The sequence below is a fragment of the Malus domestica genome, chromosome 10, assembly GCF_042453785.1.
Source record: "Malus domestica chromosome 10, GDT2T_hap1".
Lineage (NCBI taxonomy): Eukaryota > Viridiplantae > Streptophyta > Magnoliopsida > Rosales > Rosaceae > Malus > Malus domestica.
Genome location: NC_091670.1, coordinates 31,258,130 through 31,330,218, shown reverse-complemented (window position 1 = coordinate 31,330,218; position 72,089 = coordinate 31,258,130). Strand labels below are relative to the sequence as shown.

Genomic DNA, 72,089 nt, shown 5'->3' with positions numbered 1-72,089 from the left:
TGCTAGGGATCGAGATCCAACATGATCTCCGCAAACTCCTTCATGTATTTCCCGAATGACAGTTTCCGCCTCTGCGGGCGTAAGACATCTTAGGTTTGGTAGGTTAAAACCCCGCTTGTAGAGTTGGTCATTAATGATCAAGTAACGGGTAGCCTTGTATCGAATCTGCTTAGCTTGGACTTTGTCATTTGGAAGGGTGCCATGAGCAAGGAATCTATAAATCAGGGTAATCCAACTATCCCCCTGTTGTAAGTTGCACACTTCCGCAACCATGGTACTTGGTGCTGCCAACAATTCGACCTGAATTTTTCTCCCAATCTTGTCTTCCACCGCTGAGGCGAGGCGAGCTAAAGCATCTGCATGACTGTTTGCCACTTGAGGAATTTGGGTGATCTGGTAGTGGAAGTGCTTGAGCAACAATTGTGTTTGTGCCAGATATGCTGTCATGGAGCTATCCTTAGCGTTAAAGTTGTTGGTGACCTGGTTAATCACCAATTGGGAGTCATTGAAGATATCAATTCGTTTAACCCCAAGGTGTTTGGCCAAACGTAAGCCTGCTAGGAGGGCTTCATATTCGGCCTCATTGTTTGACGCCTTGAATTTGAAATGAAGAGCATACTCCATCGCCACTTTATCAGGGGTCGTAAGGACTAGTCCTGCTCCACAACCTTGTTGGTTGGACGAGCCATCAACATATAGGCTCCATGTTGGGGTTGTTGGTTCTATTTTCTGAGCTTCTAAGGGTAATGAGACCACTTCTTTAGGCGTAGAAACAATGTCAACAGGATATGTGAAGTCGACGATGAAGTCTGCCATTGCTTGGCCCTTCTCAGCTGGCTTTGGTTTGTAGGAGATGTCAAACTCACCCAATGCTATCGCCCATCTGATCATTCACCCGGAAGTGTCAGGACTTTAGAGTATCTGTCGAAGATGATGATTGGTAAGCACGATGATGGAGTGTGCTTAGTAGTAAGGGTGAAGTTTTCGAGCAGACATGACCAATGCTAGAGCCAATTTCTCAATGTTGGAGTATCGTGTCTCCACATCTTGTAAGGCCTTGCTAGCATAGTAGACAGGCCAGTCGACATTACCATCCTTTCGAATGAGAACGGAACTTACTGCTGAAGCAGATATCGACAGATAGATAATGAGAGTGTCACCAACCTCAGGTTTGGAGAGCAGATGAACTTTACTCATGTAGTCTTTGAGGTTCTTGAATGCCTCAGCACATTCATCAGTCCATGTAATGTACTTCTTACTTCCCTTAAGTGCTTTGAAGAAAGGAGCACATCTGTTTGTGGCCTTACAGATGAACCTAGTTAAGGCTGCCACCTTGCCAGTAAAGCTTTGGATGTCTTTTGAAGTTACCGGTTCCTTCATGTTGAGGATTGCTTTGATCTTCTCGGGATTAGACTCAATGCCTCGTTGGCTTATCATGAAGCCTAAGAATTTACCAGAGCCCACGCCGAAGGCACATTTGTTGGGGTTCAACCTCATTCGATACCTCTTCAGAATGGTGAAAGTTTCAGATAGGTTGGTGATGTGTTGGTCAGCATGTTTGCTCTTGACTAGCATATCATAAACGTAAACTTCCATGCTCTTCCTAATTTGTTCGGCGAACATTGAATTGACCAGTCTCTGATAAGTTGCTCCTGCATTCTTTAGGCCGAAGGGCATGACTTTATAGCAATATAGTCCCCTGTCAGTAGTGAAGACTGTGTGTTCTTAGTTTGGAGGGTTCATGATGATTTGGTTGTATATTGAGTAAGCATTCATGAAACTCAGGAGTTCACACCCTGCCGTAGAGTCTATAAGTCTGTCTATGAGAGGAAGAGGAAAGCTATCTTTCAGGCATCATTTGTTTAGGTCAGTGTAATCGACACACATTCTTCACAAGACCTTTTGGAGCAGGAGACTTTCCCTGGTCGGATTCTTCTTAACAAGGACAACATTTGCTACCTACGTTGGATAATTGACTTCGCGGACGAAGCCTATGCCTTTGAGTTTTTCAACTTCTGCCTTCATTGCTTCGTACTGTTCAACGTCATAAGATCTTTGCTTCTATCTCACTGGCTTGGTCTTGGGGTCAATACTTAAGCGATGACAAATGATATCGGGAGAGATGCCTGGTATGTCCTCATATGACCAGGCAAAGACCTCAGTGTTCTCTTGCAAAAAAAAGATCAATACCAACTGAATAGGTGGTGACAAGGTGGTGCCAATCTTCACCATGCGATCCGGATAATCTTTTAAGATAGAGACATTCTCTAACTCTTCAGGGGTTGTGCTTGCTGGGTGAAAGAGTCATCTCGAGGATCGTCGAGTTAATTGTTGCCACCGTGAAGATCCAAGTTGGCTTCGTCTGGGCTGGTCTTTATGACTTGGTCATGTATAGAAAGGATTTCCTTGGGTACATGCAAATGTTATTGCTTGACCGAAGTGTTGTAACATGATCGTGCACTAAGTTGATCTCATCTGATGTAACCATTGCCATATGGGGTTGGAAATTTCATCAACAACATATGTGTGGATACCATGGCCTTAAGATTATTGATGCCTGTGCGTCCAAAGATGACATTGTATGCCGTTAGGCAACCAACCACCAGGAAGTTAGTGGTAATGGTAGCTGTGTAAGGGCCTGTACCAATGGTAAAAGGTAACTGTATGCTCCCAAAAGGTTGCACGATATCATCGGATAAGCTTATCAGAGGAGAAATCGAGCGATCGAGCAAGTGTTCAGCTACATTAAGTGCCCTGAAAGCTTCAGCAAACATGATATTGACCGAAGCCCCCGTGTCTACCAGGATTTGTCTTACTTCAAAGTTGGCTATGTGAGCCTTCACGATCAGTGGGTCGTTATGAGAGCAGATGATACCTCTTTCTTCCTCAGGGTAGAAACATAGTGGATCCCAGTTAGGCTTTTGATACTTGCCTCCCCTGATGTCTTCCACGTGAAACACTTGGTGGCCAAACTTTAAAGCTCGTTCGTTGTTTTTCATGGCCCTATTGGAAGATTCAGATATGGGTATGCCGCCGCTTATGGAATATATCACATTCACTTGGCATTGGTTACAGTTATCCCTTGAAGGGTGAAGGAGGAATCGATCAATTTTTCCTTCACGCACCAAAGCTTCAATATGATCCTGAAGGGTGATACACTTCTCGCTGTCATGGCCATTATGCTCGTGGTAGCAGCAAAACGTGCCCGTGTTCTTCGTGGGCTTGTAACTTGACTGTCTCAGCATTGGCTTCGGTATTAAGTGTGTTATGCTGAGGTAAATGGCCACGCATGTGGCGTTCAAAGGTGTGTATGTCTCATACCTCAGGGTAGGGCCTGTCCTAACAGGTGCTTGGCTCACTGTGTTGACTGCCTGGGGGCGGGCATTATCGTGGTGATACCCTTGGTTATCGCGATAGTGTCCCTTACTCCTTTTACTAAAATGGGACTAGTGAGGATGGAAATCTTTCATTTTGCCCTGAGATTGATATGTCTGTTGACTTGGTGAAGTATTAAGTATGGTAAGAGGAGGCACCGCTACCGTTTGGAAGGTTGATGTCTTCTCATTTGGGTAGGTCTGGCTTCCATACCCCACTTGCTGATAAGGGGTGGCTGTGGGGGGTTTCCCTTGGTATATCCTTGTTTCGACAGAGGCATGGTTATAAGCCTGGGCCATCACCTCAGAGTAAGTCTTCTAAGTGTTGGCATTGATCATGTACTTAAAGAAACAGTCACGTAGGCCTACCGTGAAGGTTTTGAGGGCTGTCTTATCTTCTGCCTTGGCACAACGGGAATACTCATGGCTGAAGTGGCCAGCATACATACGTAATGACTCGTCTGGCTTTTGGTGAATAGTGTACAAGTCATCCGCAGAGTGTAAGCGATCGGTCTGGAAAATGTGTTTAGAACCAAACAGTTTCCTCAATTCCTCAAATGAGTCTACTGTCTCAGGTGGAAGACGACAATACCAGTTTAGAGCTCCGTCAGAAAGGGTGGAAAGGAAGAGAAGACATCTCTTTTCGTCGGTGTGCATCCGGTATGCCATAGTGGACTCAAAGAGGTTAAGGTGTTCAATCGGGTCCTTCTTTCGAGTATAGAGTTGCAAGCCAAGCTTCTGCTTTGTCTTTGCTTGGAGGGGGGTGTCAAGGATCCTCCTTGTAAGAGGGCCAGGCCTAGGTTGGTTCCAATCAGGTATCTCAGCTTGTCGTTCAGCCTTTAACTTGTTTACTTCCTTAAGGAGCTGTAGGACAAGAAGGTCCTAAATGGAGTCATGTACCACTGGAGCTTTCTTTCGTAAATCTCCATCTCCTTTTGGAAATAGGAAGGTTTGATCAAGAGCATGTGATTTTTCCCTGGACTCGCCGTACTGACTTCCAAGGTATGTCTGTCGGAACATATCTGAGTCCCCTATACCTTCGTGTTTCTCTAGGACTTGTTGCCCCTTCCCCAAATTGGTAGCCAGCCTGAGACATAAGAGGGGACTGAGTCTTTCAGAGACCCTTGGGTCATTGATTTTTGAGCTTACATGGATGGGATTGTCTCGACGTTGCTTTAGGAAGTCTCGACAGTCGCGAAAGACGGCTTTTGATCCTTCCACTCATTCTTTACGGAGATACCTTCCTCCACTCCTCCTGTTTCAGGTCGAAGTAGCTAGGTTGAGAGAAGTCTCATGTTGGTCGCTATTTCGATGAGTAGCTCGCTCCTTAACAGGAATACCTATATCGAGGGTAAATCACCCTCCGTGTTGGGAGGCACCCAGTTGATGGTTGACTTCCATAGGGGTGATGAGCTCGTGTGTTTTAGTATATCTAGCCTCGTGGAGCATCTCGAAGACCTTCTCATACTACTCTTGGAGGATCTCATTCTTCATCGCTATCTTGTTGTTCTGAGTCTCCAGCTCATCGACTTTAGCCTGAAGAGCAAACTTCTTTTATTCCTTATTTCGTTGCTTCACACCAGGTGTAAGAAGGGTATCATTCTGTGTGATATGGCTTCCTTCGTTCCCCATGTTGGAAAGGGATGCCTAGTTAAAAGAGAGTGTACGAATGGTAGAAACCAGCTTAACAAAGCTAAAGAGAGTGAGAATAAGTGTCGTTCTCACAGACGACGCCAAATGTTGATGCACAAAATCAGTTGGGATTTTGGTACAACAGAAAGTGTCAAGTTTGTGACTTTCGCTAGATTGCTCCAATCACTAGTATGTATAAGTATACAGAGAAGCAAACACAAGATGCACGTGGTTCACCCAGATTGGTTACGTCCACGGAGTAGAAGAGATCTCATTAATTGTGAAGGGTTTACACAAGTACAAGGGTTCAAGCTCTCCTTTAGTGAGTACTAGTGGATGATTTAGTACAAATGACGTTAGGAAATATTGTGAGAAAATGATCTCTATTTATAGAAGAGAGTTTCTAGTTTCATTTTGACATTGACACGTGTCGTGTTGTGATTGGCTTCTAATGTTGACACGTGTCGCGCTGTGATCGGCCTCCTGTTGGAGGGAAACTCTTCTGGGTCCTTGACGGTATAATGTTGACTGATGCTCAGTAGTTTCAAGATTGGTCAAGTATGGTACAAACAGTTTTGTTTCTAGGTGAAACACATTGCAAGGATATTCGAAGCCTGCGAGGCGGGTTCGACCCGACGTCATGTTCTGTGAGTGGGCATTTGTTTTATATATATACTCACAGTCAATTTATTGAGTATCTCAAATTCAAGATAAATATCGATCAATTGTTCATCATCTTCTTCCTATCTGTTTATGACATTTGGTATGATATTTGCACTCCTAAAGATCATAATGATTATAGTCTTGATTGTTGCCCTCATAATTTCTACCATCATCAGTAGATAGTCGCTCCGCACCTATTTGGTATCAGAGCCAAGTGAATGGTAATTGCATTAGCATCTTCTTAATCTGCAAGTCAGGTTCATTTTCAGTCTTTCAATCTACAGTCTATCTTATCTGTTAATCTTCTAAGTATGTTTGTTCGACTCCCCAACCAAACAGTAAGGCGTGTTCCAAACAATAAGTCCTAGGAGAGGCATGAGCGGATCGCATGAGCAGGGAAGGAGTTTAGCTAATACGCGAGGAAGGTGACACATTTAAGTTTTCTGTATTTTGTTTGCCTGTATTGTGAACTTTGTGAGTAGATTATTTAGATCTAATTCAATGGCTAGCACTAGCTCTAGATCCAGTTAGGTACAATTCCAGACAATGTTAATGAAGAACAAAAACTTGATTTTCAAATGGATGAAAGTGTTGACTTTGAAGATTGGAATATCCCCAAGGTTTCAAGTAAAAATATTTACAAAAAGAAATGATCAGTAGCCTCATTTAGAAGTGAACATCATGCTAAAATAGTTGAAAAAGCTTATGCTCTTAGTAAAGAACATGAAACTTGTCAATTATTTTCCCCTGAACAAATCAAAACTCATTGAAAAGATGGTCATAACTATATCCACATAGGCTTAGTTCAAATAGCCGTAAAACCTTTAACACGTAGAAGCCTTAATACCTCTATTTTGTTATGTCTTCGAAATGCTAGATTCACTAATTTCAGTGATAGCATACTTGGAATGATGAAATGCTAGATTCACTAATTTCAGTGATCCTCATACGCTGAAAGCACTCACATTAAACATTAAGACTTCAGGATACCAAGTCCTTGAAGGAACACAGCCTTTGGCACTAATATATAGGATTTACTATAAAGTCACTGGCACAAATATGAATTTCCAGGCCTTAACCAAAAGTCCTAGTGATCATACACTCTTAATCCAAACCAATCAAGAAAATGCAAACATCAAAGTTCCCAGAACCATCAGGTGGTCAAATATTAGTCTACCTTCATATTGATGTTTGATTAATGAAAGTCGGCCAGTAGCCATTCAAAATAGTCTAGTCAACTTAGACAACATAGAACAATATTTTGATGGAATGGTTAAAATTAATTTTGATCGTCTGGCAAGAAAATCTTATGAGTCTGTTCACTCACATAAATCATTTGCTCCTAGCAGAACTTCTTTTTCCGAATCCATACCAACCGATAGGATGGGTCAAGATCAAGAGTTAATCAATTCATTAGCCAATAGGAAATTAAAAGCGGTAGACACTAGTTCCTCTGTCACCCAATAAGAATTAATTAATGATTTAATCAATATCAAATTAAAATCAGTAGAAACAACCTCTCAGGTTACACATCCAAGATACCAGCCTCAAACCCAAAATCAGGGAGAACAAACTTCTTCCACATAATTTGATTTCGAAGCAGGTCAGATTAATCATCAACTTTTAGTTTTAAATAAACCCTTCAAATGGAACAAGAAAAGGCTCAATGCTGATATTGAAGCCACATAAAATATTCCCAGAAGAAATATCTTCATAAATAAATATACAAAAGAACAAAAATTGGAAATTGACAAAGAATTGACTAATTTTATGAAAACCCACAGATTTGAAGCATTTTTCTTCGATTATGTTGAGAAGTACCACGAGCCTAATAAAAGACTAGAAGTAATAACCAAAGAAAACTGGCTTAAAGAAGACAAAACCATTATCTCCTTTAGCCATCCCCCACAAGAAACAATTTTTATTACAACTGCCAATACGCAAATTCCAGCTACTCATTTTAAGCTTCCCAAAGAAGAAGCAAGAGTCAAACCAATCATTGAACAGAACAATTTCATTAACCAGAGCCTTCGTACCATAGGAAAACAATTAGATAAAATTGAAACTAAAATTGACAAACTTTCTCAACCAAAACCAACATACAAAGAAAAACCATTAATCAACTTTCCAGAGTCTTCTTCCAGCACAATTTCTTTAAAGACAATGTCTACAAGTCACAAAATAGACCAGATGTTACAACAACTAAAATAAGAAAAAACAGTCAATGTTTTACAAAATCAAGATGAGTTTCATGTAGAAACAATTTCTACAATATGGGATTCGGAAAACGAAACTGACACGGATTCCATAAAGAAAGTAGAACAAGCTTTTCAAAATCTTGAACTTAAAAGGATTACCAACAAATGTGTTAATCCTACATCTCTCACAAAAAATTGGTATCCCAGACCTACTCCTCCTGATATGTAGTTTGAAGAAAGAAATATCCAAAATCAATTCTCAGTTTCTTCTGATAAACTCTATGAATAGAATATAGATGGCTTATCAGAACAAGAACTCTTAAACAAACTCCAACATATTTCTATGGTTGCTAACAACTATATCACCAGTCATAATCTTAGCCAAACACAAGTTGTCGATCTTTTAGTCACTGGATTTACTGGAATGCTTCATTCCTTGTGGGAGAAACATCTCACTGAACAATCCAGAAATGAAATAAAACATGCAGTCAAAAGAGATTAAGATGGAATACCCATCTTCGATGAACAAATAGGACAAGGCGTCCCTGACGCAGTTAACACATTACTCTTCACAATCATAGAACACTTTATAGGAACACCTAGTAATGTCACCATTAGGATCCATGATGAACTCAGTAATTTAAGATGTCCTACACTAAGCAATTTTAGATGGTACAAATATGTATTCATGTCTAGAGTCATGCTTAGAGAAGATAGTAATCAACCATTTTGGAAAGAAAAATTTATTAATGGATTACCAAACCTCTTTGCTAATAAAATTAGAAATGCATTAGTTAATGAAGAAGGTGTCATACCATATCATACCCTTATTTATGGAAATATAATCAATATCATCCAGAAGGAAGACTAAAATGTGTATAGATATGAAAATTTCAAAACAAGTTAACAAAGATAAATCCATTGCTAAGTATGAATTATGAATGTTCTGTGAACAATATGGACTACCTCCTATTACTCCAAATAAAAAGAAGAGGTCACAAGTCTATAACAAGTATCCCAATAGATACTCAAGTAGACAATACCCTAAATACAATAAATCTAAATCTAAAAACAAAAACAAAAACTTTGAAACTAATAAGTTTTATGAAAAACCCAAGACTGATAAGTCAAAGAGAAAACCTTCAAGGAAATTTTCCCTAAAGAACAAAAAGGAAAATGCTACAAATGTGGCAAATTTGGCCATTAAGCCAACAAATGTCGTGTCAAGAACACTATCGACCAGTTGAAGATCTCTGACGAAGAGAAACTTCAATTAATCCGAGTTTTTGAACTTAAAAGACACATACCATAGTCAATCAGAGGATGATGTATAGTCGTCCTCCTCAGAAAACAATTCCTCAAGAAGTCTTTCTTCACCCGATATTAAAATAGGTTGTACCGATACTTGTTGCAATAACAATATTTTAGTACTCAACAAGCAAGAAGAACAAGAAAATCTTCTTATGGAATTAATTAGCAAGGTAGATGACCCAAAATTAAAATCCTTTTACCTACAGAAACTAAATAAATTAGTTTCTCCAGAAGAACCTGGCACTAGCCAATCCCAACAAATTCCAAAAATCTCTCTTAGCACAACCTTGTAAATGTTCAATAAATCTAAGAAATCACAGTTAAAGACATCCAAAGAGAAATTAATAAAATCAAAGACTAAATTATATTTTTAAAATCTAAAAATTTAGAAGTCCGTACTTACCTTAGTCAGATCCAAACCCAAACACTCATCAAAGAAGAAGAATGTAGTAGTTCATCTTAGACAAGATATGAATCAAGAAATGGTATTCTAAAATTAAAATAATAATTGAAAATTTTCATCTTGAGACAATTGCTTTGCTTGATTCCGGCGCTGACTTGAATTGTATTTGTAGACATCGAAATTTCGGGAATTTTCCGTGTTCACAATATTCAAGAAGGATTAATTCATATTAAGTATTTTCACAAGTCAACAGAAATACTTAGTGCTGCTAACCAGTCACCAATACAATTAAAATATGAAATACCTAAAGCACATGTTTGTCAAAACAATATTTGTTTTAATAAAAAACATTCCAGATCCAGTCATATTAGGTCTCCCTTTCATAGCTTTTATATATCCTTTTAAGGTTCATCATAATAGAATTACCACTAGAGTCTTAGGACAGAAGGTCACATTTGAGTTCTGCCTGGAAATAGATCTCAAAAAATTAAGACAAAACATGAATTTCTTAAAAGAAGAAATTCATCACAAACGAATTGAAGAACAACTAACAAATAAATTTTTGTTAGAAACTATTGACAATTTTCAAAGGAAACTTGTTAATGATATCTGTTCTGATATTCCTAACTTCTTTTGGCACCGCAAATAACACATTGTTAAACTTCCTTACATAAAAGAGTTTAATGAATCAAAAATTTCAACCAAAGCCAGACCTATCCAAATGAGTTAAAAAGTCATGAAATTTTGCAAAACAGAGATCCAAGAATTTCTTAATAAATGAATAATTAAAAAAAGTAAATCACCATGGTCATGCCCTGCATTTTATGTTCAGAAAAACGCAGAATTAGAAAAAGGCACCCCCGGATTAGTTATTAACTATAAACTTTTGAACGAAGTCTTGGAATGGATTTGGTATCCAATTCCCAACAAAAGAGATTTGATAAAAAGACTTTCTCAAACAGTTATCTTCTCAAAATTTGACATGAAATCAGGTTTTTAGCAAAATCAAATTCATGAATCTATTAAATACAAAATAGATTTTGTAACACCTTTTGGTCATTATGAATGGAATGTAATGTCTTTCGGCCTCAAGAATGCCCCGAGTGAATTTCAAAATATTATGAATGAGATCTTTAATCAGTATAGCCATTTTTCAATTGTTTACATTGATTATGTCCTTATTTATTCAAAATAATCAAGTCTAATGGATTAGTTGTTTCTGCATCAATGATTAAGTTATTTCAGACTAAGATTAGATTCTTAGGATACAATATTTATCGGTCTACCATTCAACCTATTGATAAAGTTATTCAATTTGCCGATAAATTCCCGGATCAGATTACTGAGAAAACCCAGTTACAGAGATTCCTTGGATCATTAAACTATGTTTCAGAATTCTATCCTCATCTCAGACAATAATGTAAACTTTTATTTGATCGTCTCAAAGATAATCCTCCATCATGGTCTCCCATTCATACTTCCATTGTTAAACAGATCAAATCACATGTTAAGACTGCCCTGTCTTGGCATTCCAACTCCCAACTCATTTAAAATAGTTGAAACTGATGCATCTGATATCGGTTATGGAGGTATCCTCAAGCAATCAACTTCTTCCGGATCTCTTGAACAAATTGTTCGTTTCCATTCAGGAGTATGGAATCCAGCACAAAGTAATTATAGTACTATTAAGAAAAAAATATTATCTATTGTATTATCCATTAGCAAATTTCAAGATGATTTATTAAATAAAATTTTTTTAGTCTGTGTCGATTGCAAATCTGCAAAACATGTTTTACAAAAAAATGTTCAAAATATTGCATCAAAACAAATTTTTGCATGGTGGCAAGCCATATTAAGCATTTTTTATTTTGATATTGAATACATTAAAGGCAGCCGCAATAGCATCCCCGATTTCCTAACAAGAGAATTTTTGCAAGGGAAGAATGTCAAGACAGCCTAATCAAAGAAGACTTCCAACCACTTTACCACCACCAAAATAGAAATCTATTCCCGATTCCTCATCAGCCATAGCCATTACCAACCGTTTTACTCCTTTGGGATCCACAATAGGAAATTTTCGACCAAACTACCAAGCGACATTAGTCAGTCAGTATGATCCATATTCATCCATGCCCTATCCATCATCATCCCAATCAGCCAGCTATGCTAAAACATCTCCTTACATCCTGAAAACCCCAAAAGAATACCTTTTCAGCATACCCCCCAATATCTCCCAAGAACAAACATCAGCCAAAATAGCCAAAATGGTATTCCCGGCCAATTTCCATTATTTACCCAATGCACCACATAAAACCCTCAAATATTACCAAGCTATTCTTAGTGAGACTGAATCTATTGATATTAAGCCAATTTTTAGTAAAACCCATGCCAACAAAATTCTTTACCATTCCCTTTACATCAGAAAATTCTTAACAGAAACAGAATTGGGACTTCCCATTTACCAATCCAAACCTCTTCATTCTCAGCATGTTCTTATTCCCAATAACAACTACAATTATTTTGATTATATCGACACTTGGTCTAACATTGTCCTCCATCAAACAGAAGACTTTATTCATTCATGGTTTGTTACGTTTGATAAAAGTTTCAAATTAAATTTCCCAGCATGGTTTCCCAAATGGTGGTCGTCTCATACACCAACAGTCAGCCTTCTTCCTGAGGATCTCATGAACGTTTTATCGTAAAATTTCCAAAAGAAATTTGACAGAAGCAGATTCAACCACTATATCACCTTTCTCCCTTTGTTCATGGCCAAATACAAAATCCCATGAATAATGAAGTGGAATTATGAAGTTGAAACTGGCGAAATCTATCGACAAAGAGCAGTCGAATGGTGCGACAAGTTCAATCACTAAAAGATCATCAACTTGGTCATCTCTGAATTTCTCGTCATTCAAGCTCAAGTTTAAGCCATTCCAGCACAACCAATCCAGCAGAAAATGGCATTGCAATAATTTGTAATCATCTCAAATTTTTACACATGTAAATTCTACAGTGTCAGCCATGTGACACTTTCAGAAAACAGCATCTGCAATAACAGCAATCATTCAGACAAGTCCTTATTCATGAATAGTAAAACCACTTTTACTATTCATCCATCATTTCAGAAGCAACCGCGTGATTCCACATTAAAAGGAAATTATTCTTCCAGCTTTTACAGCTCATAGCAGAGACAGTCGGGATTCCCGTTTCAGTTTCAATTATTCATCCAACCATCTTTAGCCTATATCATCACAATTCAAAACCCATTCACAGTAGGCTGAAACTTCTGCGTATTCTTATACAACAGAACAGAAGACAACGTTCATCACTCATCATCTCAGTTCAAATTTGTAAACACTTAAACACTATAAATTATCATGTCAAGGATGCCTGTGAGCTTCATCCCCATTTTCATCAACTGTAATTGCCAGTAAGCAAATTGTAAGTCTTCATTTCAAAGTTTAATAAACTTGTTTTCAAAACATATCCACATCATTAATTTTAATTCATTATTTTCATTATGAAGAATAATGGCACAAAATTCTTACTCATAGTCAATTTATTGAGTATCTCATATTCAAGGTAAATACCGATAAACCGTTCATCATCTTCTTCCTATATGTTTATTACATTTTAAATATTGCATTGTTACACTTAGAATTGTATTGTGTGATGCTGCGGAGACTCAGGTAAGCTTCAGGTGAGTATTATGTGATTGAATGGGTTGTATTGCATTGGTATGCACACATTTATTTAGAGCTCATCATGGCTTCACCTCGATATTAGTGCTCCTGCTCGGGGTTAGGGCCAGCCTTCACGTGATTGTTCACCTCCTGCACCGCATGCTTACCTTGGATCCAAGTCTGATGGCAGCCTGTCATACAGACCACAATAGGTCGTTCCGACTGTTAAGTGACTCATGAATTATCGCACAGCCTTCACATGATCGTAGCACTTGAGCGTGCATATTTATACCCAACCTATCGTACATGTCACACTAGGTGACTTCGACTCGTGTGCTAACCTAGATTGATGAGCTACAGGTTCAGTCGTACATGTCATATTAAGTGAATCCGACTGGCATACTATTTTATATTGGTTTCACACTTGGCTTACATTTATTATTGCTGAGATATTATGACATGGCAAACTTTAGTTTTCATTGCTCTTAGGCATTGGATTTTCATACCTACGTAATTTTATTTTTTGGAAACTATACGGATTTTACTATGAGGGGTTAGTACTTTCAGAAAAAAGAAATGTGTTTTCTAAAGCTTCGTTTTTGCCCACTCACCCTTCTATTTTTCACCCCTCTAGGTTCTAGTAGCAGAGCTTTTGTGTCGAAGAGGAATATTGGCAAATCTTGGTGCAGACGAATACCTTCGATGGTATTATTCTCACCCTATTATACTATACTTTACTTATACTCTGACGTCACGTGTGAGATGAGTTCAATCTCGCTCACCAGCGCACTCTTATATTTAGACACTTTTAGGTTTAAATTTATTCACATTTTCCACACAACTACACTTTATGTTTTCGTCACCTTCCCGGTGTTGGCCAGCACAGCTTGATTCAGAGTTCTAGTGGACATTCCAGGTCGGGGTGTGTCATTTTTAATATAAAATGTACCCAATTTTTCAATATAAAATCCATTTAAAAATTTTTTAATCTATTTTTAAACTTATATGGGTACATTCTTTTTAAACTTGCCTATGTCAAGTTTAATCGAAGAAATTTACTAATATTATTAAGCTTTTTCCTGTGATTTTGAAGAATGTACCCATGTTTTGGTACAATTTTTTTGTTAATTTTGATGAATGTACCTACACACACACACACACAAAATATAAAAGAGAGTATAATTTATATTTTATTATTTTTAATCTCACAAATTATGGGTTTTATTTAAAATCTCATTATTATTAACAAATACAAATTTCAATTTTTAATTTTTAATTTAAAAACTATAATAACTTACATTATTACATTAATGTTAGGGACTTCGATAAAAAACTAAAAACATTTTAGGTTTCAATTAAAGAATATTGATAGTTAGGGACCATCCAAAGTGTCCCTTTTTAATTTTTGATCAAGGTCTTTTGGTTTTTATCTACGTCATTATCTCAGTAATAAATTTATTTACATGTTAGCATATTTAAATTTTATAATTAAAAAATATTTAACCATTTTCAAAAAGATCTATTTAGTGTTAGAAACGTTACATTTGATTCAAATTTGAGGGAAAAAAAAAACTCCTACTCGATATTAATCTTTGCATGATTTTAGGAAGGGTTTAATAATTTTGTTATTAATTTTTAATTAAATAATACTGAAATTTAACATTTTGTCCTTCAATCAAAGTATTCAAATTAATAAAGTTTCAATCTAAGATTTTAAACAATTAGGGACTAGAACCAAAGTTTTCTAGAAATTGGATTGTCATTCCTCATTTTTCTACTTCAAAGGCTAAAACTTTATTCTTTTTTAATTTTTGATAAGGTCCTTTAGTTTTAGTCCACGTCTTTATTTCAATAATATTTTAGTTTTATAATTATAAGTTATTTAACCGTTTTCATATAGATTCATTTAGTGTTAAAAACATTATATTTGGTATATTTATATTTATGGCTAAAGTTTGTATCATATATTTCTATTTTTAGTTTGCAACAATTTTTCTAATCTGTAGCAATTTTCTTTTTAGTTTTAATTTGTACCCATATATTATTATATTAACACTGTAAGATCCCACATCGACCAACGAAGAGGGGGTGATGTGCCTTATATGTACATGCTCCCCTCCCTATAGCACGAGGCCTTTTGGGGATTCATTGACTTCAGATTTCATTAGAACTCCGAAGTTAAGCGAGTTTGGGCGAGAGCATTCCTAGGATGGGTGATCCACTTCTTCGGATTCAATTGGAACTCTGAAGTTAAGCGAGTTCGGACGATAACATTCATAAGATGGGTGACCCACTGGGAAGTTCTCGTGTGAGTTCCCAGAAACAAAACCGTGAGGGAATGGTAAGGTAAAAACAGACAATATCGTGTTATAGCGGAGCTAGGACTAGGACGTGACAGAATGGTATCAGAGCCACTTTGCCGTTCGGTACGGATATGCCGACGAAGACGCCGAGTTTCCCTTAAGTGGAGTGGATTGGAAGATCCCACATCGACCAACGAAGAATGGGTGATGTGCCTTATATGTACATGCTCCCCTCGCTATAGCATGAGGCTTTTTGGGGACTCACTAGCTTCGAATTCTATTGGAACTCCAAAGTTAAGCGAGTTCAAGCGAGAACATTCCTAGGATGGGTGACCCACTGGGAAATTCTCATGTGAGTTCTCAGAAACAAAACCGTGAAGGAATGATAAGCCCAAATCGGATAATATGGTGCTACGGCGGAATGGGACTGGGACGTGACAAACACTCCACAAATTGTTGACTAAACCCCACACACTTAATACACACCACATTTGCTTTTTCAATTAAAAATTATCTTAATACACCCCACATACTTCGCTATAATACCCTCACCCCACATTCTCAATATACACCTTATATCTTCTACGTACACCACACATTTCTCAAATCTTATAACACTCATTTTTCATTTTTAAGGACTGAATCTAAACATTTGAACGTTTAGCTTGCCGAATGATTTCAAATTGAATGATTTGAAAAATATTTATATTCATTTGAACGTTTTTCAATAATAATAATAATAACGATTTCAAAGCTACTATGTTGTTTTCATTTTTTTGTGCATATTTTGGTCGAACCAAGTCACTTGCAAGAAAGCATCTTAGTATATATAGTACAAGAAAGCACCTTATGAATGCCATTAACTCGCTCTGCAATCAGTTCGTAGGCCATGGCTTTTGAATTATGAGATTCATAAGTGCTAAGTCTTGAATTATGAGATTGAGCAGGACTTTGGGGGCTATAGCTTTTGCCCTCACTTTGCAATTAGTTCATAATCTCCCAGAAAGACATGGCTACACTGTAGTCACTGCAATCATTGCCTAGTTGAAAATCACCATTAAAAATGATTTGGGGTGGGAAGAGTTTTGATAGTTGAAGATGATAAATAATAAGTTAAAAGTGATTTGGGATGTATTTATAATTTTTTTAAAACCTAATAAGGTCAAAATTGTCATTGCATGGTGGGGTAAATGAGTTATTTAATATTAAACTTTAATGTGGGTGCATTCAACATTTTGTAGGGTGCTAATATAAAAAGCCTAATTTTTTTTGCCTGTATTTTAAAACTTTTTTTGTACCCATAATTCTTTTTAATCTTTTATTTGTACCCATAAATTATCTATAATGAACCTATTTTTATTATAAAAAAAAATGTACCATTTTGTTGTATGCATATTAAATGTACCCATTTTTTTTATGTGAAATGTACACATTTTCTTAATGTTAAATCTATTCACTTTTTATTTATTTATAATGTACTCATTTTTTATAATGAAGTGTACCCATTTTTAATGTTAAACGTACAATATTTAAAAATTTAACTCAATTCAAATTTGAGGAAAAAAGTTAAAAATTCCAATTTGGTATTAATTTTTGCATGCTTTTAGAAAGAATTTAGTAATTTTTGTTATTAAATTTCTTAATTAATACTGAAAGTTTTTTTTTTTTTTTTGAGCAAATGTTATTATCTACAATAAGAGAAGTGGATTTTAGCCTCACAATGACTAGCAATAATGTGATTAAAATTCATTTTTGACGAGAATCAAATCTAATACCTCTCACTTACAAGTGAAAAGAAATATCACTAGACCGTACGTAGTACTAAGTGGCAATTAAAAGTTAACATTTTGTTCTACAAAATTGTATTTACCGGCTGTCTACAGTAAACCTTATTCTTTGAACCTTTTTGTGACAACCAGCTCAAATGCAATTTGTATTTTTAATGGTCTTGCCAAGTGCTTTATTTCTTGGGATACTTTCATTTTTGTTAGATTTTTAAAATAGTCTAGCTAGTTTAATTTCAAATGCAACTTGCAGCAAGAATCTTGTGTTTTTTTTATAGACTTTTATATTTGTCAACAAAAGATTTTATAAGATTAGATGTTAAATTAACCACAGACGAAGTTCGAATCCATAACATCATGCAAGAGGTCAACACATTTTCATCACTGTGGTAGATGACCACTTGCTGTTTTTTATAGACTTGGGCCATCTGCTTTGGTTTCGTTTGGCTAGATCTGCTTGATACTTAATATCAAATTGCCAAATAATTATGTTTTTATTTCAGTACGACTACAGTAAAGGCTGAAGGGTTTGGTTAAGCCTAGCAATAGTCTATAATAAATATTTTGTCTCACATTTTATGTGCTTTGAATCTAAAATTTTCCATTTAAAAATAGAGATATACTAGTAAAGGAGCCCGCGCGATGCTGCAGGTTTTAAAACTGTTAGGCATAACAAAAACAGTTGGTGCAAAGTTGTAATGAATAGTTTGTAACGAACAGCTTCTTGACATGTTCATGGTTCGGTATATAATATTCATCAGCATATAAGAGATCAAACCAAACTAAATTTATTAATTAAAAAAATTATTTGCTTCCTCTGTCCAACCCAAATTAATTCATACAAAATTAGCACAACACAAATTAAGAGATCAAACCAAATATACACAATTCAAATAAGAGATCAAACCAAGCTAATCTTTTCCTTTTGGAAAAAGCAGCATACTCTTGGGAGAAAAGTGAGGTAATTAGTAGTGTACCTCTCTAATCAGACCTCTGTAAATCAGGTTGGCCTTAATTGATCAAACCGCACCTGCTTTCGGAAATTCTGAAATATCTATCAAAATGAAATCACACAAAATCAAATTTGAAAAAGAAACATGCAAACCCTACTAATTCAAATAAGAAATACACAACAGTTCCCAAATAAAGAGCATGATTCAAGTTAGTGATTTGATTTAGGCACAGAATGCAATAGCAACCTATCTATTTATATAAATTAAAAATATTTTAAAATATACTTCAATAATGTTTATTCTCTAATGTAGGCAATTATTTTTGTTTAACAGAGTTCATTATTTTGTAAGCAATTATTTGTTTACAAATTCGAAAACGATTTATTCACTTAAGTTCCTAATCAGGTTAACATAAACATTCACATTAATAAAGAACTTGGAAAATGGTATGGACCTACCTCCAACTGTTTACATCTTCTCATCTTGTCTAAAAATAAACCACCTCATTTGGGTCCTTCCACTGGATGATATCCATTTTTAGACCTACCACTTCACCCTATAGATGGGTTCCTCCACTACAACAACAACAACAACAACAACAAAGCCTTTTCCCACTAAGTGGGGTCGGCTATATGAATCCTAGAACGCCATTGCGCTCGGTTTTGTGTCATGTCCTCCGTTAGATTCAAGTACTCTAAGTCTTTTCTTAGAGTCTCTTCCAAAGTTTTCCTAGGTCTTCCTCTACCCCTTCAGCCCTGAACCTCTGTCCCGTAGTCACATCTTCGAACCGGAGCGTCAGTCGGCCTTCTTTGCACATGTCCAAATCACCGGAGCCGATTTTCTCTCATCTTTCCTACAATTTCGGCTACTCCTACTTTACCTCGGATATCCTCATTCCCAATCTTATCCTTTCTCGTGTGCCCACACATCCCACGAAGCATCCTCATCTCCGCTACACCCATTTTGTGTACGTGTTGATGCTTCACCGCCCAACATTCTGTGCCATACAACATCGCTGGCCTTATTGCCGTCCTATAAAATTTTCCCTTGAGCTTCAGTGGCCTACGACGGTCACACAACACGCCGGATGCGCTCTTACACTTCATCCATCCAGCTCGTATTCTATGGTTGAGATCTCCATCCAATTCTCCGTTCTCTTGCAAGATAGATCCTAGGTAGCGAAAACGGTCGCTTTTTGTGATCTTCGCTAGATTGCTCTGGTCATTAGTGTGGATAAGTATATAAATGGATAGAGATAGGAAAGCAAACACAAGATGTACGTGGTTCACCCAGATTGGCTACGTCCACGGAATAGAAGAGTTCTCATTAATTGTGAAGGGTTTACACAAGTACATAGGTTCAAGCTCTCCTTTAGTGAGTACAAGTGAATGATTTAGTACAAATGACATTAGGAAATATTGTGGGAGAATGATCTCGTAATCACGAAACTTCTAAGTATCGGAGTGTGGTGTCGTCTTGACTTGCCTTATCTGTCTCATAGGTAGATGTGGCATCTTCTCTGGAAGTATTTTTCCTCCATCCAGGGGTGGTATCTTTAACTGGTGGAGATGCACAAGGTAATGTATCAATTTCACTTGAAGCTTACTTGTAGTTTCAGGCTTGGTCAAGCGCGATACAAACCATGTAGTAGGAGTCCCCCAAGTCGCCGAGCTAGGGGGTCTGCTGAAAGAGGTGACAGACAAGGTAAGCAATCAGAGCTCCGACTGATTGTTCACCTTCTCCCCATCTTGCAACAGTATGAAGGATAAAGAGAAGAAAAATGAGAAGAGATGATATGAGATACTTTTGCTTTTGAAGAAGTAACTTTCCACAGGCTTATTCTTGAACTGAGTTGGAGGGTTTTCTGGTTTTCTCCAGAGTATAAGGCCGACTGAAGAATTTGAGGGTCAAAACAAGTCCATCAAATCTAGAGTACGTTCCACCCTGCTGATATGGGATACTTTTGCTTTTGACAGAGTAATGGATGTATCGGCACGTGTGCTGTTACGCTTGTCTCCACATGCTTCCTTGTATCCTTCGCACTTGCCCTATCTGTTCCTCAAGCAGATGCGGAATCTTCCCTGGAAACATAAGATGTTGAAGATGAGTACTCGAGAGCAATGCCAGGTAAGTAATCAGGTAAGGGGTTCCAGGCAGTCAGTTCCTGGCTGGAAGCTTGATTCCAAGTGCTGACTGATTGCTCTCTTTCTCCTTGTCTTGCAGGTAAAAACAAGGCCAAAGGAAAAGACAGGGAAAAAGCATGATATGGGATACTCTTGCTTTTAACCCTGATGATATGAGATATTCTTGCTCTAGTATAGCTTGTTTGCAGAGGTATTATCGGGGGGAAAGAAAGCTGAATATTTCGAAAGGCTTCGTTGGGAGTGCCCTCTCAGATATGATGAAGGGTTGAGCATTTTTGCAGGTCTGCCTGTCCGTTAGGGATGGAGGTCGACATATATAGGCGTCTCCCTAACAACAAGTAGTAATGCTATTCCTTTACCCTGCTTGGTCATAGCACGGTAGTGGGAGCTGTCAGTTTCACATGTTTTAACTCTGTCAGAGCACTTTGAAAAAGTGGTATGTGGTATCTGGCTCTCGAGATTCGGAGAACGATGCCTCTTCGATTTTTGAGAAAGCAATCATGCTGGGGGTCTGGCTCTCGAGATTCGGAGAGCAGTGTCTCTTAGATTTTTGAGGAAGTAATCATGTTGGGAGTCTGGCTCTCGAGATTCGGAGGGCGGTACCTCTTCGATTTTGGAGCAAGCAATCTTGTTGGGAGTGTTGTCTCGAATGTGAGTAAAGGTTGGGCATGTTTGCTAGTCTACCTTGCCACGAAGCACAAAGGTTGACACACAGGGACTTTCCAATTATCCAGCAATGGTACTGTTCCTTTACCCTCTCTTCGATTTTGAGAAAGTAGTCATGTTGGGAGTCTGGCTCTCGAGATTTGGAGGACGGTGCCTCTTCGATTTTGGAGCAAGCAATCTTGTTGGGAGTGTTTTCTCGAAAGTGAGTAAAGGTTGGGCATGTTTGCTAGTCTACCTTGCCACGAAGCACAGAGGTTGACACACAGGGACTTTCCAATTATCCAGCAGTGGTACTGTTCCTTTACCCTTGTGGGTAATAATATGGTAGCTAGACCTTCAAAATTTATGTGTCTAAACTTTGTTAGTGCTGTTTCTTTGCTATTCTTTTACCTTTCTTGGTCAGAGCGATGTAGTGGGAGCTGCAAGCTTCACGTGCTCAACTTTGGCAGAGAACTTTGGCAAAGTTATCTGTGGTACCCATGAGCTATTGTTGCGTGTGGGAAGTGGGTAATTGAACAGTAAGATTCATGTGCTTTCTACTTCACCAGAAATCTTCGACAGAATGCCCATAATTTCTGCAAAGCTGAGTGTGCGTGTGACAGGTGCTGACAAGGCTAGAAAAGTAGGTGCCTCTTCGATTTCTGAGATCGGCCCTCGTGGTCTCTGAGCAGCCCAGCTTTTGAGAAAGCGAGCGCCTCTTCGATTGATTCGGAGAATGATGCCTCATCGAGAAAGCAATCATGCTGGGGGTCTGGCTCTCGAAGATTCGGGGAGCAGTGTCTCTTCGATTTTTGAGAAAGTAATCATGTTGGGAGTCTGGCTCTCGAAATTCGGAAGGCGGTGCCTCTTCGATTTTGGAGCAAGCAATCTTGTTGGGAATGTTTTCTCGAATGTGAGTAAAGGTTGGGCATGTTTGCTAGTCTACCTTGCCACGAAGCACAGAGGTTGACACACAGGGACTTTCCAATTATCCAGCAATGGTACTGTTCCTTTACCCTCTCTTCGATTTTTAATAAAGTAGTCATGTTGGGAGTCTGGCTCTCGAGATTCGGAGGACAGTGCCTCATCGATTTTGGAGCAAGCAATCTTATTGGGAGTGTTTTCTCGAATGTGAGTAAAGGTTGGGCATGTTTGCTAGTCTACCTTGCCACGAAGCACAGAGGTTGACACACAGGGACTTTCCAATTATCCAGCAGTGGTACTGTTCCTTTACCCTTGTGGGTAATAATATGGTAGCTAGACCTTCAAAATTTATGGGTCTAAACTTTGTTAGTGCTGTTTCTTTGCTATTCTTTTACCCTTCTTGGTCAGAGCGATGTAGTGGGAGCTGCAAGCTTCACGTGCTCAACTTTGGCAGAGAACTTTGGCAAAGTTATCTGTGGTACCCATGAGCTATTGTTGCGTGTGGGAAGTGGGTGATTGAACAGTAAGATTCATGTGTTTTCTACTTCCCCAGAAGTCTTCGACAGAATACCCATAATTTCCGCAAAGCTGAGTGTGCGTGTGACAGGTGCTGACAAGGCTGGAAAAGTAGGTGCCTCTTCGATTTCTGAGATCGGCCCTCGTGGTCTCTGGGGAGCCCAGTTTTTGAGAAAGCGAGCGCCTCTTCGATTTCTGAGATCGGCCTTCGTGGTCTTTGAGCAGCCCAACTTTTGAGAAAGCAAACGCCTCTTCGATTTCTGAGGTCAACCCTCGTGATCTCTAAGCAGCTCAGCTTTTGAGAAAGCAAACGCCTCTTCGATTTATGAAGCTCCGTCGAGTGCAGATTTTTATAGGGGCTGGCATTAAGTTCTAAAGCACACTTGAATCTCCACCAGTAGAAGCTTCATTCTTGCACTTCTAAGATCTTGATTTGTCCGACCTCTTCTCTCTTCAACACCTTTGAAAATGTCTGGCCCCTCCGACCGTCGTTTTGACTTGAACCTTGTTGAAGAGGCAGCCCCGCCTTCTCCAGACAACATATGGCGCCCATCCTTCGTCTCCCCTACTGGTCCTCTTACCGTTGGGGATTCCGTGATGAAGAATGATATGACCGCTGCGGTGGTGGCCAGGAACCTTCTCACTCCCAAAGATAACAGACTACTTTCCAAACGGTCTGATGAGTTAGCTGTTAAGGATTCGCTGGCTCTCAGTGTTTAGTGTGCAGGTTCTGTGTCTAATATGGCCCAACGCCTATTTGCTCGAACCCGCCAAGTTGAATCATTGGCGGCTGAAGTGATGAGTCTCAAACAGGAGATTAGAGGGCTCAAGCATGAGAATAAACAGTTGCACCGGCTCGCACATGACTATGCTACAAACATGAAGAGGAGGCTTGACCAGATGAAGGAAACTGATGGTCAGGTTTTACTTGATCATCAGAGATTTGTGGGTTTGTTCCAAAGGCATTTATTGCCTTCGTCTTCTGGGGCTGTACCGCGTAATGAAGCTCCAAATGATCAACCTCTGATGCCTCCTCCTTCTAGGGTTCTGTCCAGTACTGAGGCTCCAAATGATCCCCCTCCGGTGCCTTCTCTTTCTGGGGCTTTACCGACTGCTGAGACTTCTCCTAAGCAACCTTTGTGAAGGCTCCCTCTTGTGTGTTTATTTTGACTCATGTATATGTACATATTTGTAGCTTATCGGAGATATCAATAAATAAGCTTTCCTCATTTCAACGTATTGTGTTAAATACACCAAAGCCTTCTTCGCTAAGTTCTTTGAATTTTCTTTTGTTGAAGCTTGTATGTTGAAGCTTTCTGAGTGGAGCATGTAGGTTGGGGTAGTGTTCCCTTAATTTCCCGAGTGAGGAAAACTTCTCGGTTGGAGACTTGGAAAATCCAAGTCACTGAGTGGGATCGGCTATATGAATCTTAGAACGCCATTGTGCTCGATCCTGTGTCATGTCCTTCGTTAGATCCAAGTACTCTAAGTCTTTTCTTAGAGTCTCTTCTAAAGTTTTCCTAGGTCTTCCTCTACCCCTTCGGCCCTGAACCTCTGTCCCATAGTCGCATCTTCTAATCGGAGCGTCAGTAGGCCTTCTTTGCACATGTCCAAACCACCGTAACCGATTTTCTCTCATCTTTCCTTCAATTTCGGCTACTCCTACTTTACCCCGGATATCCTCATTCCTAATCTTATCCTTTCTCGTGTGCCCACACATCCAACGAAGCATCCTCATCTCCGCTACACCCATTTTGTGTACGTGTTGATGTTTCACCGCCCAACATTCTGTGCCATACAGCATCGCCGGCCTTATTGCCGTCCTATAAAATTTTCCCTTGAGCTTCAGTGGCATACGGCGGTCACACAACACGCCGGATGCACTCTTCCACTTCATCCATCCAGCTTGTATTCTATGGTTGAGATCTCCATCTAATTCTCCGTTCTTTTGCAAGATAGATCCTAGGTAACGAAAACGGTCGCTCTTTGGTATTTCTTGATCTCCGATCCTCACCCCTAACTCGTTTTGGCCTCCATTTGCACTGAACTTGCACTCCATATATTCTGTCTTTGATCGGCTTAGGCGAAGACCTTTAGATTCCAACACTTCTCTCCAAAGGTTAAGCTTTGCATTTACCCCTTCCTGAGTTTCATCTATCAACACTATATCGTCTGCGAAAAGCATACACCAAGGAATATCATCTTGAATATGTCCTGTTAACTCATCCATTACCAACGCAAAAAGGTAAGGACTTAAGGATGAGCCTTGATGTAATCCTACAGTTATGGGAAAGCTTTCGGTTTGTCCTTCATGAGTTCTTACGGCAGTCTTTGCTCCTTCATACATATCCTTTATAGCTTGGATATATGCTACTCGTACTCCTTTCTTCTCTAAAATCCTCCAAAGAATGTCTCTTGGGACCCTATCATACGCTTTTTCCAAATCTATAAAGACCATGTGTAAATCCTTTTTCCCATCTCTATATCTTTCCATCAATCTTCGTAAGAGATAGATTGCCTCCATGGTTGAGCGCCCTGGCATGAACCCGAATTGGTTGTCCGAAACCCGTGTCTCTTGCCTCAATCTATGCTCAATGACTCTCTCCCAGAGCTTCATTGTATGACTCATTAGCTTAATACCCCTATAGTTCATGCAATTTTGTACGTCGCCCTTATTCTTGTAGATAGGCACCAAAGTGCTCGTTCGCCACTCATTTGGCATCTTCTTCGTTTTCAAAATCCTATTGAAAAGGTCAGTGAGCCATGTTATACCTGTCTCTCCCAAAAGTTTCCACACTTCGATTGGTATATCGTCTGGGCCTATTGCTTTTTTATGCTTCATCTTCTTCAAAGCTACAACCACTTCTTCCTTCCGGATTCGACGATAAAAAGAGTGGTTTCTACACTCTTCTGAGTTACTCAACTCCCCTAAAGAAGCACTCATTTCATGTCCTTCATTGAAAAGATTATGAAAATAACCTCTCCATCTGTCTTTAACCGCGTTCTCTGTAGCAAGAACCTTTCCATCCTCATCCTTGATGCACCTCACTTGGTTTAGGTCCCTTGTCTTCTTTTCCCTTGCTCTAGATAGTTTATAGATATCCAACTCTCCTTCTTTGGTATCTAGTCGTTTATACATATCGTCGTAAGCCGCTAACTTAGCTTCTCTGACAGCTTTCTTCGCCTCTTGCTTCGCTTTTCTATACCTTTCACCATTTTCATCGGTCCTCTCCTTGTATAAGGCTTTACAACATTCCTTCTTAGCCTTCACTTTCGTTTGTACCTCCTCATTCCACCACCAAGATTCCTTTTGGTGTGGGGCAAAGCCCTTGGACTCTCCTAATACCTCTTTTGCTACTTTTCGGATACAACTAGCCATGGAATCCCACATTTGGCTAGCTTCCCCCTCTCTATCCCACACACATTGGGTGATTACCTTCTCTTTGCTTGTTTTTCTTCTTTTAGATTCCACCATCTAGTCCTTGGGCACTTCCAAGTCTTGTTCTTTTGTCTTACTCTTTTGATATGTACATCCATCACCAACAAGCGATGTTGATTAGCCACGCTCTCTCCTGGTATAACTTTGCAATCCTTACAAGTTATACGATCCCCTTTCCTCATTAGAAGAAAATCTATTTGTGTTTTTGACGACCCACTCTTGTAGGTGATCACATGTTCTTCTCTCTTCTTAAAGAAGGTGTTGGCTAAGAAGAGATCATATGCCATTGCAAAATCCAAGATAGCTTCCCCATCCTCGTTTCTCTCCCCAAAACCATGGCCACCATGAAAACCTCCATAGTTGCCTGTCTCCCTGCCCACGTGTCCATTTAAATCTCCTCCTATAAATAACTTCTCCGTCTGAGCAATTCCTTGCACCAAGTCTCCAAGATCTTCCCAAAATTTCTCCTTCGAACTCGTATCCAACCCTACTTGAGGTGCGTACGCACTAATCACATTGATAAGTTCTTGTCCTATTACAATCTTGATTGCCATGATTCTATCTCCTACCCTCTTGACATCTACAACATCTTGTACCAAGGTCTTGTCCACGATGATGCCAACACCGTTTCTCGTTCTATTTGTGCCCGAATACCAAAGTTTAAACCCTGAGTTTTCTAGATCCTTTGCCTTACTACCAACCCACTTAGTTTCTTGTAGGCACATAATATTTATCCTTCTCCTCACCATAACTTCCACTACTTCCATAGATTTTCCCGTTAAGGTTCCTATATTCCACGTTCCTAAACGCATTTTGCTCTCTTGAACTCTACCCTTCTGTCCTAGCTTCTTCACCCTCCCCCGTCTAATAGGATCAAAGTACTTCTTTTGTGTGTCCCGGGTAAAGTTGATAGGAGCATATGCTCCCAAACAACTTTGAGTGGAGTCGTTCGAAAAGAAGTTTCTATGGCCCCCTTGCTCATTTAACACTGCATCCGGGTGCCGATGGAGATACAGCGACCCTTGCTCACTTATCACTGTGCTCGGGCCACACAGCGCGCCACTTACGGGTGACGCCCTAGCTTTAGCGCGATTTTGTTCTGGATTCATTTTCATAAGGATTCGACGTGATCATGGAGTGCCGGCTGTCGACTACCTGACGCCCTCCCCCTCCTCCTTTATCCGGGCTTGGGACCGGCCATGTAAGACATAGGCGGAGTTATAAGGATTCGACGTGATCATGGAGTGCCGGCTGTCGACTACCTGACGCCCTCCCCCTCCCCCTCCTCCACTAACAGTATAAAAAAAAATTAAATTACAATTAAACTTACTATTTTGTATCTTCATCTCCCACTTCGTGTTCTCTCTTTTCTCATACAAACCAAAAGCACAAACTTCCTAAAATTGGAGTCATTTCACTCCTCTTTGAAACAATTTTTAATTTTTCTGTTGCTGCAGTAGAGCAGCCTCCCTTATCACAAAACCTCAAATAAATAAAAATAAAAATAAAAAATTAGTACAAAAGACCCCAGCCATTTTTCTCTTCCACCCCTGCTCTCCCGTTTCTCTCTCCCCCTAATATCCATTTCAGCAAACGACAGACCTTCATCTCTCCCTGTATAGTCCCTAACTCTCTCGACAAATCAGAACTCCAAATCCAATTCAATCTCTCATCAGGATCGAGAGACTAACTGATTACAACAATCAGATGGCCAAATGGAAAACCCAAAATCTCTACCTCAAACGCTTATCTGCACCTACACTCCTTACACCCCATGTCTCTTTCCCCAACCCCTGCTTCACCAATTGACGCACCTAGACCTCTCTCCCCACAGCCAAGGAGCAACCAAATTCAACTATAATATAATAAAACTTAAACAAAACTCTAAATCCACCAAAAACAAAAACCCCCCAATAATTACATATTTTTTCTAATCCTATGCTTTGAATCAATTGAGAAAGGAGAATTTGCACCGCAATGAGAAATCAAACAAAAGATCTTGACTTTCCAAGAAAATTTCACTTCTTTCTTTGATTGATTGATTAATCGCTTTCACTCACTCCAATCCTCTAAGAACCCATAATTTTTTCAATCCTTGGATCCCTAGAAATCACCAGATTATAAATTTCTTTGGTAAAGAATTTTTTTAAATCTAAAGCAGGGTAAATTGCTTACCTTCCGTAAAGAGGGTTATGGAAAATGCGCGGATCGCTAAATCATGAAATTATCCAAAAACCCTATATCGTAGAAAATTGAAAATTGCAGGTAATCAAAAACTCAAAAATTTTACACAGAAGAACTAACTTTCAAATAATTAAATATATAATTACGGGAGAAACGATACCTATGTATGGAGGTGCTTCACTGGAGGAGGGAGAGAGAGAGAGAGAGAGAGAAGCGCAGGTGAACCCCTTTGATTTTCTTTTGCTAAGCGGGAGAAATGGAGGGGGAATCAGTGTTGTAGCTGGTTGCGAGATAGTGACAGAGAAGTCGATGGGAAAGAAGAGTCCAGAAGAGGAACAGAAGAGCAAGGAAGCAGGTGGAACACCCCAGATTTTTCAGCCTGCTTCCATTTCACTGATGACAAACACGTGTAAAACATGGTGCAATTGAAATTAAACAGACCAAGCAGGGTCAATTTCGTCACATCACTGTTAATGAACAGTGTTTTTCTGTTTGGGTTTTAGTATATAGTACTAGATATTTGTGCCCGCGCGTTGCTGCGGGATTGAAAATTTCATGAAAGATTATGCAACTTCATTCTCTTCGTAAGCAATGTTTGAGTTAATTTTGTTCCACTTAAGCAGCAATGAGAAATTGTAGAAATTGTAGAAAGGCAGAATTAACGTATGCCAAATGTATTTCAATGGTACTAATTATATAGAATTGGGAAGTCAAATAAATCATATATAGCCACAAAATAGTAACAGGTACAGATGAGATTAATCAACATCTACCAAATCAAAAGTAGATGTGGAAATTGAAATAATAAACCTTGTTTTCTGTTCAAAAAGTCATGCAACAATGGGAACATGACTAACCGGATAGAACTGTGATTAACTCACTCCATCCGTAAACAAAAGAAACCCAAACCAAGTTCAGCAAGAATTATGCACGACCTTTTTGAAAACTATATAATGAATTATAACAAATTGTTAAACAAACATGGACCGGAGGTTATCTTAAAATTCATTTAAATGGAAAATGGTAAATTTGGTTCACTTGAGATGCTAACCTTTCAAAATGCGATACTAATATAAGTTGCATATTAGGATGAAATGCATTAACGCTTACACTTCATAAAAGAAAAAACCAACAAAATTCTAATTTGTTTTTCTACTCAATGTTCCAGGAAATTGCCTAAATAGCAAGAACAATTGCACATGGAGCCTACCTTCTGAGTAGCACTTAAAAGCTCTCTTTGAACTCTCCTGTGCTCATATGAGAGGGAATTTTGTCGTCGCTCAATTTCAAGTCTAGCCTCTCTTTCCATAATGAGAGATTCCATTGCAGCCCGATAGACATATTCAAACATTTAATAATGTACAGAAGTTACCTAAATTCAGCCACAATGAATATCAAACCCATCTACTTACCATCTTATCCAACTCTTATTTCGTAAATTTCTCTTGTAAAAAAGCATAGTTTTTCCTGAGCCCCGCAATAATCTAATTCAATTCTTCTTCCTTGCTTTTCAACAAGATCCCTATTATCAAACAAACACAATTACTGTAGTAAACAACTTCATTGAGGATTCAAACGCACAAAATATGTTAATTCATACCCATTTCATCGCGATGCCGCTCTAACCATGAAAAATTAAAATTATAATCACTCAAATCAATTACAGTATATCACAAACTATGTCATCTAATAATCAATAAATTTAAGAAAATTTAAAATGAAATCAAAATCTTTAAATGTCCTAATTTTCTCAAATCTCAGAAGCCAAACAATATAAAAAAAAAGAAAAAAAAAAGGAGACGGATGAGAAGTGAAGGTTGAGTAACTAACTTGTCAGGATTTGGATAAGAGGCAGGAAGAGAAGGCCATGATCGGAACGCAATCTTCCTCTTCTTCTTGTAATTTCTGTTTCTCCTTTCAGATTTCAAATACAAAACGACCCATACTTAAATGAACTTAATCCCTGTAAAAAGTTTGGTATAAAACTTTCATGACACTTCTATAAAAATCCAGCATGCATGGTTCTTTTAAAATCAACACATAACTTCATTTTAAACTTGTATAGACACAAACTTAATCAATTGATTTATATTTAAATAGAAAGAATGCAGTGGTCAGTTTTACCTATATTTTGTTTGTTGTCACTCCATTTCCATTTTTAATTAAAAGCTTGTAACTTATACGCATTTGCTTATAATTTTTACTTCCCTTCCCTTCCCCTGCTGCATAAACAGTAGAGTAGCCCTCGTTTACCTACAACAAATCGAAAACCATTTGGAGAAAATAACTAAGCATTTGGTTATTAGATTCTTAGTAGGCAAAGCAAGAAAATTACACATAACGAAACTATTGAAACTTTAAAACCCACTTCCCAAATTAGGTTCTCAGACTGGCTAATGAGCATATTGATTTTAAACTATCATCCCAAACCTGCAATGCATGAGGTTTTTTATTTTTTATTTTTTTGGACAGTGTAATTAATCATTTTTAATAGAAGAATACAATTCATATAACAATAATTAGTTGAGAAAACGAACGCAGTAATGTAAAAATCATGGGGTTACTTAAATTTTGAGGGCTTAGGAGGCACCAAGTTCCATTTTTAGTCAGAGTTCGAAACTGAATTTGAGACTCTTATAGGTTCTTGTTAACAAACATAACATGGTGGACCAAATTAAAAACATATTTAAACCAAAAATTATAATATGAGTTTTTCTAATTTTTTCTATAAGAATTCTCATAACTCTAAACAAAAAGAAAAGTTTACCGCAAGGTTGGAGCTAACTGGGGTCAATTCTCCTTGCTCTGCAATCACACAAAACAAAAATCAAAGTTCAAAACTTAATATAACCTCATCTGCCAATTCAAAGTCCAAACAATTAACTAAAAAAATCCAGAATTTATAAAGTGAAAACCATAATTATTGAGGTTAGATTGCAGGACAACCAACCTCTACTCGTTTTCTGGCAAATTTGGGGTCCTTTGATTTCTAGACTTTGAGTAGAAACTGATTATACCATGGGCTAATATTCAAGTACCACAAAATATAATTTTATCGTAGTAAGCTTTTCGATTCACTCCAAACGAAGGTTTTATATGTTCACATACATATATTCACAACCATAAGAAAGAAGAAAACAACTCTTGGTACAGAGCAAAAATGAAGCACTAACGGATTCCCACACACCAAACTTTGAGAACAAACAAAAACAGAACCAAATTATATAGCAGCATGCAAGTCACGAAGGAACAAAGAAAAAAGAATACTCATTTGCAAATCCAAAATTAGAAAAAAGAGCATAGACAAAACTGGAAAACTCACCACAAAACGCTGGTCGTCGGAGTTTTTATTTTTTTTATTTTTGGCAACGAAATTGGAAAATCTGAAAAAACTTGTAGCCGCAATTTTTCAGCAACAAACCTTCGGCGTCAACATTTTATAACAGAGACACACAAAAGTTAGACACGAAGAGAAAACGATGCATTGAAAATTCTGGAAAAAAAAAGGACTTACAGTGACGGACGGCGGAGGACAGAGCAACAATCGCGGCTCAGAGAAAACCCTAGCTTGATCCACGCCGCTAGTTTTGGACAGTGTAGAAATCGAAGGAAAACCCAAATCCAAGGAAAAGCAAATGGCTTTTCGAATTCCATTTATTTATTTATTTTTATTTTTCTGGAGTTTGGCCGCTGTGATTTATAGTTTTTGAGAGAGAGAACTGGAGAAATTTCTACTGGGTTGGTCTTTTTCAGCAGGAAAGTGAGAGAGAAATCGAGATCGGAGAGCGAAGGAAGGCAAGCTTTAGCAACATAAGGGTTTGTGGGAAAGATCGAAATGGATGGAAGGCTTCTTGGGTAGAGAAAGAAAGCATGAGAAAGAGTGAGAGATGAGAGAAGACCGCAAAGTGAAGGAGAGTTAGAGGAAAAGTCGAGAAGGAGTCGAAGCAGAGCCCTTCGACGATGATCGACGCGTGGACAGGATGATTGAAGAGGAGGTGTGCAAAGCGATGAACGCGTGGGCAAAAATTAGAGGAATTGCGAGGAACGATGTGCGGAAGAAAGGAAAGACGTGATGAACAGTGGTGGGGAACTGTTCCAGATGCCATGATGTTGTGTTTTTTAATTATTTTTTTTTCTGGTGATAGACACCCTCTCTCACAATCCATGCTCAGCTTTTGTTTCTCTCTCTCTTTCTTTTTCCCCTTTTCTATCCATTTTATTCTGCATGTTCCAGATTTTTGGTTTTTTAATTATTTTTTGGTGGAAAGGCATGCATCATTGCTGCCAGATGTGGATCAGGTATGGTTTTTTAATTATTTTTTTATGGAAGGCAGGTACCATTTGCTGCCAGGTGTGGATTAGGTAAGGGAAAAACGCTGGAATCGAAGAGGGAGTCAGAATTTAAAAGAAGATACACATGATGAACAGTAGCCCTCTCACATGATGAACAGTGGACGGGAACTGCTTTAGTAGATAGCTACAACAATATAGAAAAAAAAAAAAGGAAACAGGAAAGTATCAACCCGTGGCCTATGAGGGCAAGGCAGTCTTTTCACTGTGGAAAAGATGGCAAAAATTTGGCTTAACAAACAAATCGAGGGGCATTTTAGTCCGTGCACTGTCCGTGAACAGTACCACATCGTTGGGGTTTTAGTATAGGTATAATATACTAGAAAGTGATGCGCGGGATTAGAAATTGTATGGGTAATTATGTTTGAAAAACTACCAAAGTTAAATCTAGTATCATCAGCAGATCTATAACTTTCCAGCAGTATATAAATGTGAGCTGATAAATGTATCTCTAAGTTTCTAGATGTGTTTAAATTGAAACTAAAAGATCCATAACTAAGGTTTCAAATGCACTATAGTATTGATTAATCTAAACAGAACTACCTCAGCAAAGCAAACAATTTTATTTCCCTTAGGAATATTATTGTTTTGTTACTTTACAAAGTGAATTTGTTCGAAAAGATTGAAAGTCAGTGGGTTTCAACTTTGAAATCCTACAGCATGATAGATTAAAGAACCAGTTTCTACAATTATATTCAACACCACTAAACCACACCATGACATCATCTTGCAGGGAGCAAAAAAGAAATTTATACAAACAATTAGAAAGAATATAATTGTAAATATAAAGTTACGTGATTTAATGGTTCAAAACTATGAAAACCACGTAGATATTAAGAAATAAAAAGTATATGGAAACTGAAGACTTACTTGAGTTGAGAGTTTAGATAATGTTTTAAAAGTGATAAAAGTTTTGTTGGATTGAGGTGGTTGTAATGAGATATTTTCTTCTGCACAAAGAGTTTCAAATGCATGTTACCTAGGAACATAACATGCTAAAACAGAAAACTCTGAGCAAAGGTAACATTAAATTTCCATGCAATGTTTCAGCCTTTTAACATACTCAGAGTCTCACATTTTTCCTAGAAAATCAATCAACATTAAATTTCATAATCTAAAAATAAACCCAAAACCCATCTCAGGTAAAACTAATCCCAATAAAATTAAAAAACTCATACATTCAAACTTCAAAGAGCAAACAAAATTAATAATAATAAAATTAAGAAGTGAAAGCTCACAGATCTTGGGATTGAATATGTCCTTCCTTTTGCATCTCTCGCTCAACAATGCATGAACACAACATATACAACCTTTTCACTTGCAATATCTGCATATCCTTGATAATTAAAAAGAAGTACAAGCACAACATACCACTGAGCATTAAACCTAAACCCAACTAAGGAGATCAGGTAACCTACTTAAACATACCAACTTAGGGTCCTTGTGCCACTTCAACATAACTTTGCAAATAGACAACCTTATGTCCTCGCATTTGGCAACAATTTCCATGTCTTATAATTTCCCCTAAAATTGGCAGCCAATAAAGTGATATAAGTAGAGGAGAATCAAGCAATGGAAACTCTACCCATACGCATATAACACATGTTTGACTGACCTCAGGTCCATAGAAAGGATGTCATGGTGCACAACCTCATAAAGATCTTAAACATCCTTAACTGCACCTTACCCCAGTTTGGACGTTCCTCCTTCTTTCTGTGCATTATATAAAACGAAGCGAAAATTTTGAGAAAAAAGAAATCAATATACCAGAAAATATGACAAATAAATAATTATATAATAAATATCAATTTTATGTAATTAGAAGAAAAGAAAACTCAGAAAGATAATTTAAATTTTAGAGAGCCGCATTCGAAGCGTTAGACAACTATCACAGGAAGCTTGTAACCAATTACGGTGACTACCCAGTTCACAATTGTGAAGTCGGAAGAGGAACTTACAGAAATCATTTCTACTCCCTCAGGATTTACATATCTCAAGTACTCATTGCTAGTCTCATCATAGCCTAAAAGAAATTCAGAAAACCATTCATACCACACATATGAATTTAAAGAAGAATCTGACAATCCATAAATAAACCAATCTAAAACAAAGAGTTCACTCATAAGTTTTACCTCCATAGTAATAGGCAGCAGACAGATAATAGTTATGGAGATAAATGAATCCATGAAATCAGGTAACAATGGGGTACCAGAGCACTCTGATGTGATTTGTCCATTTGCAGCATTACCAGAATGAATAGACCTATATTGGTTAACAGAAGGCTGCATGGAAAAAGAACTTAAGCTTGGAACCACCACATATAACATAAATGAATGAATGTTTCAAATGTAATTTGTTAATAGTTTTTCACGATCAATTGTTGTGATACCTAAATACCTTATCTCACCCTGTTTAATTTATATCACGTCTCATACCATAACTACAAAGAAATAAACAGTTACACATTTCTCAAACAATCAACTTTCATAATATACAAAATAAAACTATCACAATATAACAAAAAAAAAATAAAAAAACAAACAAACAAAAACAAAAAAAATTGTTCCACAAAAACCTCAAAGGAAAAAAACCAAAATTATTTACCTTGAGCACAAAGGGCTTTGAAAGCTTCACACAAAAGCCCCAATAAACGAAGAATAACGTCTCCTAAAACGAAAAACAGAAGCAAATCATACGCCCAGACGACGAATCTAACGATATAAACAAAACCCAAAATTACAAAAAAAAAAAAAAAAATCATACACAAATCCCAACTGAATATCGAAAACTGTTAGCAAGATTCTCTCACCTATGCAAATATCTCGATCATTGTCAGATTCCAATCAACTTTAGTTAATTGAATTAACGTTAATAAATTGTAATAGGAAGTAATGATTATGTCCAACCTTCGGGTCAACATTTGTAGGCTATATCTACAAAAACTACCAAAAAAATTTAAAGGCCATACTAAGAAAGTAAAAAAACTCATCAGCAAACGCCAAATGTTGGAGGTAAAAATAGGGACCTTGATAAAATCGAAAAAACCAACAAAATTCCTATCGACTGGAAGATAAGATAAGGTACAATGAGGTTTCATACCTTTTATATACCTTGAGCCCAAAGTGGTTCCAAGGTTGCACAAGAAACCCCAAAATTGCAACACCACCGTTTCCTGAAGTTGAAAACTAAATCATATCCAAGCGCACACACAATTCAAAGCCTCATCAGAACCCATAGCATAATTTAATTAAAAATATTACCAAAAAAAAAGATTCGATTTTTAATATTTTAAAATTGAAGAAAACAAAACCCATAGATATGAAAAGGAAAAAAAAAAAAAACTCCGAGATGTAGGATTCAAAGAACTTACCAGAAAACGTTAACCTTTTTTACTTAAAATCATCTTCAATCCAAATCAAAAAGCTGAAGAAGCTTAAATTGCTTCGAATTTTTCCAACGAACCAAGATTTGACAGGGATAGAAACGAAGGTTTAAGAGCGATGGAGACCATGGCGACAGAGAATGGGAGAATAACCTGCAAAACACTGAGAAGAGGGCAAGAGAGAGAAGAGAAATGGAAAGCAACGAAAGAAAAAGCAGAGAACCGATAAACCGCATCGATGATGGACGCGTGCCAAGCGAGGAACAGAAGATCGAACCTAAAGGCACACGGATGAGAGACGCGTGGGCTGGGAGGACAAAACTGCCATTTTACTGTGAAAAAAAAAGCTGAAGAACAACTGGGGGCATTTTTGTCTGCGCACAGTCTGTGAACAGTGCACCCGAGTTTGGGTTTTAGTATATAGATAATATAGACTGCGTTTGTTGCACTTGACTAGCTTCAGAAACTAAGCTAGACTGACTTAGAATAGACTAAGCTGGACTAACTTAGTGAAGCGTTTGGTGCAGTGTCAGACTAAGAAACAGGATAATATAAATAAGTGAAAAATGGATCTTATTTTTTCTAACTAAAGAAATCTAATGCCTAAATAATGTTGAATACCACGTCGTGAAAAATGGTTTCAGTTGATAAAATTTACATCCAATGTTTGAAACTTCAAGGCCTACTTGAAAATAAATACAATAAATATTACACCAAAAGCCATGTGTAGAACATATATAAGATATTCTACAAGCAAATGTTTACAATAAGAAATAAATACAATAATCTTCATACGCAAATGTTGTTAAATGATGTCTTCGGAAGTCTTGTTGTTATGAGCTGAATTGAGTCCCAATATTGAGTGTATGGCATTCAAGATTCCCCAAGTTTAACACAACAACAACTCCCGTCTCACAAAATTTAGGAATGCTAATGAGTCTCCTTTTCATGTAAACCAACAAAAGTCCCTGTTAGATACATAAAAGGTGAAAGCACATGCCTAGAAAACTTAACACTTCCACTGCACATCATAATTAAGCTTAGACAAAAGAAGTAAGCATGAAACAAGGCAACTATATCAAAAGAAGAAAACTCAGAGAAATAAACAAAGATGCAGAACTTCATGTTGTCCTAGTCTTAAGTATATTGCTTTATGTGAAAGTATGTAACTGAAACTCCATCAATAGAATCAGCATGGGTCTCAACAATAGCACAATATTTTTAGAGCAAAGGCTTTGGATTCATTTAGTTGTAAACTTATTCAATAGAATCTGTTTCTTTTTAATTTGCATATTTCTAATTCCTTTCTATTTCCTAACAAGATCAAAAGGCACAAACAAAAGCTTACCCATGCGAACACAAGAGTACCGATCATTGTCTTGTTCTAGGTCACTTCACAACAAGCCAACATTGAGATTGTCAGTATAGGGAAAGTTTCTAAATAGTTAATGACCTTTATTGTATTTATCTTTTATATGTCGACCTTTTCTAGTACGTCTGATAACAAGAAACAATTAACCTTAGGAAGTCAAGAGATGAAATGCTCAAAAGCGTTGTTTCCTCTTTAAATCAAATTGTTTAAAAGAAAATGAGATCAACCGTTAACATTGAATCTTTTTCACTAAGTTGGTTTTAAGTAAGCATATGAAGAATGAATATACTTAAAGACAGAAATCTGAGTTCAAATGCCTAAAGGTGTTGAAAACCAAGATCAGACATGAATGGCCAACCATTTCACACCCACTCACTCATCTCACACTCACTCATGAATTTTAGACACATAACGAAACAAGACAAGAGCCCCAACCTCAAAATAACATACCAATTCCTACTTACATTACCAATAAGGAAGCCTCTACATGCATGGTACCAGTAAAAAATGGACCGCCAATCCAACACAATAAAATAACAAAATGAGGTGTGAACGAACAAGTAAAAGCCACAAGTGTTCGATACAATACATAGTCACAATCACAACTAGACTATTTCTAACAAGTTACAGAGGAAATTTTCCTCTTTCACAATCAAAACTAAAAAATGCGCTACACCTAGAAATGATGATTCTACTCAATAGAAAACTATAATCATGCTGTAACTAGTGGCTTCATCCATGAGGATCTGGCAAAGCTAGTAACACGCCACTTTGAAGAAATTAACGAAATACCTCATAGAAGTAAATCCTCACCACCAAATATATATATATATATAGTTGTGTTTGCTGAGAGAACAAGCATCAGGAAGGACCTACACAATACTTGGTACTTCTCTTGTGCCACAAGTATATACTATATAGTGAAAGGAAGGGATGCTGATACTGTGCTCAAAACCATAAAATTGAAGGAAAAAAATTAAAATTATCCACAAAAATTGACAATCTTTCTGATCAAAATTAAAAATTATTTCTGAACAACAAGAATAACACAATTTTCTCGCAAACATCAACCGAACAAATAAATTAACCCTGTGACCCTATGGGACCAGATGAAACTTATGCAATGGCAATGGTTAAATCATCATATTGTATCATGATTATACAAAGCTACAACAAAACTCCAGTCCCGGTGGACATTAAAAATGACTAATGCATTCAAAGTTATCAACTACTGTATTATCTCAAACTAGATTGTCCAAATAGGCAAAGGGGCTGGAGAATTCACTCAATATTTGGAAAATATAGGTAGATCAAAAGATCAATGACACACCCCGACCTGGAATGTCTCCTAGAACTCCGCATCGAGTTGTGCTAGCCGACACCTGGAATGTGACGAAGCTATAAAGTGTAGTGATGTGAAAAAAAAATGAATAAATTAAACCTAAAAGTGCCTAATCAAAATATTGCACGGGTGAGCGGGATTGAACCCTTTTCACAAGTGATGTCAAAGCATAAGACAGTATAGTAAATAGGATGAGGGTTATACCACTGAAGGTAACCATCTCCTGAGATTTGCCAGAATCCTCGTATACGCGTAAACATAGCTACTAAACCTGGAGGGGCGAAAACAAAGTTGAATGGGTCAGCAAAACAATGCTTATACGAAAACCTTTATTTTTAAATATACTAACCCCTCGTCGTAAAACAAGTACAATTTCCTTAAAACATACTACGTAAGTATGTAATCAAATATAACAGCAATATAACCAGAAATAAGCCAAGTCATGATATATCAAATGCCAAAATAATATAATCATGTGATAATTAATTATAAGTAGTTTGCTCATCATCTAAGCTAGCACACGAGTCGGAGCTACCTAAGGCAATTCTACCCAACAGGACTGGGTGTAATCAAGGCACTCTAGTACTACGATCACTCGAAGACTGGTGCAGAACCACGATCACGTACAAGTCGGCTTGCCTAATGCAATATACCCGACAGGACTGGCACCTAACTTGGATCCAATGCGAGCGAATGGTGCGGATCTGAACATACACGTAAAGGACTAGCCCTGTCCCTAGGCTGAGTACTAACATCGAGGTGCAACAAGATGAGCATGTACAAATATGTATGAATGTCATGACAATAATATATCAACCATATAGTAGCATTTATCACATTTCATATCACAATATCGAATACTTGGCAATATAAGCGTAAAAGTGGGGAAACTATCAATATGTATAGGTATAAAATAAACTACCCACTCACAGATACTTCGCCGCTGACGAGCCACGCAACCTAGCGAAGATGGAAACAACACTAATAATTGCCCCTAAGCACATAAATGTACAATTAATAAAACTATATTATAACAATTAAATATGGGAAAACGAACGTCAAAAACGGATTCAGGACGTCGAATTACCCTAAGAAGGGTCCCGCTTAAATTTCTGAAAAGTCAACAAAAGTCAACAGGATGAATATTCCCTGAATGACGGAATATTCTCTAACGGATGGGTTATTCCCTAATGCAATATTTCATCTGGGTTAAGGGTTATTAGGTTAGGTTAGTTTAATAGGTTGAACTTAAGGGTTCTAGGCCTAAAGGCCTAAACTAAAAGGGTTTAGGGTTTAAAATACATGAGTTTAAAGCCCTAAAAGGAAATGGCCCAAAGGCCTTTAATTAACCAAATAATAATATAAATAAATAAAGGGTTAGGTTGGGCTGTCTAGGGTTTTGGGCTTGGCAGGAACGGCCCGAAGAGCCTGGGTTTAGGTTGCTGCTCGCCAGAGCTAAACAGAAGGGAAGGCCGGATTCGGCCAGAAAACTAAACAACCATTAACCGTTAATAACTTTGTCAATACTCAACGAAATTGAGTGATTCAAAAACAAAAGTTGTAGTTCTCAAAGAGAAGAAGAGAATGGCACTCGCACGACGTCTAACTAGCCGTGGTTTGGCCGGAAATTGCCTCGAAAGCCTCGGAGGTCGCCGAAAATTGGGTAAGATTCAAATGAGTATAACTTCTTCAATACTCAACAAAATTGGGTGAAACAAAAATGAAAGTTGTAGTACTCAGCGAGACGAAGAGATTGATACCTTGCACACCAGCCAACTAGCCGTGGTTTGGCCGAAAATTGGCTTGAAAGGCACGGGTCAAACTTGAACTTCTCGAAACTGAGTTGTTTCACGTCAAAGCTTCCTCAAACCTTAACTAGGGACCCTAGGGAGTTGCGTAGAGGATTTCCTGAATCCTAAAACATCGTGACTCGGTTGAAAACACATCGAACTCAACTTGTCCGAGTTCAGACCTTCCGAGTTGGCGAGTCAAAACTCGTCCATACTTAGTTTGGTTTGTATGGTTGTGTTCATGGAGGTAAGGTGAACACAATGGTGAGGTTTTTAAACTCGAACAGTGAAGATTTGGGGTTGGTCTTCCTTGTTGCAAAGAAAAAATAGTGAAGGAGAGACTTTCGAGGGAGAGAGAGAGAGAAGACTAAGTTTTTTTTTATTTTTTTTATTGGTGACTAGTGTGAGTGTGAAGGTCATGGATTGGATGCCAAATTGAGGGAACAAAAGTGATTGGTCGTCCCCGAAATTTAAAATCATTTGTTATACAAAACTCAAAGATAGAAAAGAATAAAATATGTGTATGTAACGAAGAAATCAAGTCATAGCGATTGCACAAAAGGGAAAATGCCATTCCATCGCAATCGGAGTGCAATGATTCCTCTCTCATGCCTCTAACTCATACTTTCCTTCTTCTTCAGCATAATACTATAATATTGTAGTTTGTGCAAAAACAAAATGTCTGAAATATTTATATGTACTAACATCCCGTCGAAAATACATATAAATAGCAACATAAGGTTAAAGTAGTTGTATTGATTTAAAACTAAACATAGGATTTTTTCTATTACGCTCTCGTGCGTCGGGTACTCCGAAAGTAAGTACATAATATCCTTGGGTCGAGCCCAAATAATAAATAGGTAAAATACAACAAACACATAAGTACTAAGTAAGCACTAACATAAAAGAATTTACGTATTTACTTGCTTAGCGAATCCAATGAAAAAGTCCTTGATATTACGGTTTGCAACCTGCGATATCGACAACTCATCATTGTCACGATAAGCAAGTAACAAATTCCCGAGGGTGTAATATTACCATCATGCCCCCCATTGGGGAAATACATAAACAACATCTAATCAATTCTCTATTGTGCCCACGCATTAACCCTCATTGGGTATCAACAATAATAAAACAATTCTTTATTATGTACTTGCACAATTGAACACTTGTTCATAAAACTCCTCCGTCAAACAAGTGCTAAGCAAAGAATCTCCAAACCACGTCTTAAACATGTCACAACCAAGAACCAAAAATTGTAACCGCAGTTACAAGCAGTTCTAATAGAAATAAATGTCTAATACGATCATGCTACCACAAAAGAGCAGATAAACACAACATGCCATAAAAGGTCCAGGTAAGTCGCTCAGACTAGCCGTTGGTCTGAAGGTGAAATGTAACCGACGACAAAACCTACTACACATGGCTTTCAAAAAGACCATCCCAATAATTAGTTGTAAAACTCGCATCAATATGAGATATAATAGTGGTACACCTGCCATGTAATTGAGCCAACGTAGTCCACAATGCCTTAGTAAGCAATTCTATAAAGAGAAGTTCTCTTAAACTTAGTGAAAAGTAACTACGTCGAGAAGGCATAGAAAAATACTCGAGAATTTGAGGATTAAATCTAGAGTACGAGACAACTGGATTAGAAAGCATAACCTTATTACAACAATAGCTTTCAAGATATTCAATCACCATTGTAAAGATTCGTTCAACTAAGCATTTTCTGGGTGATTGAGTAATTAATGATCACAACTGCACTTCCAACCTCAACGGTTCTTCTAGACAGTGCATTCACTTAATGGCAATACGAAGTGTAGTAGGGTAGACACGTACCCAAGGTTAACTAGAATACCTTCCAGTACTAAGAGGTGAAAATGTTATCCTTTTGAACCAACGAAAAGCGAATTGACTTGTCACATCAATCGATAATCACCATACATCACCAAAATCTCTATATGTACAAGAAACTCATACCAGGAGCGTACAACAATATTTTCCTATCTCTATTCAGACATAAGAAGTGATTATAACGACTTGAACAATTCTTGATCATTTGTAAGTATCGTCAAATCGATACTCACAAATCCCGATTAGAATGAGATAAGACAAGCTAAAAATGTTCAAGTGTAGATACGTCTTTTGTTGTTGTAGTAGCAATACACTTGCATGATCGAGGTAATACACGATAATGCAATCGTAGACGTTGGTTTAGTTCTTCCATTCATCGATGTCATAAATTTAGCTCTTTCCCAGCGAAAGTGTACTCGAGAAATTTATGAGGTTAGGGAAGATTTGAACACGTTTCTCCACAAAGAAGTGTCATCCATCTTTCAAATAAAGATGATGATTGTTGACTTTAGGTCATGAATAAGATGGTTCGTTTCGAATGGTTCTAACCGTTGGAAAATAAAAGCAACACTCTGTCATGTTGCCTCTGCCCGGTCGAAACATCCAAAGAACACGTCACACTGGATCTCGAAATGAATATAGTTAACAAAAGGTGTAAAATAAGGGTAAGATGAGACAACACTTCAGTTGTCAGAAACTTTAATCATTTGCAATAACCCAACCTAAATTAACTTTCCTCGGTCGTAAGTGAGGAGAGACACGGTAGCCAAAAAGATCGCCAACAATTTGTCGATAAATTGACAAGATCAAGATATCATAGTTTTGCAATACCTTGCAAGAATTTCAACCTTTGTCCACTAAACCCTTTTTGGAAAAAGTAAGGATTGTTGTTTACCATCTAAGAAAGTACCAACTAACAAGAGTGACTTGAGGAAATGGTATAAACTGCATGTTGGTGTTCCCAAACACTAAAATTGAGGAGAGAGTCGTTTGTAAGACTACTCCGAATTTCGTTAGGCTATGAAAGAATTCTCGGTTTCCAAAAGTTAATCCGAGAGAACAACAACTTGAAGTAGGACTAACAGTTTTAGTCATCAACCGACTGAATTGTTGAAGTCTAGGTACGATTCTAGGGTTTGACCTTTTGCTTTGTGGATAGGTTTGAGGTTCCTAAGATAAAGTGTTTGGTTGGTTATACGACAAGGGCCCTCCATAAAAGTTACTTGTCGTCTTCTCTTAAGGGTTCGAAAAGATGCAAGGAAAAACTGGTGCAGTATAGAGAATGGATTGAGGTGTACCTTACCTCACTAATTGGTGACGGCTCTGAAGGAAATTGAAAAATGACGCCAAAAGTATACATCCTCGAATTGAACAATACTACTTCTTTTCTTTACGCCACGTACTACAAGGTCTTCTTAAGCTCCTCAAAACTCGTTTCACTCCTAAATTTCCATGATTTAGTTATTTTGCTCAAGTAGTCACTATAAATCAGTTTATCAGTCGCGCCGCTAATTAACACGCTTAGGGTATTTTAACATTGTTCATTACCCTGAAACTGTGAACTGGCATTCTGGCTTAAAGGTATCACTCCCAGATACTAGTACCTATATCCAATATCAGAAATCATACCACCAAATACTGGTCAACAGTTTCTGGATATCGAACAGGATCGTCGATTTGTAGCGTCACTGTAGGCTGATTACGGGTTAGAGCCCGTTCGGGTGATTGGCAAGGAACTGGTTAAGTGAAGTAGTTCATTGATTTAAGGAGGATTTGATGACTGCTTTTGGGAGTTGTGCTACTTTTAGGATATGACAACTCATACCCGTTAGCTTATACTCACCCAAATGATGAGTATAACATCGAAAGGAAAATCTGAGAATTAAAGTTGATAGGGAAGTCCCAAGGGTGGAAAAAAAAACTTGCTAATAATCTACTTTTAAAAATCACTTTATCGAGAGTCGATCTTCCTCCTGAAGATCCAGCAAGAACACCAGTACAATTAAAGATATTAGTGCTAACAGAGGCCAAAAGTAATTGCCCCTCAGATGATCTTTCGTCAATTGCTACCATTTTAGCACCAGGTTGTCGCTTCAACCATTTCTAGAATATGCTACTTTGTCAAGATTCTAAGAAAGGGTAAACTAATAGGTGCTACCAAAGAAACAAAACCATTTCTGGTTTCCTAATTTAAAGCTTTGGTAAAAACAATTGGTAAATCCCTGGTGATATTCAACTCTTAATGCATTAGCCCGACTGCGGGGCTAACAACTCGTTTCTCCCAAAACAAAACTTCCTTGGTAGGAAGATTCGTCGTTTAAGGTCTAGGGGCGATTTCCAAAACGATTCTCTAAAATGACGATAAGTCGTCTAAAGTGCCCAAAACTTGAGTAAAAGTTAACACGTTTTTCGTGCTCAACGAGGTGGCAAGATTCGAAGATTAGGTTCAAGAACCAAGAATGCTTACATCACGTGTGTGATGAACACAATACTGCCCAGACTTAAACTCTGATAACAAACTAACACACCCCGACCCGGAATGTCCACTAGAACTCCGTATCGAGTTGTGCTGGTCGACACCTGGAAGGTGATGAAGCCATAAAGTGTAGTGATGTGGAAAAAAAAATGAATAAATTAAACCTAAAAGTGCCTAATCAAAAGAGCGCGCAGGTGAGAGGGATTAAACATTTTTCACACGTGATGTCAGAGCATAAGACAGTATAGTAAATAGGATAAGGGTTATACCACTAAAGGTAACCATCTCCTGAGATTTGCCAGAATCCTTGTATACACATAAACACAGCTACTAAACTTGGAAGGGCGAAAAATAAGTTGAGTGGGTCAGCAAAACAATGTTTATACGAAAACCTTTATTTTTGAATATACTAACCCCTTGCTGTAAAACAAGTATAGTTTCCTTAAAACATACTACATAAGTATGTAATCAAATATAATAGCAATATAACCAGAAATATGCCAAGTCATGATATATCAAATGCCAAAGTAATATAATCATGTGATAATCAATTATAAGTAGTTTGCTCATCATCTAAGCTAGCACACGAGTCGGAACTGCCTAAGACAATTCTACTCGATAGGACTGGGTGTAGTCAAGGCACTCTAGTCTTACAATCACGCGAAGACTGGTGCAGAAGCATGGTCACGTACAGGACTAGCACCTGACTTGGATCCAATGCGAGCGAATGGTGCGGATGTGAACATACACGTGAAGGACTGGCCCTGGCCCTGGGCGGAGTACTAACAACGGGGTGCAGCAAGATGAGCATGTATAAATATGTATGAATGTCATGACAATAATATCTCAACCATATAGCAACATTTATCACATTTCATTTCACAATATCGAATACTTGGCAATATAAGCGTAAAAGTGAAGTAACTACACATTTAGGGAAACTATCAATATGTATAAGTATAAAATAAAATGCCCACTCGCAGATACTTCACCGCTAACGAGCCACGCAACCTAGCGAAGATGGAAACGCCACTAATAATTGCCCCTAAGTACATAAAGGTAGAATTAATAAAACTATACTATAACAATTGAATTTGGGAAAACAGACGTTAAAAACGGATTTAGGATGTCGAATTACCATAAAAAGGGTCCTGCTTAAATTTTTGAAAAGTTAACAAAAGTCAACATGATGAATATTCCCTGAAGGACGGAATATTCTCTAATAGATGTGATATTCACTTATAGAATATTTCATATGGGTTAAGGGTTATTAGGTTGGGTTAGTTTAATAGGTTAAACTTAAGGGTTCTAGGCCTAAAGGCCTAAACTAAAAGGGTTTAGGTTTAAAATGCATGAGTTTAAAGCCCTAAAAGGAAATGACCCAAAGGCCTTTAATTAACCAAATAATAAAAAAAAAAATAAAGGGTTAGGTTGGGCTGCCCATGGTTTTGGGCTTGTCAAGAACGACCTGAAGGGCCAGGATTTGGGTTGCTGCTCGCCGGAGCTAAATGGAAGGGAAAGCCAGATTTGGCTAGAAAACTGAACAACCTTTAAACGTTAATAACTTTGTCAATACTCAACAAAATTGAGTGATTTAAAAAAAAAGTTGTAGTTCTCGAAGAGATGAAGATAATGGTACCTCCCACGACATCTAACTAGCTGAGGTTTGGCTGGAAATCACCTCAAAAGCCGCAAAGGTCGTCGGAAATTAGGTAAGATTCAAATGAGTATAACTTCTTCAATACTCAACGAAATTGGGTGAAACAAAAAGGAAAGTTATAGTACTCAGCAAGACGAAGAGATTGATTCCTTGCATGCCGGCCAACTCATCGTGGTTTGGCCGGAAATTGGCTCGAAAGGCATGGGTCAAACTTGAACTTCTCAAAACTGAGTTGTTTCACGTCAAAGCTTCCTCAAACCTTAACTAGGGATCCTAGGGAGTTGTATAGAGGCTTTCCCAAGTCCTAAAACATCGTGACTCGGTTGAAAACGCGTCGAACTCAACTCGTCCAAGTTTGGACCTTCCAAGTTGGCGAGTCAAAACTTGTCCATTCTTAGTTTGGTTGGTATGGTTGTGTTCATGGAGGTAAGGTGAACACAATGGTAAGGTTTTTAAGCTTGAACGGTGAAGATTTGGGGGTTGGTCTTCCTTGTTGCAGAGAAAAGAGAGTGAAAGAGAGACCTTCGGGGGAGAGAGATAGAAAACTAATTTATTTATTTATTTTTTATTAGTGACTAGTATGAGTGTAAAGGTCACGGATTGGATGCCAAATTGAGGGAACAAAAGTGATTGGTGGTGAGGAAATCCGGGAAAATGAGAGAATGAGAAGGTTTTAAGGGTTTTGATTGGTTGAATATGTGAAATGTCGGGAACACGGATCAACAAAGTCAAGGGGAGGATTGCATATCAGATTTTGTATAATAATTTTTTAATGTACAAAATATGTCCTCTTGACAGTGTTATGATACTGTAAATTTGTATGTGAGTGTAAAAAAATAGTCGTATTCAAAGTACTTTAACGGAGTGTAACTTTTTCGTTACAGATCTGATTCGAGTCTAACATGCGCTCATGCGTTCGTAGCGATGAGCACTACGAGGGTACACTAAAAGAATAAGTCATACATTTCTCTAAGCGATGATTAACGGAAGTCAAAGTCCTTACCTCTAGGGCATTTTCGTAAATTCATGCTTTTAATATTAATAAAAACGTAAAATTAGGGACGGGTCGTCACAATCGAACATTGAAATCATAACTGATTTTGATTTCTTCAATTTATAAGAAGGTATATCTAAGCATAAATAAAATGATTATACGAGGAATCAATCAGAACCCATTAATAATTTTGTAGATTTTGAACCCAAAACAAAAAAATCGATCAGAACCCAATAATAATTTCACAATCTACAAAACAAAATTATAGAAATAGGTCGTCATATTTGGAATTTACCAGATGAGGACAAGCCGGACGAGGTTGTAGGACGAGCAAGGAGGACGACCGGCAAGAAGGACGATCGAGAATGAGGAGCGAGCAACGCTCTCGAAGACGGGCTTAGCAATCCCGTGAGAATTGGGGGTTCTCGCTAAGAACTTTTAGCGAAGGGGTTAGTCAGAGAGAATACCGGCTAATCCCATTAAACTTAATCCTCGTGTGAAACAAACACTGGACTACACTAATAAGTAATCCAGTCCAGTCCAATGAAACTTAGTGAGCCCAAACAAACACACCCATAAAGATTTTAGAAAGCACTAAGTCGCCATTAAAAATACAATGTTAAAGGTTAAAGAGATAGACAAAGAAAAAAGAAATTAAAAATAATTTTTATTCCCATCCCTATATCTAATTATTTTGTTCACCTTTTAATAAAGGAGAGTTTTAACAAAACACTTTCGGTACTGTTCACTTTTAACGAAAAAAACATTTTTACTCTAAAAAGTCGATCCTGGTACTATTTACTTACAACATATTTTTGTCCCTTGGGTTAAAACTCAAAATTTTCAAATCTTTTTCATTAGTTTTTCTTTAATAAAATTATATAAAACAAGTTTACCCTTTGTAAAGCTGACCCGTGAGGACTTAAAAAAACAGAATTTAGGTTAAAATCAATAGTATTTTTAGTGGTTAGGAATATATAAAGAGTCAATTATTTTGATTTTGACTAATTAATGGGTTTTATTTTATTTATTAGCTTTACGTTGCATTGTAGTTTCCATTTTACAATAACTCTGCAATGCAATTTTCATTTTAATATAATAGTCAAATTATTCACATTTAACTTGAATTTAGTATATTGGTTGTGGAATACTGGTTTTAGGGAGCATTTTTTTCTCACCACCATAATAATGGTATATGCTCAGCTTACCCCTCATCATGTGATATGTGTCCCAAAGATTTTGAGTAAACAAAATATGTGGACTATATTAACCGAACAATTTGTTTGGGTAAAACAGATTTAGGTGCCGGATTTTTTTTGTCGGGGTAAGATTTCGTAGGGCAACCCCAAACTTCTGGTAGTGTGTTTTAAAAATAATAATAATAATCATAATCATAATAACAGTAAAAAAATCAATAGAAAAACAACAGAAGTTGTCAATAATAATAGCAGCATTTCATCTTTATCCTCCATACAAGAGATGTCATTAATTAGTGTGAAAAACAATAGAAAAATCATAACAGCATTATGAGAGTTGAAAGGTCTTAGGAAACTGGGGTCGACCGATTTTAAAAAAGATGGAAGGAACTTGTGTTGTTCTCTTCAAGAAATGAAGAAGCTCTCGACATTGGATATGCACGATGTTTATACCATATTTAGGGCATCGTATTTAGATCTCGTATAAATATTCGGAGGACTTAAATATAATTATGTAATAAAGAAATGGGCAAATATGTAATTAGGGGAGGAGCCCTTATTCTATAAAAGGGTCTCATCACCCTCACAAACCTTAAGTCTCTCATATCTAGAGCAAAGCTCTCACACTCTCTCCCTCACAAATACTCTCAGATAAATATAATCAGTGTGGACGTAGCCCAAACCTTGGGGTGAACCACGATACATCTTGTGTTATTTACATTACTTGCAGATTCACGGTCGGATTTACGTTGTTCCAAGACCTCCGGTTTTGTGCCTCAACATTTGGCGCCGTCTATAGGAAACGACACGAAAAGCTATGTCGGTTCTCTTTCATTTTTTCATCTCACCACCGTGAAAACTTCACAACCTCATCCGTGAATCTGCAAAAACCCAAGAACCAAACAACCCAACACCCACACTCAGAGACACACCCATTCAATCAGCAAAGAGATATAGAGAGAGAGAGAGAGAGAGAGAGATAGAGCCGTGAGTGCGTTTTAGGGTTTGATTTCAATTGTTTAAATCTCTCCCACTTGCTTGCCTGGTGTTTCTTGCCACGCCGATCTAATCAAGCATGTTCATCAAGAGGATCAGCAGCAAATTGTGACACCAATTCATCTGTCGTCTCTATTCGCTTCCCTCTTCCCCCAATTAATAGGGCTTTTGGGAGCGAGAAGTCTTCGGCGCCAAATCCTTCTCAGTATATAGAAGAAGAATATCATGCCGGGGCCCACATTGGAAATGGAACCAGTGGAGCCACAATCGCTGAAGAAGCTTAGTTTCAAATCCCTCAAACGATCTCTCGATCTCTTCTTCCGGACCCAAGGTGAGCTCCCCCCTCCCAACCCCGAGAGTAAAACAATTCGTACAAGCCATTAAAGGTGCCTTGCTGGCCCTCAGAATCGCCGTGGGAGGCCCTACAATGGGCTAGAACGTGATGGAGACCAACCCCTGTTCGTGGCTCGGCGTCAAATGCGAGTCAGGCCGGGTCACCGAGTTGCGGCTTCCGGGTTGGGCACTAGTTAGTCAGCTTCCTTTGGGTCTCGAAAACTTAACCCAGCTTTTGAATGCGAGTGCAACTCAAGTGAGTCAGTGACCGAATCAGAAGGACCCTGTTGAGTCCGAGTTTGAGGGTGGAGGTAGAAAAGAAGTGGGTGGGCAGAAGGGCATCCAAGAAAGCAGGGTCAATTACCCCAGAATCGGTATCACTGTTAAGTTGCTCCACTTCCACCACTTTCTTGGCTCCCAGCTTCTACACCCCTCACAGCTGCATCATTGTGTTCAAACTACATCTCAATGGACTAAGGATGCATGCTAGACATGTCTATTGCTTGTAATGAGATTCGCTCATTATAGTCGGTCTCAAATCAGCATTTCCAGAGTTATCAACTATCTCCGGATGAGGTGTCTTGTCAGCCATGGGTCGCCTCAATTGGGGCCCAAGCAAATGCTCAAGTCCTTGTGGCACCGAACTGGGATTTAATCCACCAACCTGCTGGTTATCATCCATCCACAAGTTCAATCGGTGTCCATGACGCCCATTCCTCAATGATCGAAAAATATTATCCAATCATGGTCTGTATCTATGACCTCCCGGGGATGCCAGTGATGGTGGACCCATGCCTATGCACGTGGTCTGTATCTATGAGCTCCGAGTTCTGCAGGCCCATCACCCCCTTCGATTGGAACTGGGCGGAGCCGAAGTGCATCGGCACCTCCTCTATCGACACCACACGCACCATCTAGGACCTCTCCTCTATGGGCCAGCCGGTGTGGCCTCAATCCCGTTCTGGCCTACACGGCTAGGGCTGAAATTGAGCAGCTACAGTGGTCCTCTTCCCAACCTGATTGGGTTGCAATGAAGAAGATAAGTTTTCTATTATTAACTATGTTATTATTGTCTACCATCTTCTAAAAGACAGCAAAAGCAAAACAAAATAGAAAAAGGAAAAGACAAAGACAGAGAGAATGGATGGGCACGACCAAAGCAAATGGGTTTGGCAAAAGATACCTTACCAATCAAGATGGATAGAGAAGGAGCGGGGAGATCAAGAAAAGCAGAAAGCAAAAGAGCAAGCAAAAGTAAGGAATAAACACCCCACCAGAATGATGTGGTTTACTTTCCTTATTTTTTTTATGTAATTTATTTTTCGTATCTTTTGGAGATATCTGTATAAACCTCATCAGAGGGTTAAAAAAAAAAAGGCAAAGCCCAAAATAAATGGGCTGGAATGTTGTGTAGATGGCAAAGGCCCATAAGCCCAAAATAGCTCCAATCAGGCGATCAAAAGTACGCCCAGTACTCCACAATTATTCGACAACATACTGCTATTACCACCAACCAGGTGATCAAAAGTACGCCCAGTACCCCAAAATTATTCGACAACCTGCCGCTATTACCATTAACCAGGTGATGAAATGTACATCTCGTACTCTAATATCATTTGGCAACCAGCCATTCATGCCACCAACCAGGTGATGAAATGTACAACCCGTACTCTCCTTCATGCCACCAACCAGGTGATCAAAAGTACGTCCAGTACTCCAAATTATACGTGAGCATTACTCATGTCATTCATACATAAACATTCATGAGCATCACTCATGACAATCATACATAAACATTCATGACCATCATTCATGTTAACATGACATTCATGAGCATCACTCATGACAACATCCATGAGCATCACTTATGTCAATCAACATAAACATTCATGAGCATCACTCATGTCAATCAGCTTCAAAAGCTTCATTTACAGAGCTCTAGCTTCACAAGCTTCATTTACAGAGCTCTAGCTTCAAAAGCTTCATTTACAAAAGCTCCAGCTTCAAAAACTTCATTTACAGAGCTCTAGCTTTAAAAGTTTTATTTACAGAGCTCTAGCTTCACAAGCTTCATTTACAGAACTCTAGCTTCAAATCTTCACTTGCAAAACTTCACCTACAAAGCTTCAGTACAGGGTATACAAATACCGCCTCTGAACAACCGCCACTTCGGCCCATACATGGATTCAATTTGAAGTCTCCAGCCAACAGACTCTATTGACTGAAGACTTGGGGGACTACATTATGTACCATATATTGGGCCTCAACTGGGCCTCATGAAAAATACTTGGGGGACTTAGCCCATTACTTATGTATTGAGGAACGAGCCCTTATTCTATAAAAGGGACTTTTTCACTTTCATTAGAGAGCACCCATTGTTCATGTACTGAGGAACGAGCCTTTATTTTATAAAAGGGACTCCCTCACCATCATTAAAAAGCAATGCCGCCAGCTGAGCAACCGCCTCGCCGTGAGTATCACTCCTAACCCATCACTTATGTATTGAGGAACGAGCCCTTATTCTATAAAATGGACTCCCTCACCATCATTAGAGAGCATTGCTGCCTACTGAGCAACCGTCTCGCCGTGAGCATCAACTCTAGCCCATCATTTATGTATTGAGGAACGAGCCCTTATTCTATAAAAGGGACTCCCTTACCATCATTAGAGAGCATCAACTCTAGCCTATCATTCATGTATTCAGGAGCGAGCCCTTATTCTATAAAAGGGACTCCCTCACCTTCAAACGCCGCAAGCCGAGCCAAGGCAACATAAGCCACGAGCCTCGCAGCCTCGCAGCGTGTACTACTTCTAGTTAAGCGTCATTTCAGATTGAGCACTGCCTTATATCGAGCATCAGTTCAAGACAGCATCTAGTTACTTCGGCCCACACATGGACTGAATTTCAAGTCTCCAGCCAAAAGACTCTCTTGACTGAAGACTTGGGGGACTACTATTTATACCATATTTAGGGCCTCGTATTTAGACCTCGTATAAATACTCGGGGGACTTAAATGTAATTATGTAATAAAAAAGGGCAAATATGTAATTAGGGGATGAGCCCTTATTCTATAAAAGGGCCTCCTCACCCTCACAAACCCTAAGTCTCTCCTATCTAGAGCAAAGCTTTCACACTCTCTCCCTCACAAATACTCTCAGATAAATATAATCAGTATGGACGTAGCCCAAACCTTGGGGTGAACCACGATACATCTTGTGTTATTTACATTACTTGCAGATTCACGGTCGGATTTACGTTGTTCCAAGACCTCTGGTTTTGTGCATTAACACACGATAAGGGTGGGTTGGAAAAACCAAAAATCAACAACCGAACCGAACCGAGGTCGAAAAAAACCGAATCGAATCTGTTGAACCAAACCGAACCGAATTTGGTTGGTTAGGTTTCGGTTTTTGAGGTATGAAAACCGGACTGGACCGAAATATGAAAATAAAATATAAATACTCAAAATCTGTTGGAGTGAAGATTCGAACCCCTTCCCGTCCAGGTTGAGGATAGCTCCTTCAAACCAACTTGACTGTAAGCTTTCTATTGCTATAATTGTACCAGTATATTATTTATAAGTATTCTAATCTTAATGTTTTATAAAATTTATAAAGTTAACAAACCCTAGCCATCACTCTTTTTCATTCACTCATTTTCATTCTCAAACACTCTCTCTCTCATCCGATGCTCTTCCTCTCTGTTTCCCCAGTCTCTCTCTTCCTCATTCTTCTCTTCCTCCCTTCAACTCTCTTTCCTCTCTTCCTCTCTCCAACCTGCCAAGTCCATGGTTGTAACATGGATCTTACTTTTTTAAAGGATTACCACAAGAGGCGTAGGGTTTGTGATGAATTTATTTGACAATCCCCATTTTTTCCCTCTCCAAATCTTACACCTCTTATCTCTCTATGGACTCTTACCTACAACAACAACAACTTCTTTACTCATTTCTAATATTCCTTTCTTTCTCCATAAACTTTCGATCTTTGCTTTTCAAACAAGCCAAATAGTTTTTTACTCTGGGATTCATATGGAGGTCGCACCAAACATCCATCTTTATTCCTCCGGATTTCTTTAACAGTAGGTATTCAATTTTTTTTTTCTTTTTCTTGTTTAATTCTTTGAGTGCTGAAAATGGTAGTTTTTTTTTATGTATTGATTAATAGTTTTTATTTCTTTGGTTTGTTGACTATGCTATGTGAATTTTTGAAGAAAAATTGGTTGATGTTCTTGGATTTGTCTTTGTGGAGACCTATGTGGTAAAGATCTTTGGTTTTTGGATCTTTATTTTTATTAAACCCTTGGATCTCGTCTGTTTGGTTGTGTTCGGACAGGTGCTCGTGGCGGGATGTTACAATCGATGAGGCGTCGGTTGGTTGGTGGTGAGGGTTTGTGCTAGTAGGGATGCTCGGTGGCGGGAGCTGCAGTAGAAAGCTAGGTTTCTTTTGTTGTATTTTATGGCTTGGGCCTTTACTGTTTGTTGGATCTATTGGGCTAGTTTGGCAGGTCCTCTTTTGGACTAGTTTACTAATATCCAGATCTAAAATGATAATAATAATAATAATGAAAAAAACCGAACCAGACCGAAACCAAACCAAAAAAAAACCGAACCGAACTGAAATTTCAGTTTGGTTTCGGTTTTGGCCAAAAACCGAACCGTTTTGAACCGAACCCAGCCCTATAGTACGATCAACGAACGAGGATGAGTTTCTGGAGTTGGATCATAATGAATTTCCTTCTCACTTTCTGCAACGCCTATATTTGAAAGGGAGCCTAGAAAGGTTACCAATGTGGATTTCCGACCTTAACAGCGTAACAAAGATTGGTTTAAAGTGTGTTGGTGTGTAACCCTTTAGCTAAAATTTGGAGCCAAAGAAACGATTCAAATCCTTAGTTTAATATTGTTTTCATTTAAATTAGAGTCGTTGGATCATAGTCCATGTGGCTGCTCTCACTTGTATCAAGCTTAAGTGATAGATGACAACAAGTGGCATCATCTCATAAGGTGATAACAATTAAGGGCTGGGATTTGGTTTTGGTTTGATAAGTGAAGGATCTCCGTTCCTTTTCCATGTATAACAGTAACAACCTCACATGTTTGTTGTGAGGAATATCAAAATCAATTCCATCATCATTCTCTGAAAATTCTCTTTGCCATTTTATATTTTTCCAAACTTGCATCAATCTTCCATTAAAGACATTCTCATACTTTAACATTGCCTCATAGCCAGGTTTCATGGTCTAAACTGGGCGTGAAATCTGTGAGTGCGTTTGAGCTGCATTGTGAGCTTAAATCGAATCTGGAAACTGCGATTTCTTGAATCCAAGGTCTAACATGGTTGGATCAAGTACTGCTGAGCTTAAAGCTCTGATTTTCAATAGAGAGAACTACGAGTTTTGGAGGATTTGTATGATGACTATATTGAAATCGTATGGTCTATGAGAGTTGGTTGAAAATGGGTTTGAACCTCCAGATACAAAGGTTGTGCTCGATAGATGAAGAAGGAAACAATGAAGTTGGTGTCATTTAGTGAGACCTTGATGAGAGATGCTTGTGTGCTTGGAATAATCCAATAAGCTATCTCGGATCAAATATTCCCCAGAATTATGAATGAAGAAACGTCCAAATGAGCTTGGGATGTCTTGAAAAGTGAATTTCGAAGAGAAAAACAAGTAAGAAGTGTAAAATTGCAAAGGTTACGTAGAGATTTTGAGTATACTCATATGAAGGATAATGAATCTTTATCTGTGTATCTCACTAGATTATTTGATATCACTAATCAAATGAGAAGGTATGGAGAAGAATTATCTAGGGAGATAATTGTGTAGAAATTGTTAATTAGCCTTCCAAAAACATATGATGCAATTTGTTCTGTAATCGAACATTATAAGGGTCTCGAAATTCTTGAGGTTCAAGAAGTTGTTGCCTCACTCAAGGGATTCGAGCAGAGGCTTAATTTGCATACTGAAACCTCCACTAAGAGAGCATTTGCAAGCTTAAATGTTGCAGCTAAGGGTTCTAAAAGTAGTGGATCTTCTGGAAATCAGAAGTTTCAAAAAAAATTGGAAACCAAAGGGGAGAAGTTGGGATCACAAGCCTAACTTTGCTTATAGACAAAATAATGCTCAGATAAATTAGGATCAGATGCCTAATTTTACTCGAGGCAAAATAACACTCAGGGAGATTGCAAATGGTGTGACAAGTTCCATTATAGGAAGTGCTGGTATGAGGGTAAACTAAAGTGGAGGGGTTATAGATGCCAGGTTATACTGTGAAGGATTGTCATGAGAACAAAGCAATGCAAAAAGCTAATTATGCAAGCAAATAGGTGAAACATGATCATTGTTCTATGCCTGCAATGCAGTGACAGATGTGAAAGTGAACAATTCATGTTACATTGACAGTGGTTATAGTAACCACTTGACAGGTGATGAGAGGTTATTAGTCAATATCCCGAGAAATTTGACTTCTAGAGTGAAGATGAGGACTGGATAAATTGTTCAAGTGGCTGGAAAGGGAACTCTGGTGATAAAGACCAAATTGGGAAGAAAACATATTCAAGAAGTGATGTTTGCCCTGGACTTGAGGAGAACCTTCTCAGTGTTAGACATATGATGGAGCATGGGTTCTACCTGTTGTTTGGAGGAAATGTGGTGAATATTTTTTATTGCTAGCCACTTGAAAATTTAGTAATTAGAGTGCAGATGACCAATAACAAATACTTTCCCTTGACAATGATTGTCACATCCTGGCCTGGGCCCCCACAGCATCCTGGGCTCGACTTCGTCGTAACATGATATTGTTCACTTTAGGCCCTTACCACGCCCTTACGATTTGTTTCTGGGAACTCACACGAGAACTTCCTAATAAGTCACCCATCATGGGATTGCTCTCGCGTGAACTCGTTTAACTTCGGAGTTCCGATGGAACCCGAAACCAGTGAGCTCCTAAAAGGCCTCATGCTAGGTAAAGATGGGAATATACATATAAGGCTTACAAGATCCACTCCCTTGGACGATGTGGGATGTTACAATCAACCCCCCTTAGGGGCCCGACGTCCTCGTCGACACACTTCCGGCCAGGGATTGGCTCTGATACCAAATTGTCACATCTCGGCCCAAGCCCCCATCACATCCCGGGCTTGACTTTACAGTAGTATGATATTGTCTGCTTTAGGCCCCGACCACGTCTTCACGGTTTTGTTTCTGGGAACTCACAAGAGAACTTCCCAGTGGTCACCCATCATGGGATTGCTCTCGCGCGAATTCGCTTAACTTTGAAGTTCCGATGGAACCCGAAGCCAGTGAGCTCCCAAAAAGGCTTGTGCTAGGTAAATATAGAAATATACATATAAGGCTTATAGGATCCACTCCCTTGGGCAATGTGGGATATTACAATGGTGCCTGCAAATCAATTTGCATTAAGAGCAAGTTTCACACATTGCTCTTAGATATGGCATAAGAGATTAGGACACTTGAATGAAAGAAGTCTCAAATTTCTTGAAGAACAGAAGATGGTGCATAATGGGAAAACAACATATGGACTCATTTTCATCTGAGTTAACTTGGAGAGCTAAGAATCCATTAGAATTGATCCACACGGATATTTGTGGTCCATTGCAGGTTGAATCTCACTCTGGAAATAAATATTTTCTGTTATTCACATATGACTATACTAAAATGACATAGGTGTACTTTATGAGATATAAGTATGATGCACTTGAGTGTTTTAAAATGTTCAAGGCAATGACAGAATTACAATGTGGTTATAAGGTGAAATGTCTCAGAAGTGATATATGATGATAATTCTTTTCTGCAGAATTTGATAAATATTGCAATGATATAAGGATCTAGAGATAGTTGACTATGGCTTACATTCCTCAACAAATGGAGTGTCAGAAATGAAGAATATGAATGTGGTGGAAATGGCAAAGTCAATGTTGTATGAAAAGAACCTTCTATATGTGTTTTGGACAGAAGCAGTGAACACTGCAGTTTACTTACTTAACATATGTCCTTTTAAAGCTTTGGAGAAAAAAACTCTATTTGAGGCATATAGTGGCACAAAACCAGGGATAGCTCACTTGAAGATCTTTGGTTCACTTTGCTATATGCACATCTCTTCTAATCTTAGACACAAGTTGAAAGAAAACAGCCATAAGTGCATCTTTGTAGGCTATGGTGCTAGTGAGAAGGGCTACAGATTATTTGATCCGATTTCAAGGAACATCATTATATCAAGAGATGTTACATTTGATGAGAATGCTTCTTGGGATTGGAACTGCCCTACAAATAATGAAGTAAGATTTCCAATTCTCACTGAGCATTAGAATGCTACTGAGATTTGTGATATTGGTAAAAGTTCTCATTCTGAGCAATTCACTAATTTTCAAAGTGAAAGTGTGACTGACAGATGTTAAGTATATGATGATACACCTAAGAAGTAGAGAAGTGTAAGTGAAATCATGGCTCAGTGTAATATGTGTATTATTGAACCTGAAAGATGATGATGCAGCCAAAGATGACTCATGGAGGAATGTAATGAAAACTGAGTTGGAAATGATAGAGAAAAACAATACATGGCAGCTTGTTGTGAAACCATTTGATAAGCCAATCATTGGTGTCAAATGGGTCTATAAAACCAAACTCAATCTAGATGGTATAGTGCAAAAGAATAAAGCTAGATTTGTGGCTAAATGATACTCACAGAAGCCTGGAATTGACTACAATGAGACCTTTGCCCATATGGCAAGATTGGATACCATAAGGACCTTGATTGCCCTTACTACATAGAAGAAATGGAGCTTATATCAACTGGATGTGAAATCTACATTTCTTAATAGAGTTTTGAATGAAGAAGTGTATGTTGAGCAACGACAAGGTTTTGTGAATGAGAATGAAGAGTCTAAGGTGTATAAGTTGAACAAGGCACTGTATGGATTGAAGCAGGCACCAAGGGCTTGGTATGATGAGATTGATGCCTACTTCAACAATGCAGGTTTTAAAAAAAGCTCAAGTGGGGCAACCTTGTATGTTAAAACAAAGGAGGACACATGTATCATTATTGTCTCCTTATATGTAGATGATATTGTGTACACTGGTAACAGTCCACAAATGCTTGAAGAGTTTAAAGATGACATGATGAAACACTATGAGATGACAGATTTTGGTTTATTACACCATTTCCTTGGAATTGGGGGTACTATAAATTGAGAAAAGCATTTTCATACATCAAAAGAAATATGCACAAAAGTTGATTGAGAAATTTAGGTTAAAAGACTGCAAAACAGTTGCTACTCCACTTGCAGCGAATGAAAAATTGAGTAAAATTGATGGTAGTGAAGTTGCAAATAAAGGAGAGTATAGATAACTTGTTTGGAGCTTACTCTACTTGACAGCAACCAGACCTGATGTAATGTTTGCAGCAAGCTTGCTGGCAAGGTTCATGCATAATTCTACTAAGAAACACATAGGAACAGCAAAGAGGGTGTTGAGATACATTCAAGAAACAATTGATTTTGGAATTGTCTTTGAAAAGGGGAAAACAACTACTCTAATTGGTTACTGTGATAGTGACTGTGCTAGAAGTAAGGATGATATGAGAAACACTTCAGGTTATGCATTTACATTAGGATCTGGCGTGTTTTCATGGGCATCAATCAAGCAAAGCATTGTGGCATTGTCCACATCAGAAGCTGAATATGTAAGTGCTACAGAAGCTACCTCTCAAGCAAAGTGGCTGAGATTTGTACTTGAAGATTTTGGAGAAGAACAAATGGAAAAACATATATTATGTGTGACAATACATCAGCCATTGTTATGGCAAATAATCTTGTCTTTCATTAAAAGACAAGACACTTCATCAGAAAATTTCATTTCATTCGAGAAGCAATTCAAGCCAAAGAGATTGAACTGGTGTACTGAAAGACATAGAAGTAAATTGCAGACATTCTCATGAAAGTCTTGCCTAAAGATCGATTTGCCTATCTAAGAGAGCTTCTGGGAGTCAAATCAGCTAAGGGTTAGAAGGGAGTGTTGGTGTGTAACCCTTTAGCCGAAACTTGGACCTAAAGAAACAATTCAAATCCTTAGTTTAATATTTGTTTCCAGTTTAAATTAGAGTCGTTGGATCATAGTCCATGTGTCTGCTCTCACTTGTATTTAGCTTAAGTGATAAATTATAACAAGTGGCATCATCTCATTGGGTGATAACAATTTAGTGCTGGGATTTGGTTTTGGTTTGATGAGTGAAGGATCTCCATTCCTCTTCCATGTATAACGGTAACAACCTTACATGCTTATTGTGAGGAATATCGAAATCAATTCCATCATCATTCTCTTAAAATTCTCTCTGCCATTTTCTATTTTTCCAGACTTGCATCATGCTTCCATTGAAGCATATCGAATATTCCCATACTCTAACAAAGTGGTCAAAGGTTCAAGCTAATGGAACCCCACTTGAGGCCCTTCAAGCTCTAATAGAGCTGGATTTGGTTCAGAATGACACTGGTGCAGAGTTGGAATTCAAAGCTACTGCAATTCATCAACCAAATGGCCGAGTTAAATTGCAATGGCATGGATGTTCTAAGAGCATCCCTAATTGGGGCTTTATCCTCCATGAGACTAGCACATTTCTAGCCTTAGCAAGAAATTTCATCCCCAATGAGCCGGAAAATGAGGCTAGATCCACCACTAGGGCTAGCAACTTCATTTCTTAGGTAGCATAAAATCAGGCTACATCTAGCCCCAAAAAACATTGGGTCCCACAAAAAAGTAGCAACTCATGTAAGCAAAATTCTATCACTCTCCATCCACTTGTACACTTATACTCTCATTTTATTATTATTTTTTTTTTAAATTCTTACTTAGTTTTCTTACAATTTCGCTAATTAATGATAGTTTTAAATTCCATAAGAATGAAAATTTCAAATTGATTTAACGTTCATAGGCATTGATGGGTGAAATTTTCAAATATTGTTTTTCAAAATTGTATGATACTAATTAACCAATTGGTGCTAGGTAAATTGTTGTGTTATACGTGAAAATCAAATTATTTTAGAGGGTGAAGTGGAGATTTGTTTCTTTCAACGGATGAGATTGAGATAAGGGAATCTAATCCAACGAACGATTCATAAGTGATGAAATCTAACTTTATCACAATTTGAACTTTTTAGGTTGAAGGGTTCATAAAAAAATTTAAGATAGCACATTCAAAAATCTATTGAACAATATACCAAAAAACATAGCATTATTGATTGAATAATCAGAAACAAAACAAAGAGGTCTTTATATAGAGAAAGACCAAAGCAAACCCTAGACTAAAACCCTAATACTAACGGGCTAAGCCCAAAAAACCAAACATTAAAATAAATCTAAATAATAATATTTTCCAACACCCCCCGTCAAACTCATGGCGGTACACGCCATGGGTTTGCCAAAGTAGATGTGGATGCAAGACTCCAAATTCCAGTGCCAATGCCGATGCGAAAAACACAACCATGCTAATGCCGATGCCAATTTCAAAACACAACCATGTCAATGCCGATGCCAACTTCAAACTACCATGTCAATGCCGATGCCAACTTCAAACTACCATGTCCAATCATCCTTCCTAGATTCAGATTTTGAATCAGTTCCAATATGCAAAACAGCAGCTGCTCCTCCTTTCTGTGGAAGTTCATGTTGCTGAGACAACTTAGGACATTGGGATTTCCAATGCCCTTTCCCTTTACAATAAGAACACTCATCCATAGCAACCCTACGAGACCTTGCCGTAGCAAATGCTGAAGTATTTGACGACGATGAAGAGAGCCTATGCGACTGCACACGAACTTCTTCTGCTTGTAACTCATTAAGAACAGAATCAACAGATGGAAGAGGAGTTCGATGAAGGATGGAGCTACGGAGTGTCTCGAACTCATCCCGAAGAGGCATTAGAAACTGAACAAGACGTTGTTCTTCTCTATATTTACAATAGAGCTTGATAATGCCGAGTTCTTCAGACTCAGTTAATGCAAGTTGATCCCAAAGATTGGTCAGTTCATTGTAAAACACTTGAATACTCTTATCACCTTGTTGGATTGTACGAATCTCTATTTCCAATTGATACCTCTTAGCAAAATTGGCCTTGGTATACAACTTTGCCAAGTGATCCCAAACTTCCTTAGACGTTGAGAACTTAGTGTGAACACGGAAAATTCCTGAAACGAAAGAGACAAGAATGACGCGCACAAACAAATATTTGTATTTGATGATTTTGGGTTACAATCTCTCTCTAATTTGATCCTCTGATTCGATCTCCGTAAGGTGTTGATTTGTGGATGTTTCGTTGATCCAAGGGCCGTCGGGGCTTGATCTTGGATGAACTGTTGGAAGTTTCTTCAAAGGGCCGTGGGCTTGATCTTTAAAGGTGGATTTGAGCGGATCTTCAAGGAGTCGTTGGGGCTTGATCTTGAGTAACGGTGATGAACGGATCTTCAAGGGCTTTTGGGCTTGATCTTGAAGAAACAGTGATGAACAGATCTTCAAGGACTTTTGGGCTTAATCTTGAAGAACGGTTGGATGTGTGTGGATTTGTCGACGTTGTTGATCCAAATGGCCGTTGGGGCTTGATCTTGGATGAACGGATGATGAACGATGGTGCTTTCTTCAAGGGCCGTCGGGGCTTGATCTTGGAAGAACGATGAACGAAGAACGAAGAACACTTTCTTCAAGGGCCGTCGGGGCTTGATCTTGAATTGGTGGATGATTGTTGATCCAAAGGGCCGTTGGGGCTTGATCTTGGATGAACGATGAACGAAGAACGAAGAACACTTTCTTCAAGGGCCGTCGGGGCTTGATCTTGAATTGGTGGATGATTGTTGATCCAAAGGGCCGTTGGGGCTTGATCTTAGGATGAACGATGAACGAATAGCGCTTTCTTGATTCTTCGGGAACCTGGATGCTTGAGAGCTTCGGAGTTTCAGAGCTTCAGAGCTTCAAGAGTTTTGCCTAATGATTTTGGTTCTCCCCTCAAATGAATGAAATGGGCTTGTATTTATAGAATTTTCCAATGCCTAATTTTGAATATAATATCCCAGATGAAATAAGTCGTTTCTGCCAGGTGTTGACATGTGTCCTATTTGATGACTTTTCCAACTCATTTCAATTTTCGTTGAGTCACACGCTACGTGTAAAATTTATGTAATACATGAGCGTTGACACTTTGATTTATCGGTCAACATTTATTTACGAAATTTCGATGTCTACACTTAGCTAGTTGCATTCCAATAGCCAAATCAACAGAATTATTAATCCACGTAATAATCTTTGAATTATTCATCTCCCATGCAACAACCAATTCAAAATGTTTCTCATCTTTAGGGTTATTTGGAATAGAAATCATTCCAAAAACATAGCCCCACAAACCTTTTCAAATCAAAAAATTCCTATTATTTTGTAACCTTGTTTGTTCCGCACTCTGATATTCAACTTGGTATCAGAGCCAGGTTCGATCCTTAGGGTTCAATCCGTTCTTGTTGGTATCAATTTGTTTTGTCGCATTTTGTTTTTGGGTTTACTTTTGGTCTCGTTTAGGCTTCGCTTCCGCTTTGCTCTGTGTCCCTTGTTCTTGGTCACTCTGTTTGGTCTCGTTTAGGCTTTCCCTTCTGCAGTTTGACTGTTCACTAGAGTTGTTTTGTCGGCTGCAATCCCTTTATTTTGCAAAACTTGTTTGCTGCATCATTTGGTTTTGCGATCTGGAGAAGACCCCAGGTCATAAGAAAAGGAAAAAAGTATGGCTGGTTTGAGGCTTAGGCCCACACGGGCAAAGAAAAAATATGGTTTTGAATATGGTTTTTTGTTTGTTTGTTCGGAAGTTGGAATTTGCACTGGCATTGGAATCTTGCACTTGCATCGGTGAAATTTCGTATTGAAATTGGCATCGGTATTGGCATCGGCATTGGAATCGGCATCGGCATCGGCATTGGAATTTGGAGGCTTGCATCCACATCTGCTTGTTGGCAAACTCATGTCGTGTACCGCCATGAGTTTGACGGGGGGTGTTGGAATTTATTAGGTTTATTTAGGAAATTAATTAGAGATTTGTTTTGATTTTGTAGTAGGGTATTTTTGGCATTTACGCATTAGGGTTTCTTAGGTTTATTGCTCTATAAATAGAGCTTGTAATTTAGTTTTAGGAACAAGTTAGTCATAATGTAGTCTCTAGGGTTTTTGTAGCCGTCTTGGCATTCTCAGTTTGTTCAATAAAATTCCTATTATTTTGTAACCTTGTTTGTTCCGCACTCTGATATTCAACTAAATTACTGATGCAAATTGATGCAAATTGATGCAGATGCAGATTGATGCAGACTGAAGCAGTGCGACAGATGGTGGGTGCGGTGTGGCGGTGGTCCAGTTGGCTGCGATGATTGTAGCGAACTGAGCAGATGCAAATTCAAGTCGGTGCAGCAGGTTGCAGTCAGATAGATTCCAGTCGGTGCACAGGTTCAATCAGATAAATTCTAGTCGGTGCACAGGTTCAGTCGGAAGCGTCCAGTGGTGCAGTGCTGGTGATATACTCACGAGTTCATGAATCACTCAGACAGACGGCACCGAGACAGGTCCAGTTAACCTGTTCTGATACCATATTGAACAATATACCAAAAAACATAGCATTATTGATTGAATAATCAGAAACAAAACAAATAGGTCTTTATATAGAGAAAGACCAAAGCAAACCCTAGACTAAAACCCTAATACTAACGGGCTAAGCCCAAAAAACCAAACATTAAAATAAATCTAAATAATAATATTTTCCAACAAAATCAACTTAAGAAAAGCTAACACACACAAAAAAAATCATTGCTTAATCAAATTACTACATAAATAAATATATAGAGCCCGGAAGATATAGCTCCCCATTGGGAGAGATTCTTTAATAAAACCCCAAAGATTCTTCAGAGCTCTAAAATTGACTATATCCACCACTTTTCAAACCTCATATAGAACCCCTCACCGAAGATGTTCTAACGGCAATAGCCGCCATACATCCATGAATCTTCCTTCGTAAAGATTCTAAAGAATAGAAACTAGCCATGCAAAATAATATGATGAGAAATCAGAAATGTTTGCGAGATATGCCACATGCAAAATTTGGGTCTGAGACACCAGAAAATATTGTTTTGAATAACAATTTTAACTGGGCCTGATTTGGGCCGCAATGAAATTCATAGGTACTTTTTTTCTCCTCTTTATTGTTTGCTAGATAAACACCAGAAATTGACATTGACATTTGGATAAATGATTATGAATAAGGTGAACATGGAGGAGAGGCCACTTGGAAAGGCTCGATGAATTGAAAATCATGTTAATATATAGTCGGATTTGCATTCACAGAAAGTATAATTGTATTCAACGTCCATGCCAAATAATATAGCCCAATAAACTGCTTTGAATTAACTTAAGCTTGAATTGTGGGTTCATCTAACTAGTTTTGAAAGAAACTAGGCAGCTAGATATGCTAAGCATCTTCAGATATCGATTATAATAGGATGGTGAAAAGGTCCATTTACACAAGTTTTTGTGTGGTGCTGCGATTCTATTTCCGACTTCAACCTAGGGTTATTTTCGTACTGGCAGCGGCGGGTTGCACGTTGCGTTTGAGTTAGGGTTTTTATTTTTTTGTTATGGTTGTCTTTTGCTTTTTTGGGCCTAAGTTTGTATGGGTCTTCCTCTTCATTTTGAATAACTCTCTTTTACTAATTTTTGTCTGCTTTGTTTATGTAGGACTGTAATAATTATGACCATTAATGAAGTTTACTATTTTCCACAAATAATAATAATAATCCAAACTTGGAAATTAGTGAGCAAAAGTTCAATAATATAGCAAGAAAATATATGTTGAACACATAGAGAAGAAAAACACAACAAATGCATTCAAAAGAAATTACAGCAACACGAGCACATCTTCAGTATGCCTCTATTCTGTATATATGTCTTTATTATTGTTGTCAATTAGCAGTGGCATATATAGGATTTTAACTCTAAGAGGATAGGGTGTAAAGTGTAGAAATTTTTTAGACAAAAATATAGCACTGGAAAGTAAATGATAATTCTTTCGTTCATAATTGATGGTAAATCAAAATCACAAGCTATGATAGTTCACAATAAATTTTTGTAATCCGAGAACATAACATTATAGCTTTGTTATCGATGCAAGTAAAAACTTTTTTTCTCAATATAAACTCACTGAGCAACTCAACTAACTGAAATACTTGAACTATGAAAATTACTTGAACTTGATGTACTCGAACTAATTAATCAATTTTCAACCAAGAAAAACTCCCTAACAATTAACCAAAGAAAAACTCCCTAAAAGTTAAGCATTTTAGAAAGAAAATGAAATGAAATAAAATTATAGACGTGGTCGTTGGAAAAAAAAAAGAATAAAAAGCTTGCTTCTTCAATGAAATGCTTCTTAGAAATTTCCATGGCCAAAGTTTCCACTTCCACCGCAAAATATCACTCAAAAAGCAGTGACAATGGATTCAGTCAAGTACCCAACGTGGGTCCGAGCATAAGCCCGAAAGTGATGAGCAAAAGAAAGCAATTAGTCGGCCAAATCCAAAAGTCGGTTAGATGATGGACGAACCCTAAAAGGGGTCAAGATGTGGCTTCACACGCGTCACGTTTTGGATGGAGCGTATCTTTTGCTTTCATGTTGTTGGATATTGTACGACCACGTGTCGTCCAGCCACCGGCCACGTGTTCTGGCGGCCGTTTAAAGCCGTTGAACTGTTACGTTTTGAAGGAAAATCTTTGTCCGCCACTTTCCCATGTTATTTAATTTTGCATGTCAATTTTCCCCCTCAATCAAATTCCAGAATATGACAACCCTAAAAGCTTTTTATTCTACGTTGGATGTCTCCCAGTTCACCACTCAATTTATTCTTTTTCTTCTAGGTTTTCTTTTTTTCTTTTTCCTTTCTGTTAATACAAAGATGAGCTGTAATTTTTTTTTTTTGAACAAAATTCAGGTGCTGACTTGAGAATAATTTAATTCGACAAAATAATGTAATAGTAATTGAGCTATGTTAAACACTTTTTTCTAATCGTATACGTTGTAGAGGAAATAAGATAGTGAGAAAAAGGTGGAGAGGTTTTTTGTTTTTTTTTTTAATTTTTAATTAAAACAAATTACCCTTAATTAGTATGTTTGCTCTTCTTTGTTAAACAACGCTAAATTAGTAAGACAGGGACACAGGAAATATATTTAAAAAAACTTGGTAAAAGCCTCCTCTTTCAACAAAGACAAAATACTATAATAGCTAGTAGTTCATGCATGTACATAGTAGTGTGAAAGGAAAAGGGTAGTTAGTTGAACATGGTAGGATGTTTTGTGTGACAACGAATTTTTATTTTATTTTAATGAAATTGTGTTAGATGGAGAACTTTATACTTTTTATTTCTCCTTCGTTTTGTAAATAATATATATCGTTTGATTTTAAAAACCAACTTTTGAGGAGCTTTATTTAGCTCTTTTGCACAAAGTTAGTAAAGAGAAAAACTAATAAACAAAAAACGATATATATAGTTTCCTCATGACCTAATGCCAATGACTCATCGTTATTCTTAGTTTTTGAGGCAGCTAAATTCGGTTCATACAATTATTATAGTGTCCCTTTTTCGGCTTTTCGCACACTTTTTCAATGCACTGATCAACCGACTTTGGAGCTATATTATGTTTTATTTTATTGAGAATTTGAAGGCCTAAGAAATCATATTAACATCAAATATGTAGATAAGGTTTCATTGTACTATATATATTTAAATAATCTTCAACTATTTATATACAGATTACAGAGATGTTAGGTAAGATAAGAAGCTTTAGCAACATCTTAGAGATCATTTGGATTAAGAAAGATTTGTAATATTGTATATTGTCATTATCCTATACAAACAAAGAGCTAATTGTTCGTCTATAAGACTATATTGAATTGCTCACCGTTTATATAAACAAAAGGGAAAATATAAATGTTGGTGCATGAACCAACCGCTATTTTACACTATTCTTTAGTGCAAATTTTAATTATTGACAGAAGGATTTCTACATCGGCAACACATTGAACATGTTTTTCTAGATTTTGTATCTGTCATGTGTTTTTCAAAGATTTGTACAGATCATATGAGATTTTTTTTTTAGTAGTGGAGAACAGTAGTCCATTTTTTTTTAAGGTCAAAAGAATATTTTGTTAAGAATAATCCTGAATTTATAGGGGTCGATTCATGGCATTATTTTTTACATGCATTTTTGTAGGACTTATTTAGTAATGTAATTCAATGATCCAATTTGTCCATATTTTAGGTTTTCTCTCAAGATCGTACCAAAAATCACCCAAATTCAAAACCATATGACCGTTGGATTAAATTTAGTGTTTCTTTGTTGAACCGTATTCATCCATTTCCTTCAATACAAATGAATGTCTCAATAGTTTTGGATTTGTCAATTTTTTTGTAAGGATGATCTATGAATGATGTGCTCAAATATAGACGGTTCAAATTATAAAAATATATTACAAAATGGACCTACAAAACGTGTTTAGGAAATTGTGTAAAAAAATTATTTCCACGGAACTGCCCCGAATTTATATAGCCCATATACACCTAATGTGGGCCTTAGAGTATACTTAATCTAGGAAAAATCACATGAAAATCTCTAAAACAAAAAAAAAATGCCACATATGCCTAAAAATACCAAAATTTCACAATTACAAATGCATTAGAAATAACAATATAATTTATCAACCACATGGCTGACATCCAACTGGGAAGGTAACATTGGCGAGGACGAAACCTTACAAGCTGGAAAACCGTCCTTAATATCGTTTGGTATGCAGACCGGACGGGATAGGACGGGACAGAATGGAGAGGGAGCAAAGATGCCCTCGGATGGATACAAGGAGGAAGAAGAAGGAAACATAGAGGTTATAATTTTGTGTTCCACGGATTTGCAACGAGTCATTCCAGGGGGGTGAGGCGGAATGAAAATTCACCCAAAATTCGTCATATGGAACAGCGCGTACCACTCATTTTAGGTGCACTAAACGTGGAACAGAATGTTTCGTTCCATTCTGTTCCGTCCCGTCCCACGTACCAAACGGTACCTTAAAGGCACCACGAGCAAAGACCGCACCACCCTTTGTTTTCTTGCAATCTTTGCCAAAGCAACATAGCTATTAGTCACCTCGAACAATTGTCAAACTTCATCCTCATAGTCCCTTGCAAACGCACAAACTACAAGAACCACAAAAATCACAACCTCATAGTTGAACAAATACTGTCGCTCTAAAATCCTATGTTAAGTAGTAAGACATAACCGCAACTGAAGGCTCTCTACTATTAGTCAAAGCAGGAGATAGTTAGAAGGTAAGAGAAACAAGGGAGGAAAGAGAGTGGATATATCAATAGAGATTGCAACCGGCCCGAAAACTAAAGACTACAGAGGTCAGTCGCAATGAGTTTTTGTGTTTTTCCCTCCATCTGCGAAAGTTTGGCGGTAAAACTATTTTCATTAAAATAAAAAAGCTAATAGCTAGTCCAGTAAAAGAATTTTTTTTCCCTTTGTTAATTTTATTTGCGACCGTCCTCTCATACATGATTTTTGGCCAATTGAAACATCAACTCTCTTATTCTTCATTGAGTTCTGGTAATAGAAACATCATCCCTAGCCACACTCATCCCCGAACTCCCATATATATAGCCGTCATTCAAGAAAACAGGTAATCGAGAACTAAATTTAGAATCCTCTGCAAAACTTTCAGTTTTTCTCACACTCTCTCTAACTTCCTGTATATTTTATAATAATCAATACAATCTTTATAAGGTTTCTCCTCTGAATGAAATTCAATGGGATTACACATATACATAAGAGCTTATGCCTGAAGAAAGCGCATATTATACCATATTTTACTAAATAGATATCTGTGTTATGATCCAAGTAAGTCTTGAAAAAAAATATATATATATAAGATTTGTCCTTCTTGTATCTAAAAAATCTTGCTTTTTTGAACATAAAGAGACCGCATAAAAATATTCCTTCTAGAGTAGGTGTTAATACGAATAACTTATAGCCATTTTTGTACATTCAATATACTCTACGGATAGAGGAATACATAGAGTTGAACCCATATTATCATTGAGCGAAAGGTACGAAATAAATCAGATTGATTTTTCGATCAAAAGTAATATGTGAAATCTTTGGTTTTTCCCTCTTTCCCTATCTCTATCTCATAGGTACAACGTTTGAATCAATAGAGAACCTTTTTTTCTGTATCTGTGAGCATCTCCAAAGGAAAAGTTAAAAAGTCCACATCAGTAATAACAGCTAAAAAGACAACTTTAGTGTTTTCCAACCGAAATGTCAATTCTTACGTGGCATGATGTGGACTGACATCAAAAGTGGTTGCTGTTAAATTTGACAGCAGCTTCAAATCTAATTTTTAGTAATTAGTAAATGTTTTTTTACTATTTTTATTATTATTCATTGTTCCAAAATACTTATTACAATTATAAATAATACAATAAATAATAGTTTAAATTTGACATATCGCATGAAAACAAAATATAAAAAAATCAAAATGCTACATAAGCCTTCAAATTTAAATTTCACTTTAAAATTTGACATTTCCTCTTGAGATTGTCTTAGGCATCAAAGTTCATTTGGCAAACACCACCGGTGTTAGTCAATTGATCTTTCGTGTTATCATTTTTGCAGGTTTTGTGGTCATCCGCTAGGACAAGAATTTGCAACCACATCAACGGCTACACATGCTTCATGTCACTTAGTTAAATAGTTTGTGTGTAGGCTTCGCTACATGTAAGATGACATCTTAAGATGTGAAACTTTGTCGTCCCACGTCAAAAATGTTAAAGAATGTTACAATAATTTGTAAGGTGGATGAACACTCCCAACTGACAGTGACATGTTAAATAGACATTTTTATAAAAGGAAAAAAAAAGCTATTTATATTTTTATAGGAACAATTGTTGCAGATTAGTTTCCATAATCAAACATTGTGTTTTTGTGGATTAAGATGATGATGGCACAAGACATCGAGTACGAGTGTCTGAATCCTGTGCTTGATTAAAATGGCATCACCGGGATATTCTTAGACAACCAACAAGCTAACAAGAAGTAAAAAGTTTCCGATAGTGACTTTTCCTGGCTTTTTTTTTTAACATTCTTCTTTTCTTTCGTTCGTTTTTTATCTTCTTGTTTTTGTTTAATATTTGTGGTACGTTCGCTTTTTGGTTGTGAGGCCATGCATCACATTTGTTTTCCTTTTTCTGGACATCGTTGTGGTGTGGTTGTACAGAATTACTTCAAATCCAGATTTATTTTTCAGAGTGTACTTAATAGCTTTCTTTCTTTTTCTTTTTTTTTTTGGGGTTTTTTTTTGGGGGGTGGGGGGTGGGGGAGATGCAGACGGTCCACTTTGTTCTTTGTAAACTATATAAAACTAACAGATTGCTTAAGGGAAGGGATCCCCATTTTTTGAAAAAAATGGGGATTAGGTGTGGGGCCCACTCCACATCGAATTTCAATGATCCGAACCGTCTATTTTGTTAGTCTCGATTCATAGATCATCCTTGCAAAAATTCAATTCAATTTGAAACCGTTTGCCTATTTAATTATCAAGATCAAATTTCATTTTTTCTTATATAACAAAGTATTCGTTCATTTCCTTGAACCCAATTAGATGTCTTAAACATTTCCGATTTAGCTAATATTTTGCAAGGATGATCTATGAATCGAGACTAACAAAATAGACGGTTCGGATCGTTGAAATTCGATGTGGAGTGGGCCCCACACCTAATCCCCATTTTTTTCAAAAAATGGGGATCTCTTCCCTTAAGCAATCTAATAAAACTAATACTACCGTAAAATGATTAAAAACACATTTTCTTGTGAAACCTCACCACCTACTCCCAAGCTAGGGGCCTCCCACCTAATTTGAAGTCGTTAAGGCAACCATCCCAAAATCCCATGATATATGGAAGATTTGCAGTACCTAATCTTGCCACCTGGGACAACATAATGTTCTCATGCATATACAGATGAGACCTTAAGTAAGACTTCAGAAAATAACTGTCCATAAATTTGATTGCTCCAAGAAATAACCTTATAAATGCACTGAGTTTGA

At 37.7% G+C, this 72,089-nt stretch overlaps 3 long non-coding RNA genes across 7 annotated transcripts; all 3 read right to left on the bottom strand.

The window, feature by feature from the left end:
* Positions 1 to 18,119: 18,119 nt before the first annotated feature.
* LOC139188816 (uncharacterized) lies at positions 18,120 to 28,313 on the bottom strand. The gene is made up of 2 exons (XR_011572126.1): positions 28,151 to 28,313; positions 18,120 to 18,408 (listed from the first exon to the last, which is right to left on the bottom strand). It is a non-coding gene; the product is annotated as an uncharacterized lncRNA (long non-coding RNA).
* Positions 28,314 to 29,152: 839 nt separating this feature from the next.
* Positions 29,153 to 32,446, bottom strand: LOC103414188 (uncharacterized). Of its 4 annotated transcripts, XR_011572123.1 has the most exons (6): positions 31,674 to 32,446; positions 31,482 to 31,580; positions 30,927 to 30,964; positions 30,284 to 30,412; positions 29,990 to 30,122; positions 29,153 to 29,681 (listed from the first exon to the last, which is right to left on the bottom strand). It is a non-coding gene; the product is annotated as an uncharacterized lncRNA (long non-coding RNA). The 4 variants fall into 4 exon arrangements; XR_011572124.1 differs by having other exon boundaries at positions 29,153 to 30,073; positions 31,674 to 32,444; XR_011572122.1 differs by having other exon boundaries at positions 29,153 to 30,122; positions 31,674 to 32,442.
* A 1,252-nt stretch (positions 32,447 to 33,698) lies between these two features.
* On the bottom strand, positions 33,699 to 36,149 carry LOC108174360 (uncharacterized). 2 transcript variants are annotated; one of them, XR_011571907.1, is made up of 5 exons: positions 35,880 to 36,149; positions 35,114 to 35,176; positions 34,907 to 34,949; positions 34,642 to 34,791; positions 33,699 to 34,532 (listed from the first exon to the last, which is right to left on the bottom strand). It is a non-coding gene; the product is annotated as an uncharacterized lncRNA (long non-coding RNA). The 2 variants fall into 2 exon arrangements; XR_011571906.1 differs by lacking the exons at positions 34,907 to 34,949; positions 35,114 to 35,176 and adding an exon at positions 35,609 to 35,694 and having other exon boundaries at positions 35,880 to 36,047.
* Between the last annotated feature and the right edge of the window lie 35,940 nt (positions 36,150 to 72,089).